Source organism: Hibiscus syriacus, unplaced genomic scaffold, assembly GCF_006381635.1.
Source record: "Hibiscus syriacus cultivar Baekdansim isolate YM2019G1 unplaced genomic scaffold, ASM638163v2 tig00111105_pilon, whole genome shotgun sequence".
NCBI lineage: Eukaryota > Viridiplantae > Streptophyta > Magnoliopsida > Malvales > Malvaceae > Hibiscus > Hibiscus syriacus.
Genome location: NW_024062987.1, coordinates 3,535,813 through 3,605,546, shown reverse-complemented (window position 1 = coordinate 3,605,546; position 69,734 = coordinate 3,535,813). Strand labels below are relative to the sequence as shown.

General features: G+C 34.6%; 5 protein-coding genes and 1 pseudogene across 5 annotated transcripts; 4 read left to right on the top strand and 2 right to left on the bottom strand.

The window, feature by feature from the left end:
• Positions 1-8,541: 8,541 nt before the first annotated feature.
• On the top strand, positions 8,542-9,789 carry LOC120153917 (syntaxin-121-like). Its single transcript, XM_039165777.1, has 2 exons — positions 8,542-9,265; positions 9,348-9,789. Exons 1-2 carry the CDS (start codon positions 8,713-8,715, stop codon positions 9,701-9,703), a joined length of 909 nt encoding a protein of 302 aa, XP_039021708.1. The 5' UTR covers positions 8,542-8,712; the 3' UTR covers positions 9,704-9,789.
• A 19,406-nt stretch (positions 9,790-29,195) lies between these two features.
• On the top strand, positions 29,196-31,495 carry LOC120153847 (dihydroneopterin aldolase 2-like). Its single transcript, XM_039165718.1, has 4 exons — positions 29,196-29,277; positions 29,359-29,406; positions 30,763-30,973; positions 31,069-31,495. The coding sequence occupies exons 3-4, from the start codon at positions 30,768-30,770 to the stop codon at positions 31,271-31,273; spliced, it is 411 nt and encodes a 136-aa protein (XP_039021649.1). The 5' UTR covers positions 29,196-29,277; positions 29,359-29,406; positions 30,763-30,767; the 3' UTR covers positions 31,274-31,495.
• A 992-nt stretch (positions 31,496-32,487) lies between these two features.
• On the top strand, positions 32,488-35,208 carry LOC120153899 (calcium-dependent protein kinase 26-like). Its single transcript, XM_039165760.1, has 7 exons — positions 32,488-33,414; positions 33,614-33,757; positions 33,873-34,025; positions 34,221-34,336; positions 34,480-34,647; positions 34,767-34,991; positions 35,101-35,208. The coding sequence occupies exons 1-7, from the start codon at positions 32,511-32,513 to the stop codon at positions 35,167-35,169; spliced, it is 1,779 nt and encodes a 592-aa protein (XP_039021691.1). The 5' UTR covers positions 32,488-32,510; the 3' UTR covers positions 35,170-35,208.
• A 3,512-nt stretch (positions 35,209-38,720) lies between these two features.
• LOC120154152 lies at positions 38,721-39,239 on the bottom strand. The gene has a single exon (XM_039165965.1). It carries the CDS (start codon positions 39,237-39,239, stop codon positions 38,721-38,723), a length of 519 nt encoding a protein of 172 aa, XP_039021896.1.
• A 5,325-nt stretch (positions 39,240-44,564) lies between these two features.
• On the top strand, positions 44,565-53,038 carry LOC120153987 (annotated as a pseudogene).
• A 203-nt stretch (positions 53,039-53,241) lies between these two features.
• On the bottom strand, positions 53,242-58,041 carry LOC120153986 (ABC transporter G family member 22-like). The gene is made up of 10 exons (XM_039165844.1): positions 57,645-58,041; positions 55,892-55,955; positions 55,424-55,666; positions 55,184-55,339; positions 54,918-55,101; positions 54,533-54,841; positions 54,168-54,452; positions 53,788-54,072; positions 53,600-53,707; positions 53,242-53,478 (listed from the first exon to the last, which is right to left on the bottom strand). The coding sequence occupies exons 1-10, from the start codon at positions 58,024-58,026 to the stop codon at positions 53,257-53,259; spliced, it is 2,238 nt and encodes a 745-aa protein (XP_039021775.1). The 5' UTR covers positions 58,027-58,041; the 3' UTR covers positions 53,242-53,256.
• Positions 58,042-69,734: the final 11,693 nt, after the last annotated feature.

Sequence of the window (69,734 nt, the reverse complement as noted above, 5' to 3'; positions counted from 1 at the left end):
GAAAATTGACCTATGAAAGGCTTTCGACTTTCTCCATTGGGGCTTCATTTCCACAATCCTAAATGCTATGGAACTTCCACCGACTTTCATCACCTGGATTGAAGCTTGTTACTCAGAAGCTAGATACTCCATCTCCTTCAATGGCAGTCTGATTGGCTACTTCAAGGGTGCAAGGGGTATTAGGCAGGGTAACCCCCTATCTCATTTCTTATTTGTTCTCTCAATAAACGTGCTCTCCAAACTTCTAAATTTAGCTGCGGTAAGAGGTATGTTTGGTTTCCACCCTAAATGCAAGAAGATAAGTCTAACTCACTTAATGTTTGCGGATGATCTACTTATATTTTGTAAAGGAACTGTGCAATATGTTATTGGAGTTATCAGTGTCCTAGATAAATTTTATGAACTGTCTGGACTACAACTTAATGCGACCAAATGTGAATTTTATGTTGCTGGTATCCCAATCAATATTACAGAGACTATTCACAGAATCGCAGGCTTCACACATGGTAGCCTACTTGTGAGATACTTGGGAGTGCCCCTAGTAACGAGAAAACTATCTGAAAAGGACTGTGTAGTCCTCATTGATAAAATCAAATCCAAGCTCCATCACTGGTCAGAAAAAAACACTTATCTTATGCAGGAAGACTCGAACTTATCAGAGCTGTCTTATTTAGTGTTGCTAACTATTGGTGTAGACAGTTATTTTTACCGCAGTCTATTATAAACATGATCGAGCAACTCTGCTCTCGCTTTCTCTGGAAATGTTCTGACAAGACTGCCACTGGAGCTAGAGTTAGCTGGAAATTGATTTGCCACTCGAAATCTGAAGGAGGGCTTGGGTTAAAGGACTTAAAAACATGGAACAAAGCGTGTATGATTCAACTCATTCAAAACATCTTAGCATGAGAGGGCTCACTGTGGGTTGCTTGGGTTAAATCCTATGTTTTAAAATATAAAGACTTATGGCAGTCAGAATGTGGTACTAATACTAGTTGGAGCTTGAGAAAACTGCTAAGCCTTAAAAGAGAAGCACAAACTGTTTTTTCTGCAGGAGCATTGACAACTCGCGCCATATGGGATGCGACTAGAGTAAAAAGAGACAAAGTTAATTGGCATAATCTTATCTGGTTTCCTCTACACATACCAAAACACAACATGATTGCTTGGATGGCTATCTTGGATAGACTACCAACTAAGAATAGGCTTCAATATATGGGCATTATATCCGATGGCTTGTGTGTTCTGTGCAATGATGATAGGGAGACGAGAGACCATCTGTTCATTGAATGCTCATTGGCGGATTCACTTTGGAAGGCCATTCTGCATCTCTCCGGATTAAGGCCATCTTCTTCGTCCTGAAACAACTTGTTAGCATCGGCTTCTCATGCTTGGAAAGGTAAATCTTTACTTATCACTATTTTGAAACTCGCATGGTGTGCATTTCTCTATTCTCTATGGGATGAACGAAACAGAAGGTTGTTCAAAGGAAACTCCAAGAATGAAGCTGAAATTCTTAAAGTTATCAAGGAGATAGTCGGAATTCAACTTAGAGGTCGGAATATTAATAGACTTGATAGTGTCAATATAACTCTTTGTAAGAATTGGAGTATTGAATAACCTATACTATGTTTTGCGAATAGGTTGTTCTCGATTTTAGGTTGCTTTTCCATTGATGATTGTTTTGTAGCAGAACTTTGATCCTTTGGGTAATAAATTTTAATTTATCCAAAAAAAAGTCTTTGTTTGGAATTTGAGAGTATAATGGCCAGGTTTTGGTGGCAAAAATCAGAAGCTAAGCGGGATATTCATTGTTGTTCATTGGGGGCTTTATGTCACTTGAAAGAAAACAAGGGACTTGGTTTTCAGGACATGACTAAGTTTAACATAGCGCTTCTAGCAAAACAATGACGTCTTTTTTGTAGCCATCATCTAGGTGAGACGTTTACTTTGAGAGAAATACTTCCTGACCACGAATTTTTTGAGCTCTAATCTAAGATTGACACCATATATTTGGAGGAGTATATAATGTGTCTTTTGATGAATTGGTTGAGAAGGAAAGTTGGAATGATTTCTAGCTCCCTGATAAGATTCCAATTAGAGTGGAATCGAAGAGAAATGATTCGGTGGTATGGATGGCAAAGTTGATCGATGCAGAGATAAGTAATCCTTGATAATGGCCGGAAAATTTAATCTGCGAGCTGTTTAAAGGATACGATACATATTTAATTATGGAGATTTCAATCCATACTTTTATTCGTGATGATTTTTATGTTTGCAGTTGAGAAAGTCGGGGATTTTCAGCGTTCGTAGCAGCTGCCAACTGTTAATGGCCGGAACAGAAGTTATTCCTTCGGTTAAAGTCGTATTTAATTGCATTTAGGCTTCTTCTTACCAACGAAAAACTAAATTATATGTTTGGAGATTTGCTCGTAATTTTGTTACAACACGAAAAAATTTATATAAAAAACGTCTGATTAGTAATCCTCGTTGTTTACAGCGTGATAATATTATCGAATATGGCCTACATGTTATTCGTTATTGCAAGCTTGCCAATTTAACATGGAATATGATGGGTTATAAGTGGTCAACAAGTGATATTTTAGGCTCGTTATATTGGCTTTTTACTCATTATTCGTCTTTTAAGCATGCTGTCATCTAGGCATTGTGGTATGCGCGCAATAAACTATTTCATGAAGGAATACAATTAAGGGTTGAGGAAATTTTTACCCTTGTACGTGCCCAGCCCAGTGTTTGGATTATGAAGCTGCCAATGTTAGACTCCGAGATCCCCTAATCCAGTCATCACTCGATGGCAACCCCCTGTTGCTCCGGCTGTTAAAGTCAATTTTGATGCTTGTTTCTCGCATGAACAAAATAAAGTGTGAACTGGGTGTTTGTTGAAGACATATTAAGAATTACCTCGTCGTTTCTCGCTGAGACTGGTGCATCTGTTCACGTCATTCAATTCACCGCAGATCTAGGGTTCACTAAGGTGATTGTAGAGGGTGATGCGAGAACAGTTATAGGGAAAATATTGTCATCAGAGCCAGATCGATTGGAGATTAGTGTCAAGACTGGGGAGGCGTGTTGTCGAGCAGGTCAATTTCATGTATGCAGGTGGCCTATCTTCTAGCAACTGCTCGGGACCTGGGTTCGGACGATTGCTTTTGGGATGAGGAAGGCCCATGATGTGTTACGATGCAAGCTTCGGAGGACAGACGATGGCTGGACCCACCGTAGTTGTTTGGGTTCTCTTTGAGCTCGTCAGGATCTCTATCTATTTTCTATTTTCTATTTTCTTCGCCTGTGAGATCATCAGAAATTTCTGGAACATGTGTGAAGAAACAAATCGCCAGTGCTTTTTTTTTTTTTGAGCTTTCCACTTTTGTTTTTTAGGCCATCTCCAGCGATATTCATCTCCACTTTAAAGATATTTTATGCTCCACCTATCTTTATTGTTATGCAGGATTATGGTATTGGGCTACCGTGCACGCTACAATTGATATTGTACTGTAGTTGCGTTATAATTATTTTTTTTTTTGATTTTTGATTTTTTTTATTTGAATGTTAAGAAATTTTTTTCTTCTTATTTTTTTATTTTTTTTCTGATTTGAATATTGAAGGTTTTTTTTTTTTTGATTTTTTTATTATACGTAGAGATAGTACTGAAGATAAAAAATAAATAAATCAAGAGTAAATTACATTTATGGCACTTAATTATGAGATGATTTCAATTTAATTAATTTTTTTAATTTTATTAATCGGATCACTTAACTATTTAAATGATGTTAATCAATCTACCTACCATTAATACTTAATGAAAAAACTTATGTGATAATTAAAATAATTGGTATGGTTGTACATTTGGTCCTTATTGCTTATATATTTTATTAATTTAGTCCTCATTATAATTCACTTCAATAAATTTAAATGATGACTTGTGTCACCACTTGAATGGAGAAAAAAATAGATCGAAGCAAAGTAGGCATGAGTAGGAGTGTTCATTATTCGGTTAAAACTTAATTAACAGACCGAACCAAAATTTCGGTCGATTAACGGTTAATGGTTTTTTTCAAACTTCGATTTCTGTTAATACAATTCGAAATCGGTTAATTAATCGAATTAACCAAAATTATTTAATATTTAATATTATATATATATATTATTTAGCTTTAGGGGTGTTTAAACTCGGTTTTAATCGAATTAACCGATCAAATTAACCAAAAATATTCAATATATAATATATTATTTATAAATTTCGGTTAATTCGATTAACCGATCAATTAACCGAACTTAATTCAGTTCGATTAACTGTTAAGGGGAAAATTTTGATTAATGAAATTTGGGTAACTCAGTTCGGTATGTTAATTTAATTACCCGTTTGAACACCCCTAGACATGGTATTAATTCGAATTTGGATCTTAAGGAAGATTGAGCACATCTAACCAATGAGATAAATACCATATTTATTAATAAAGTATAACATTTTTATATATAGCATATAATGTTTTTTTTAATAGAAGCCACTAGTATTATTAAAAAAGTTAAATAATCGAAATTATAATTAGAGTTTACAACTATCATCGTAAACTAAATACATAATTTGGATTTTTCCTATAACATTGAAACTAGTCACTTTAGATCATATATGAACCATACATGGAGAAGGTTAAAAACCTAACCAAAAGACTTGAACAAAAATATATAGAAATAAATCTGATTGTCTGCAAACAACAAAAGAGAATTAAACTATTGAAAGACCACCGAGAAATGTAAATAAGAGTCGAGCTTCGTGAGAAACTATCCACAAACGCAAAATCACACATCCAAATTCAATCCAAAGGTTCATAGAAGGGAAGATCAATAAGATTTCGAATAAACATCATCTTGATCAGTCGTGACATCGTCAAATCCAACCCTAAGAAAACATAATTAAAAGAATGGACAAATGATCGAGAAAAAATAAAACAAAGTGCCAAAAAGACAGAGATAAACGTGTAACACATGCAGAGATAAACGTGCAACACGAGCATAATTATTCTTATTAAAAAAATAAAAGAAAAAAGGAGAAAAGAGAATTGGCGGTCGACAACCAACATCAAAGCCAGTGCCGTCGCTGACTAAAGAAAATCAAAGAAGAAAAAATTGATCTGATATGTGAAAAACGATACAAACTTAAAGGAAAAAAAAGAAAGACAAAGGAGAGAATTGCTAAGGATAATGTAATATCCCAAAATCTAGACTAGAATGTAAAAAATTGAAAGTTTAAGGACCAAAGTGTAAAGTTGTAAAAGTTTAGGACTAATACTATAAATTTTCAAAACTTATATTTTGGATATTTAAGTAAGTAGTTCAGCTGAATACAACTATTTTAGCGGGTATCAGATTTTTTATCTGAAATTTTCATAAAAGTTTATTAAAGGATAAAGATCAGAATGATAGTCAGATAGTCGGATCAAATCTGAAGTCTACAAAAATTTGAAGAAAGATATTTTTTGGGTAGAAAAATCATATGAATATTTTTAATTAGTGTAATTTAAGTTGGATTGGTAGAATTTGGTGAGAATTGCACTATAAAGTAAGATAGTGCAATTTAGTGACTAAAATGAAATTTTGAAAAATTAGATGGTCACAAAGAAAAATTGTGAAATGAGATTTTTATAGATATTTAAGAATATTAAAATAGAAATAAATGAGTTGCATGGAGGTAAAAATAAAGATTTATTAACGGTAATTTAGACTTTTGGATTAAATTGAATTAAAAATTCATTTTAATTAACTTTTAAAAGTCAAATTGGGAGATACTTTTGTTAGAAATTTCAAGAAATCAGCTCCTCTTCTCCAGAAAACTGCAGAACCTCCATAACCAAAGCTGAGTTTGCTTCCCCCCCCCCCCCAATTTTTGATCATTTTAATTAGATTTTGAACTAAAGTGTGAAATAAGAAAATAACCTACATTAGTTTATCTACAATTTGGTGTAAGTATTTCATTGTTTCATGCTTGATTTGTGAAAGTTGTGATTTTGGTGGATGAAGGGGAAATAAGAATTCAAAGAAATAAGGTTGAATTTTGATTCTAGGAGTGTTATGGAAGCATGATTTAGCATGAAAGTGGATGAAAAATTTCTAGAGGGGCTTGTTTAGTTATTTAGCCAAAATAGAATTCATAAAGGAAATGTTATTTGTGGTTGTTTTGACGTGTGATTGATGGAATCAACTGAGATTCTTAGAGCTAAAGTAATGTGTTTTTATTTATGTTGTTCAATTACATACGTTTGCAATGGTTTTTCGATTTGTATATTGTAGCTTTTGTGACTGAATAAAAAAATGCAAGGGAAACAAGGAAATTGGAGAAGCTGTTAGGGCGCACCACTTATTTCAATGATGAAACAATTATTAACATACTAATATTGACCACAAACGAGAATCATGAATTGATTGGGTAAGTTTGAGTAGATTGGTGATAATGTTTAGTGGTAGAAGCGTTGGTGTTTGTGGGATTGAGCTTCTTGTATTCGAGTGTTGTGTGACAAAGATTGTTGTTGTTGGGTTTAAGTGATAATATGGTTCATAACAAGGAATTTTCGTTGGGTAAGCACATCTTTGTTGTTATTGAGGTGAGTTTGTTGATTAGATTGATGAAGTTCAAGTTAGCATTTAATAGGGTGATAAAATCTGTATCGAATATGCTTTGATGGTATTTTTGGAATTTTATTCGGATTCAAATCTATTATATTAGTTAAAATATTAATTCGTATTCGAAATTATTTATATAGAGAAATCATTGATGTGTAGATCGCGATAAAAAATCAATACAAATCGAACTAAAGGAAAAAGGATTAAGTTTGAGAGTACATCGAAAATAGCATTAAAGCGTAGTGAGGCAATATGTGAGTGCAACTAACTTTTTAACGAAATAATACGAAGAAGACTTGCGACGAGACAACCTCGATCGTTTTTATTTAAAAGATTTTTTAAAGTAGTAATTGAATATATATTTTATCAAATTATTTTATTTTATAGTGTATAATTGTTTTGAGTATGAACTCCCCAATACAGTATTTACGAGATTTTATTTGAATTGAATATATGATTATATTACATGCAAAATATCATACGATTTTTAGTAAGCTCATTATATGTAAGTAAGAGTATATGGTACAATTGGTATGCTAAGAGGTAGAGTGAACAAGTACAAGCTTACGAGTTGCACCAGTATAAATTGCTCATATGACTCGTGTGCCTCAGTGGTGCCGAGATGGAGTGATCTGGTGTAATCTACATGGTATTTTATATGTTATATGATACGACACTATTACTCATATTACTCGAGTGTCTTAATGATACACTAGGTGGAGTAACCTAATGCATTTTACATGTATTACTAGTAGCAGTTTTGACTGTAGAGTGGGCCCTTACTCATATGACTCACGTACCATAGATTTCTCATGATAGTACATTAGACAACGATACAAATTAAAAATAGAAAAGTACATATTTAATACATAGTTTAAAGTAAAATAATTTAATAATTGTTTTTGTTTTATTTTATGCATGATTTATTTAAATAATGTTTTATATACAAATGTTTATTTTGTATGTTACTTATGTCATAAGTTGCATCACTAAGTAGAATACTTATCGTGTGATTGGTTTACACGTAAGGAAATCGACGTCAGTAGAGTAGGGAGCCAGTCATGACATCCAACATTTTGGCAGACCAGTTTAGACATCCATAATTAGTATGATATCTTCTTGATGTTTTTGATATTCATAGTTGACATGTATATATTTTTATTTTGATGTTCTGATTCGAAAATGTCTGAACTCTTTTTTATCATGTGGTGAATGAATAGTAATTTAAATATTTTATATTATAGTTTTTATGCAATTATTATTTTAAATGTCGATTTTAAATGAAACAAAATTTTACCAACTTTTAAACAATACATGTTTTATACATTTGATGTGACATTTTCCCTCGTATATGGAACTATATACGAGATATGAGTGTTACAGATAGCATATAATGTTAAACGACATAAAAAAGAAATAAATAAATCGAATATGTAAGTATTAAGAACCAAATGTATGATTCTATTAATTATTTTAACTACTATATCAGCTCATATGTAAAATAGTTTTTTTTTATTAATTTGAGGTCAGTATAAGATAATATTCGTTCAAAGATAACTCTCGATCATTTGATATTGAACACTTATACTCTAGCATATACCTCAAGAAACAACAATTCTTTAAAAAAAATTCTTTGAAAAAAGTAAAATAATCTTTGAAAAAATAAATGATAGGCCGTCAAATAGTTCACATTTATTGAAAAAATTATAAAATAATTTATATTCCTCCCACCAACCAAGAAGTTCAAAGCCAAGAATAAAAAAATTCAAATTAAAATCAAAGCAAATAACAATTAGATAGAACATTCCAATTTACTCAATCAAAATACACGATTTTTTCCCTGCTGATCAATTATGACTTTTTCTTTCTTCCACTTTCTAAGATATTTCTCCTCTGAATTCTCTGACATCTTTTCTACACGATAAGCGATAAGCAATCCATTATTTCTCTTCAGAAACCTATATTTTCCGCCATTTCCCTCCCATACTCGTCTCTTAAAACCTCTGTTTCAAATTATTTTCTTCTGATAAAAAAATCTGGGTTTTATGAGTTATTCTTAAAACAGTTAAACCAGCGATGAACGATCTGTTGTCGAAGTCTTTCTCCGGCCCCCCAAGCGCCGAAGCTTCCCCTAGTCACCACGAAATCCAGATGACTCAACCAACCTCCTCCTCCGCCGACAACCTCGACAAGTTCTTCAAAGACGTCGAGTCCATCAACAACGAGCTCAAAGAGCTCGAAAAGCTGAACGGCGAGCTGTCGTCGTCTCACGAACAGAGCAAGACGTTGCACAAAGCGAAAGCGGTGAAGGAATTGCGAGCCAAGATGGATTCCGACGTAAACATGGCGTTGAAGAAGGCTAAAGTTATTAAAACCAGGCTCGAAGAGCTTGATAGGTCCAACGAGGAGAACCGGAACACGACGGGGTGTGGACCGGGATCGTCCTCGGACCGGACGAGAACGTCGGTCGTGAACGGGTTGAGGAAGAAGTTGAAAGAATCCATGGATAGTTTTAATGGTTTGAGAGAAACGATATCTTCCCAGTATCGAGAAACTGTTCAGAGAAGGTATTTTACAGTCACAGGAGAAAACCCCGATGATCGGACTCTCGATCATTTGATTTCAACAGGTCAGTTTAATCATTTTTTTCCATGTTAAACTACTCTTGATCGGAAAATATAGTTTCTAACATTTTTTTTGTTTGTTTAAAGGGGAGAGTGAGACATTTATGCAAAAAGCAATTCAAGAACAAGGAAGGGGAAGAGTTTTGGATACAATCAACGAGATTCAAGAACGGCACGACGCCGTTAAGGACATGGAGAAGAATTTGAAAGAACTGCACCAAGTGTTTTTGGACATGGCGGTGCTGGTCCAGACCCAAGGTGAAGAATTGGACGACATCGAGAGTCAAGTGAACCGAGCTAATTCATTCGTCAGAGACGGAGCTGATCGGCTTCGAACGGCGAGAAATTACCAGAAAAACACCCGCAAATGGACTTGCTATGCCATCATACTTTTGCTGATCATCATCTTGTTTGTGGTGCTATTCGTTATCAGACCCTGGTAAAGCTTCGGCGGCGGTGCCGATACATCATTTTCTTTTTCCGATTCTTTCGTGTGATCTGATCGATGGTTTTTGGTTTTAACCTTTCTATTTTCGGGTGTTGCTGCAAATATTGTTGATATAAAATTTATGTAAAATAAAATATAAGTTGTGTTTATTAGTATTTTAAACTCCTTTTTTAATTAAATTATTTTAAACTCTTTAAAGTTTATGAACAAAAATTTTTGTTTTTGATTTGTGAATTAGGTGATGGTTACAAATAGACGTGCAAGTGTAAACTTAATCCGAAGCCCCAATAATGGGCTTAATAGTTGTATTTATTTGGTTTAGGGTTTAGGATTTATGAAATTATTTACGAAATTATTTTCTTCATTGATAATATACAAAATTTTGGTTCTATTTTTTATATCTAATATACAATTTGTATTTAAGGTATTATGATTGTGATTTTAAATATACATTTTTAATATTAAATTTATATTCTCTCGTTTAATATATAATGTACTTTCAGTGGACCAAACATTTATTGACCAGGAGTTTAAATACTTTAAATATATAATATAATTCTACCAAGTCGTAATTGTTTTTATTTAATTAATTAAATTTTATATTTTAAATTAACTAAAATACATATACGGCATTACTTTATTAAAAGTTACAAAATGATCCTCTGACTATAGAGTGTTAGTTTGTTGAGTCTTCCGACTATTAAAAGTTACAAAATGGTCACTCGACTATTCATTATGTTCTAAACTCGTTCTTTTATGTTAAAAATTGACGGTATTCTGAGCTAAACGTTAATCTGTTGATTGTGATATGATAAATTTAATCACAGAATCTCAAACGACTATCATATCTCAGTCATCATGTTAACGTCTATCTTAGACAACCATCAATTTTTAACAGAGCAACAAAGCAACTTTGTAACTTTTAATGAATAGTCGAGTGACAATTTTGTAACTTTTAATAGTCGAGGGACTCAACAAAGCAACGCTTAGCGTGTTCACTATTCTGTTTTAACCGAATTAACCGACCGAACCGAATTAGTTCGATTAATTTGGTCGGGGAACAATTAATTTTTTCAATATTCGGTTAACGGTTAATTCGGTTCAAAATTGGTTAATTAACCGAATTAACCGAAATTATTAAATATTATATATATTATAAACCTATTTTAAGCTCAAACCCATTAAAAATTAATACTCGATTATTTTTTAATCACACTATATTCATTAAATTATCAATACCTAATTAATTTGTAACTCAAATAAAAAATATTCATATATTATATTTAAATTAATCTAATTATAAAAAGTTATAAAAAAATTTGGTTAACTCAGTTAACTGACCGAAATAATCGAACTTTGTTTGGTTCAGTTAATATTTTCAAAGAAAAGTTCGGTCGATTAACGGTTAAAAAAGTAAAGTTCGGTTAATGGTAAATTAGTTCGGTCGATGGTTGAATTAACCGTTTGAACACCCCTAGCAACATTGTATAGTTGGAGGATCATTTTATAACTTTTAATAATCAATGAACTTAATAATGTAATACCCTATAGTCAGGGGACCATTTGTGTACTTTATCCTTTAAATTATACTGATTTTAAAAATAAAACTATTGAGAAGTACAGACTAAAAATATGATAAATTTATTAGGATGAAGAAAATATACTTACCTAACTCGCTGAACATCAAACGAAATATAATATTCTACACGTGGAATTTAGCCGCCATTGCAGTATTTGAAGTTTTCAAACAAAGTGTGCTTTAGGATTAAGATATTAATCCTTAAAGTCGTATTTTATTATTTCTTTGGTATTTCAAATTATTTAGTTTAATTTATTTTTAACTTTTATCAAGAAAAAATCAATTGACATTTTAAGATTGTACTATTAACAATCTCGCATGAATGTAATAAAAGAACGAAACGAAACATTATATTTCACGAAAGAAAAAAAATTAAGATACGAAAATGAATCAAAATTTTCTTTAAATACTGAAGTGATTATAAAATACAATTAAAAAAATTAATGTACCATCTTAATTTTTTATCATATGTGTACTGAAATATCCATCATTGCTATAAGATTTGTTTTCAACTAAATCTACTAAATATCCAAATTTATAATGTTAAATTTTTTGAATTTTATGTAAGAAAAAATTCAATGAAACAGGCTAAAACATTCGAATTCCAATAATTATTACCAATAGGATAATAAATTTAAAATAAGATTTGGGGTGTGTTTGATAGTAGGAAAACGTTTTTTTGGAAATACTTTTTTAATTTTTTTATGTTTGATAGTTGTAATTGGTTTTCCTAATGTAATTAGTTTTTCTAGTTCCTTTGTATTTTATGTAAAATATTTTATCATCTAATTTTCGGTAAAATATTTTTCTAACTTTTCACTTCAAAGTATAAACATTAAAAAAAATATTATTTTATTTATTTAATATTAATATAATATTTTAAGGGAGAAAAATCATATTCATTCAATGGAAAACCATAGCAACGCCGATGATGATAGAGCCAGTAAAAAACCTCGCTACAATCGCGATAAGCATTCGAATCTACCCCTTTCGCAAGGCGACTCAACAATGAATGTTGACCTGAAGCCTGCAGCGGTTGTTTCATACCGTGATAGGTTGTTGGTTGCATTTTATCTATATTTTTAATTTTCTGACTGCCGGAGGTCTTCCACGGAAGCTACTCTCAACCTGGCGTTGGGGGCAGCCTACTACCATACCTCCCCCTTACCCCATTGCATATGGGAATTGGGTTTTGTTGTTGTTGTTGTTGTAATGATGACGTGATAGAGGATGACAATATCGAGATCCTTGAAGGAGATGTGAAAGTAGCATGGTCGATGGTATGATTTCAATTGACTTCTCTAACAGAGTCTATAATCTTGTCGTGAAAAGTCTTAGCCAAATGATTGTTGTTAAATTGTTAGGCCGTCAGATTAGTTATACTGCTTTGCGCAACCGAATAAATGATCTTTGGAAGCCATTACAAGACATCTACCTCATGGATATAGAAAACAACTATTTTTTCGTTACATTTTGCAGCCACTCCGACTATTTTTAATGTCCTAGAAAGAGGTGTTGGTTTTTTTGGCAAATTTTGAATCCCACATTGGTTTTGTATAAGGAGGAGGGTAAATTCTTTAGTTATAAATAGAGCCATCCTCCTCATTAGTTTAGCATCCCACAAATATAAGCCTTCTTCTATATTAAAGGCTATTTGTAATCTCTCTCTTTGTAATATTTCTTCTATTAGTGAAATATTATTTTAGTAGTGTTCGAGGACTTAGGCATAATTTTGGCCTAACCTCGTTAAATTTTGGTGTTCTTTTTTATGTCTATTTAATAGCTATTGTCGGGTATAGTTGTTGTTAATTATTGTCCTATTAAAATTACTTGTCTTGGTAGTTCTGTCTAAGGAGAGTGGGTTTTAAGAGGGACCATTGTGACCCCTCCACTCTTTCCTGTGAATATACATTGGGGTGATTTTTAGTACAATCGTTTTCACACTAGTCACCGAGATAATAGTTTTCAAGGTGAATTTGTTATTATTGGTGGAAATTAACCCGATTTCCACAACAATTGGCATCAGAGCTCTTGGTTTATTTTAGTATGCTCTGTGGTTGCGGCTTAGGCTAATCTTCCACATCAGAAAAAAATGTCCTTGGGCTAATTAACATTCCACATTGACAGCTATTAAATAGAATTTGTAGAAAAAATGGAAGACGGCACAAAAACATCCACATTGTTGTCAACAGCTTCTTCATCTTCAATTTTGGTAAGAAATGCATTGACAAATGCTAGATTTTCTGTGGAGATTTTTGATGGCACCGGTCATTTCGACATGTGGCAAAGTGAGGTTCTAGATGCCCTATTTAGCAGGGTCTAGACATTGCTATTGAAGGAGAGAAACCATATGATGTTGAGGAGAAAGAATGGAAGAGGATCAATAGATTGACATGTGGCACTATTCGATCGTGTCTTTCTAGAGAGAAGAAGTATGCAATTTCTAAGAAAACTTCTGCAAGTAAATTATGAAAGACACTGGAGGAGAAATTTTTAAAGAAAAGCGGTCAGAACAAGTTCTACATGAAAAAGAGATTGTTTCACTTCAACTATGTACCAAGTACCACTATGAATGATCACATTACTAGCTTTAATTAGCTAGTGACTGATCTGATGAATATGGACGTGACTTTTGAAGACGAAGATCTGACTCTGATGTTGATGGGATCACTTCCTGATGAGTTTGAGTATCTTGAAATTACTCTACTTCATGGGAAAATTGATGTGTCTCTTAGTGAAGTAAATGCTGCCTTGTATAGTTATGAATTGAGAAAGAAAGACAAACAAGAAAACACAAGTGTCGAAGTAGAAGCTCTTGTTGTTAGAGGTCGTTCGAAGAGTCAGAATATAGAAAGGAGAGGGAGATCGAAGTCAAAGTCCAAATTGAGCAAAGATGAATGTGCCTTTTGTCGAGAAAAAGAGCACTGGAAGAAAGAATGTTTCAGGCTAAAGAATAAAGGCAAACCTGAAAGGGGAAAGACTGACTCAGAATCAAATGTGGTCGAGTATGATGATGCAAATTCAGATTTCGCATTCGCTGCTATGCCATCAACCAGCTGTTCCAGTTTATGGTTGTTAGATTCAGCTTGTAGCCACCATATGACCCCTAATAGAGAATGATTCTTTGATTTTAAAGAACTAAAAGGTGGAATTGCCTACAAAATAAATAATTCCCCTCTTGACACACTTGGGATTGGTTCAATTTGCTTGAGGAATCAGGTTGGATCAAGCAGAACCTTAACAGGTGTCCATTATGTACCAGATTTAATAAGAAATCTCATCTCTGTGGGAACCTTAGAGTTAAAAGGTTTAGAAGTGAGGGCAAAAGATGAGATTATAAGGATTATCTCTGGTGCACTGGTGATAATGAAAGGAATCAGGAAAAAAAACAATGTGTATTACTTTCTGGGTAGTACAATTGTTGGGACAGCAGCAGTGGCAGCTTCTACTGATGAACAGGAGTCAGAAGCAACCAGGTTATGGCATATGCGCTTGGGGCATGTTGGTGAAAATCCTTGAAATTACCGATAGATCAAGGATTATTTAAGGGTGCTCGGGCTTGCAAATTAGTTTTTTTTGAGCATTGCATCAAAGGGAAGAATACGAGGGTGAAATTTGGAATATCAATCCATGATACTAAAGGTATTTTAGATTATGTTCATTCAGATGTATGGGGGCCTTCCAAGACAACTTCATTGGGAGGAACACACTATTATGTCACCTCTGTTGATGATTTTTCCCGGAGAGTTTGGGTGTATACAATGAAGACAAAGGATGAGGTGCTAAGTTTTTTCCTTAAATGGAAAAAGATGGTGGAGACACAAACAGGCAGAAAAATCAAACGTCTCCGTACAGACAATGGTGGAGAGTACAAAAATGATCGATTTCTGAAAGTCTGTGAAGAAGAAGGTATTGTTAGACACTTCACTGTCAGATATACGCCGCAACAGAATGGGGTGGCAGAGCGTATGAACTGGAAATTAGTGGAGAATGTTCGGTGTATGTTGTCTAATGTTGGGTTAGACAAAGAATTTTGGGCTGAGCCTTTGGTCTATGCTTGTCACCTTATCAACCGCTTACGATCGACTGTTATTGGTGGTAAAACACCATTAGAGAAATGGTTTGGAGAACCTGCTATAGATTATTATTCTTTACATGTGTTTGGTTCCACTACATACTACCATGCTAAGGAGTCAAAGCTGGATCCAATAGCAAAGAAGGCGATCTTTATGGGAATCACCTCTTGTGTGAAAGGCTATCGTCTTTGGTGTCCAGAAACAAAGAAAATAATCTTCAGCAGGGATGTTACCTTTGATGAATCTACCATGTTGAGAAAGGTGACTTCAGAAAAATTGGAGCAGACAGATGGAACTCCCAAACAGATGGAGTTTGAAAGAAGCAAAATTGTCCCAGCCAGTAAAGAAACTGATGTTGACTCTCCTATGGTAGAAGAAGAGTCAGATGAAGAAGAGGTTCATACCCAAGAACCTCCACAGCAACATGAATCAATTTCACTCAGAAAGGGAAAGAAAACCATTAGACAACCTGCTCGTTATGCTGATATGGTCTCTTTTGCATCATCAATTGTAATTGATGACGTTCCTACCACTTTTAATGAAGCAGTCCAAAGTTCAGAACATAAAAAATGGAGGATCGCCATGAATGAAGAAATGCAATCCCTTCAAAAGAATCAGACGTGGAAACTAGCTAGTCTTCCGAAGGAAAAGAAGGCAATTGGGTGCAAGTGGGTATATGCAAAGAAAGATGGATTTCCTGACAAGAATAACATCCGTTACAAAGCAAGATTGGTGGCTAAAGGCTACACTCAAATAGAGGGAGTTGATTATAATGAAGTATTTTCTCCAGTTGTAAAACATTCCTCCATCAGAATTTTGTTGGCTTTGGTAGCGCAGTTGAATTTAGAACTAGTTCAGATAGATGTAAAAACTGCATTTTTACATGGAGACTTGGATAAGGAAATCTACATGACTCAGCCAGATGGATTCAAAGTTGCTGAAAAAGAAGAGATGGTGTGCAAATTAGAAAAATCGTTGTACGGATTGAAGCAATCTCCAAGGCAGTGGTACAAGCGATTTGGCAAGTTTATGATAGGACAAAAGTACACAAGAAGCAAATATGATCATTGTGTGTATTTACGCAAGCTACAAGACAGATCCTATATATATCTTCTTCTTTATGTTGATGATATGCTGATAGCTTCCAGGAGTCAGACAGAAATTGCGAAACTAAAGACTCTGAGGAAGGTACTAAAACGTTTTGGCATGAATGAGAAGTCAAAACCAGTTAGTACATCTCTTGCTCCTCAGTTCAAGCTTGGTGCATCCATGTCACATAAGGATGATGCAGAACGGGAATACATGTCAAATGTTCCGTATGCAAGTATTGTTGGTATCTTAATGTATGCAATGGTGTGTACGAGACCCAATATTTCAATGGCAGTTGGGGTTGTGAGCAGGTATATGCATGATCCTGGAAAGGAGCATTGACAATCTGTAAAATGGATTCTGCGGTATATTCTGAACACCGTAGATGTTGGTTTGGTCTTTCAGTAGGACAAACAAGATGATCAATATGTAGTTGGGTATTGTGATTCAGACTATGCAGGTGATTTGGACAAGCGTCGATCAACTACTGGTTATGTGTTTACATTTGCAAAAGCACCAGTCAGTTGGAAGTCCACCTTACAGTCAACAGTGGCTTTGTCTACTACAGAGGCAGAGTATATGGCAGTTACAAAGGCTGTGAATGAGGCAATTTGGCTTCAAGGGTTGCTTGATGAATTGGGAATGGAACATAAACACATCAAAGTGCATTGTGACAGTCATAGTGTTATTCATTTAGCAAAGAACCAGGTTTACCATGCAAGGACGAAGCACATCGATGTTCGATATCACTTTATACGAGAGATTCTAGAAGAAGGTGGAGTCATAATCCAGAAGATTCGGACCACTGAGAATCCTGTTGATATGTTGACAAAAGTGGTAAATACGGTCAAGTTTAAACGTTGTTTAGACTTGGTCAATATTGTTACAAATTGAAAGATGAATTTGCAGACACTACTGAAGATTTGATTTTTGAGAGATGTGTGTGGAATTTGCCAAGGTGGAGATTTGTTGGTTTTTTGGCAAATTTTGAATCCCACATTGGTTTTGTATAAGGAGGAGGAGAAATTCTTTTGTTATAAATAGATCTCTCATCTTCCTTAGTTTAGCATCCCACAAATATAATCCTTCTTCGATATTAAATGTTATTTGTACTCTTTCTCTCTCTTTGTAATATTTCCTCTATTAGTGAAATATTATTTTAGTAGTGTTTGAGGACTTAGGCATAATTTTGGCCTAACCTCGTTAAATTTTGATGTTCTTTTTTATGTCTATTTAATAGCTATTGTCGGGTATAGTTGTTGCTAATTATTGTCCTATTAAAATTACTTTTTTTGGTAGTTTTGTCTAAGGAGAGTGGGTTTTAAGAGGGACCATTATGACCCCTCTACTATTTCCTAGGAATCTACCTTAGGGGTGATTTTTAGTATAATCGTTTTCACACTAGTCACCTAGATAATAGTTTTCAAGGTGAATTTGTTATATTGGTGGAAATTAACCTGTCTTTCACAACAGGAAGACCTTGGCTAATCGTTGCACCAGCAACCTTTCAGAGTAAGTGTAAAGTCATCTTTAGAGGGCATGTACTATTATGTACATTGTTATGTATTCAGTCGTAACTTTTTTGAAACTCAGTATTTTGTATTATTTTGCATATATATTTGGGAGCTCCCCATTAGTTGTAAACCCAATTTATTTTTTTGTTTTTGTTTTTGGATAAATCAAGATTTTATTACCCAAAAATAGCAGCAAGCTGCTAACAAAACAGTTCAATCAAGGAACAAGCAAAGTGAACTATTTACAACAAATTAGACTATATCCCAATGATTACAAATAGCTAAGTTAATGCTATCTAATATATTGAAAATTATATTACTTAGAAGAGTTCCTACCATCTCTTTAATAGCTTTGATAATTTCTGCTTCAGTTCTGGAAGTTCCTTTGAATATCTAACGATTTTGTTCTTCCCAAATGGTGTAATTAAAGGCGTTCCATGACAACTTCAGAATGCAAGTTAGCAGTGATTTACCTTTCCATGAAGAGGTTGCCCATTGCAGCAAAATAGTCCAATTCGAGAAATTCCTGTTCAGACTAGAAAGTTGCAGAATTGATTTCCAAATGGAAATAGTTTTCGAGCATTCGACAAAGAGGTGGTTCCTAGTTTCCGTTGCTTCCTAGCAGAACATGTAAAGATCGTTTGTAATAAGACCAAATCATTGCATTCTGTCCTTAGTGGGGAGCCGATCCAAAATAATCATCCATGAAATTATGCTATGCTTCGGGACATGTAGAGGATACCAGAGAAGTTTGTGCCAGCGACTTTAGCATCTCTAGGGCGGATTTCTTTTCAAATCTCTTTAGTACTTTTTACTGCTGTTACATGCACTGTTTGAGCAGCATTTCTGAGCTTCAGCATTCGCTTAAAGCTCCAGCTGGCAGATTACGGTATTTTTCATGGTCCAGAAATCATGATGCTTAATCATGTAGGATTGAAGCCACGCTATCCAAAGTGAACCTTCCCTTACAAGTAATTTCCTGATCAGAAAAATTAGGCAGGCGCTGTTCCATGATTTGATATCCTTTAGTCCCAAACCTCCTTCTGATTTTCGTTTACAAATTTTCACCCAACTCACCCTTGCACCGACAGCAGAAATGTCCGAACCTTTCCAGAAAAATCTGGAACATAATTGCTCAATCTTCTTGATAATGGTCTGTGGTAAAACCAACTGTCTACACCAATAATTCGCAACGCTGTAGAGAACTGTCTTTATAAGCTCAACTCTGCCTGCGTAGCTCAAATTCTTTGTAGACCATTGGTGAAGTCTGCTCTTGATGTTGTCTAGCAAAGCTTTGCAATCTTTATCGGTAAGCTTTCTGGTGACAAGAGGTACCCCGAGGTATCTAATAGGTAGCTTTCCTTGTTTGAAACCAGTATATAGTTGATGATAGATTCAAGATTATGAGCCGAAATACATGCAGTGAAAATCTCACATTTACCTACGTTGAGCTTCAACCCAGAATATTCATAAAAATAGTCCAAGACAGTAATCACTCCCATAACAGACTCAAGGTTTCCTTTGCAGAAAATCAATAAGTCATCAGCAAATGACAAGTGGGTGATTTCAATTTTCTTGCAATTAGGATGGAAGGAAAAAATCCCTCTGGAAGCAGCGTTATTGAGAATATTAGAGAGCACATTCATAACCAGAACAAATAAAATAGGGGAAAGCGGATCACCTTGCTGATTCCTTTTGCGCCCTTAAAAAAACCAACCAAGCTTCCATTAAGAGCAATGGAATATCTAGCATCCGTATAGCATGAAACAATCCAATCGATGAATTTTGGAGGAAAATCCAGAGCTTTAAGAACTGTATAAATAAAGTCCCAATTGATGGAGTCAAAAGCCTTTTGAAGATCAATTTTCAGTGCACATCTTGGTGATATGAACTTCCTCCCATATCCTTTAACAATTTCCTGCGCAAGAAGGGTATTATCTACTATACTCCTTTCTTTGACAAAAGTCGATTGATTAGGTGCAATAATCCTTGGCAGTATGTTAGTAATTCTATTGACAAGAATCTTTGTAATGGTCTTGTAAATAATCGAGCAACAAGAAATGGGTCTGAAGTCAGAAACTATGCTAGGATTCGGCTTCTTTGGAATCAATATAATAGTGGTTGCATTAAAGGCTGGATAAATAAATGATTCTTGAAAGAAGTACTTTATTGCCTTAATAACATCATTACCAACCATTGGCCAAGCTTTCTTGAAAAAAAGAGAAGTAAAACCGTCCGGTCCGGGAGCCTTGTCATTGCCTTGGCTGAAAATGACCTCTTTAATCTCATCACTAGTAACTTCCTTGACAAGAGCTTCAGTGTCAAAAAGTGATGAAATAGGTTGCATAAGACCTTTAAGAATTGCAGGAGAGCATTCTTTTACTTCTGGATCCTTGGAACCTAAAAGATTTTTGAAGAACTCAATTATTTCAGAGGATATTTCATCAAATGATTCAAGTCTTTCCCCCCGATTATTGACAAGAACCCTTATAGTCTGCCTCTTATTCTTAGTAGCAATGACTGAGTGAAAGAATTTTGTGCATTTATCACCCTCCTTAGCTTTTTGTTTTAAGAACATCGTCTCTGCTTCTGCTAAGGAATTGAGCTCCCTTTGTAACTCGAGTTCTTTCTCCAAGGAATCATCACCTCTTAAGGTAAGAATTTGCTACCTATCAAGTTCTTCTCTTTTTAGTCTAGTTCAAGCCGAGATGTCACTGAAATAGTCTTTATTGAGATGATTAAGGCTTTCTTTGAGATGTTTAAGCTTTAAGAATAAAGACTTCATTGGGTTGCCTTGCACTGCCATATTCCATGATTGTCTCCAAGGAATCATCACCTCTTAAGGTAAGAATTTGCTACCTATCAAGTTCTTCTCTTTTTAGTCTAGTTCAAGCCGAGATGTCACTGAAATAGTCTTTATTGAGATGATTAAGGCTTTCTTTGAGATGTTTAAGCTTTAAGAATAAAGACTTCATTGGGTTGCCTTGCACTGCCATATTCCATGATTGACTAACAATGTTAAGAAAATCTGGATGCAGAGTTGGGTCTATTTGAATGAGCCTATTTGTGAAGATCAATCACTGCCATACAATGATCAGAAGAACCAAGTGCTAAGAATTCCACAGAAGAGTGAGGAAAATAATCAAACCATATAGGATTGATGAGAACTCTGTCAAGTTTCCGAGCAAGGAAATTGTCACTTTGTTTGTTACTCCACGAGAATGTTGGACCAAAGAAAGGATGGTCTTGTAACTGTAGATCTTAATATGCTGAATTCTAACATGTCAGAGGAAATGATCATACCATAAGCTCGTGATCAGAACTTTCATAATTATTCAAGATAACATTAAAGTCACCTCCCAGGAGCCAAGGAAGGTCACTATAATTTGATTCAAGATGCCGAAGTTCTTGCCAAAGTTATCTTCTAATGATGCCATTATTACTACCATATATTACGGTAATAATGAAGGGAGCGCCATTAAAAAGACCTTTGACAGTGATACTTTGATCGGTAGCTTTACATAAGAAATCCAATCTTCCTCCACAAAACCATATTCTGCCATTCACTGCAAAATCATAATTGGTGAGAACATTCCAATTCTCAAAAGAAGTAGCTAATTCATAAGATTTCTCTAATTTCACTCGAGTTTCCATCAAGCATAGGATATCCACATTATTCTTGGATGACCTTTGAAGGACTTGGCCTTGTTTAAAGGATTATTTAATCCTCTTACATTCCAAAAGAAAATTATCATTTTCCTTGGGATGAGAAGCTCGGTTCCCCTCCTTGACTTCCTACTGAAGAACCTTTAGATTTATCAAGATGAGACTTCTTTTTTATTTTGAGTTCTTTGATTAAAACAGCAACACCAGGAGCAGCTGCTCTTACTTTTTTCCCTTGATTCTCTGAGGTAGGGAAAGTCTCATTAATCGTGTTTAGTAGCTCAAAACGGTTACTGGACCCTGTTAATGCATCGTGAGCTTTAGCATGTCTTCCTCTATTCCTTTTATTAAGGAGAGTAGGAGCAGAAATTGCATCAGCAAAATTACCTAGCTGATCTGGAATTATGGAGTTCTCTTCTTCATTAGGATCAGTAGAAGTTTCTTGATCATTAACCGTAGTAGAGACTTGTTGAATGGGTTCAGCCGAAGCATCAGAGTCGTAAACAGAATGATATGACTCTAAGGAAGAATGGTTCCCACCTTCAAAATCCTTAGAAGATATGTTCAAAGAAGGTTTAGGATCAACAGACGTTGCATTTTGTTTATGTTCAGTGCAAACAATTTCAAAATCCAGTGGGGTTGTAGTACATAATTTTTTTTCCTCCAAACCATTGTTGAGGTTTGAGGAATAGGATTTTTCTTACATCCTTTAACACTGTGTCCAAACACATTGCAGTATTTGCAGCAAGGAGGTATCCACGGTACTTCGACAACTATCGAGACTGTTTTACCGTTGTTAAGAACAACATCAACAACTTAGGAATAGCTTCAGACGGGCCAACTTCAACACAAATTTTTGCAAACTCTAACCTAGATTTAGAGGCGGTGATAGAATCCATTGAAAGGGGTAACCTATGGCACTAGCAATATAGCTAAGGCTTTCGCAGTTAAACAATTCAAGGGGAACATTAAATAGGTGAACCCAGATAGGAATTCTTGATAAATCAAGTTGCAGCTTTTCCATGTTCGGTACCCATTTCCTAAGGATTAATGGTTTGTTGAAGATATGCCACGAGTCATTCTCCAATACCCAGTCCCGAGCATGCTCTGAACTAAACGAAAAAAGGTAAAGGTTGTTACCTGCATAGCTGATCTGCACATTGGCTCCTTGCAAGAGCTTTCTCCACAGAGTGTCGATAATCTGATATAGAGAAGCTAATTTAGGAGCATCACCTAAAAATTGCCCAACAAGTGAGAGACCCCATTCTTTAATTCCACCTTCGAACACTTTCGGTGGCAGATGAACAGTCGGGATCCCATCTCGGGAATTTGGGGGAAAATACTGTAACTGAGTCCCAGTGGAGCATGAAAATAGCTTGCGCCAGTCCATCAATAGACCGTACGAAGCTTAGAACAGACTGATGATGAGGGCGTGAAGGAAGAAGATCTTTGAAGAGATGAACGGAGCGCCAGAAGAGCAGTCGCAGATTCCTCAGATGCCATTAGCCCCGCTAATGAGCGCCGAGAGAAACCCACAAACCATGGTGAAAACACTTCATTTTTTTATATATTACATTATGAATGTCTAAATCTCAAAGATTTACAAGTAGTTTTAAAAGAAAATTTTGGGTCACTAATTTGGTAGTCTTGTGTAACATTATAATCTAATCCATTGATCTTCGGGTCTATGGATTAGGGTGTTACAGTATAACCATGGAATGAGGATTTCTCCACTTCGCAGCCATATCCAAGTAATGTAATAGCCTGGATTCGTTTGCCGTGACCGGTTATCGATCTCCTGTTGCAAACTAAGTATGATTACCGAAATTGGTGAGTCAATCGGCCTAGTGATTCAAATTGATTATCAAACTGATACTGGCAGAAGAGGGCGATTCGCTAGAGTGGCTTTAAATAAACCTTTGATCTCCAAACTTCTTGTTAATGGAAGGATTCAGGTGGTTGGGCTAAACAGGCTCTTGTTTTAATCTTATTGTTGATGTTGAAGAGAAAGATAATAATGTTGATGCCCATCATGATGTTGCTCGCCCAAATCGAAATCCAGTTCCGGTGCAAAATCACAATGGGACAGGAACTAGAATTGACAAAGGCAAAGAGAAAACCTAGGAAATCCTACAATTGAACAGGAGGTCAAAAGGAAGCATTAAAGTCAGGAAACCACTTGGCACACCTCTAACAATCTCAAATCCGGTGACTGCAACTCCCTAAAACAGGCGCAAAATATTGCATCCCTCTCCAAGCGCAACATATTCAGAATAACCCCGCCACCAATCCTTGGATCGTTCAAAACACACTGCCATTATCATCTCAGAAAACTCAAACCCCAATATCTCGTACAACATGGACAACGGGCAACATGTTCAAGACTCCTCTAATAGCTATATGAATAAAGAACCTTCAGATCCGAGACAATTGGCGCTCCCTCATGCGTATACCTCAGTTTCTTGTGACCATATTGAAGTTTCAACCAGTTGGTGAGGGTTCCACCCCGATGCTTGAGCGAACTCTTGCTCAAATCAATTCAATCTTATTTCATGAATTTAAAAATCTTCTGCTGGAACGTTCAAGGATGTGGGCATCCCGGCTTCCTAAATGTTGTTTGTCAATACATCCGTGATAATAAACCGGATATAATTGGTTTTGTTGAGCCACGTATCAATGGCAGTCGTGCTGATTCTGTCATTGCAGCTCTAGGATTTCCAAATTCCCACATGGTTGAAGTGGCATGTTTCTCGGGAGGCATCTGGTTATGCTGGTATGACATTGTTTCTATTGAAATTCTCCATAATCACTTTCAATATATACATTGCCGTATCAACCAAAACAGGATGGTTCTTTGATGCTTGCTTCAGTTTTTTATGCAAGTCTGAATGCCACTAAACGAAGGAACTTATGGGCTCAACTTCGTTGCCTTGCGACTGAGATACGACAGCCGTGGATCCTTCTTGGTGACTTCAACGTAACCTTATCTTCGTCTGATAGAAAAGGTGGTTCAAGTTCTACCCTCCCCTGCAAGGACTTCCAAGATATTCTTTTTTATATTGATATCCGGGACATGGGATTTCATGGTCCCACTTTTACTTGGTCCCGAGGTCAGAATTTTGCTCGGCTCGATAGGGTACTGTGTAACAATTATTGGGATGAGGCCTACCCAGAATCTTTGGTGCATCACCTCCTCAGAGTTCACTCCGATCACCGGCCTTTATTACTTGAGATAGGCACTTCTATAAAAAATTCTGCTACCCACCAATTTCGCTACATCTCAAGCCGGCAATCTCATGAAGATTTCAGGAGAATGGTTAATGAAAATTGGCACCACAATGACATGCTCTCGACTACTATTGTAAACTTCACGGTTGCAGCTGAAAATTGGAATAAGTCGATTTTTGGATACATCGGTGCAAAGAAGCGTATAGTAATGGCTTGGTTAAGGGGTGTTCAGAAAGCCCTCTGTATGCGAAATTCTCCTTATCTCAATAATATTGAATCTGACCTTCTCTGCGATCTAGAATCTCTTCTCGACCAGGAGGAATCTCTGAAGAAGCAAGGTCTAGAGCAGATTGGATAACCTTTGGATACCTTAACACTAAGTATTTTCACCATAAGACGGATCATGGCACCATTCTCAATCAAGAGGTGATTCATTCTATGTGACAATCGAAAAGTAAGAAAGGTTTGATGGCAATCAAAGTAGATATGGAAAAGGCGTTTGACAGGCTACGTTGGGACTTTATCCGAGACTCCCTGAGGCGGGCTTCCCTCCAAAACTATCTCAAATTATTATGCATTGTGTCACCTCTTCCTATTTTCAAGTCCAGTGAAACAATTAGTTGTCCGAATCTTTCAAAACAGAGCGCGGAATTCGTCAAGGTGACCCACTTTTGCCATACATATTTGTTTTGACTATGGAGCGCCTGAGTCATTGTATTTCAGACTCAACCCAAAAAGGTATGTGGGAGCCTTTCTGATTCGTTAAGAACGGTATGCCTTTATCTCATCTGTTTTTTGCAGATGACTTAATTCTGTATGCTAGAGCAAATATCCAAAATGCGAAAACCATCAATTCAATCCTAGATTGCTTCGCCTATTTCTCGGGCCATAAATTCAAAAAGAGGAAAACTACAATTTATTTCTCTCCTAATACTGATGCCACCCTCAAAGATGCAGTTAGTGAAGTTAAGAAATTACTTGGGGGTTCCTGTGCAACATAGTCGAGTAACCTGTGCGGATTATGACTTTATTCTTGAAAAAATGAGAGGTCTCCTGTCTGGTTGGGCTTCTCGATCTTTATCAATTGCCGATCATATCACTCTAGAAAAATATGTCCTTGCTTCAATTCCTATTTACTTTATGCAATCCGCAATGCTTCCAATTCGAGTTTACAACGAAATCGAGAAGTTAATCAGACGCTTTATTTGGGGACCAACTGTCACAGGATCCTCTATTTCCTTGATTAATTGGGAGGAACTCTGTTAGCCGCTGCAGAATTGTGGTTTAGGTCTCCACCGGGTTCATGAGCAGAGCCTTGTGTGACTGAAGGAAACTGGACCTCGGGCTTTGTTCGCTCGGTTGGTTATTACCCTCTGCTCCAAGCGAAATTATGGGGAGTTCTTATCGAATTAAAACTCGCTTGGGACAAAGGCTTTGAACGCGTTATTATTCAATCCGACTGCCTTAATGCAACCAAGTTAATCGAGGGCAACGGTGCGTGCAATACATGAAATGAGAACAAGGCTTGGGCTACCGATATTCAATGGATTCCGAGAGAATGTAATAAGGTGGCAGATGCTCTTACACGACTGACGGGTCACGATTCACTGAATGTCATCCTTTTTTATGCTGCCCCTCCTGGACTACTTGGTTTACTAGAGCCTGATGCGCATCGCCGGTGACGTTTACATAAAAGCAAAATCAAAGATCCATAAGAAGCACCAATGGGGATTGGTTCAAGTGGTAAGCAATTTGATATCGCTTAAGCAATATATAAAATTCGAGTAATTGTGTATGCAGAAAATCTTCGTTGGGAGACTCACCCACCAAAGTCAATTGTGCGACCCGGATCGATCTAGATTAGTCAAGGCTAAGTTTTGGAACTGGACGACATCCAAAAAAATATTAATATATAATATTTTAATATGAAAATATTAATTATTAAAATATTTAATATATATATAATATAATTTTAATAATATTATATTAACATGTACTTATTTATATTATAATAAGCACATTATATATTATTTTTAATTTAATAATGTATAATACATTATTAATATAATTAACATTGTCTATTATTTTTATAAATATAATATTATTAAATTATTTATAATGAATAATATTAATTTATATATTTAATATTAATATAATAATTTAGTATTATGTTTATAAAATACTAATAACTAAAATTAGGGGTGTTCAAACGGTTAATTCGACCACCGATCGAGCTGAATTACCATTAATCGAATTAGTTGAACTTTTTTTCTTTAACCGTTAATCGAACTGATTTTTTTAAAATATTAATTGAACCAAACTTTATTCAATTTATGTAAATCATTTTCTATAAAATTAATTATAGTATATCAAACAATTAGTGAAAAATAATTCACATAATATCATCAAAACACAGTAAAATAGTTTTCGAAAAATGTTTTCTAGAAAATGAATTTTTTTATACGTAAAACAGTTTTAGGTAATTTATTTTATGTAAAATAATTTTCAGGTAATCCATTTTCCATAAGTTATTTTCTAGAAAACTAATTACAGTCTATCAAACAGACCCTTGGTTATTCTATTTGCATAAGTAAAATAATCCAGTTAAATAGTAATTAATGGTAAATACGTATTTCTGTTTTAAGTTCACTATAATCAGAATTAAAACGTGTTAATATCGATATTATTCAAATAAAAAAGATTTAAATTATATAAATCGAATATTCATAATGCCTACTGTTAATAATCAGAATTTGACTTTCTCTAGAAGCCATTTACTTATTCTAGAAATTCATATCTATATATATTCCGCGGTCAACTTTTTTTTTTCTAGAGACTTATTTTTGTTGACATTTAATAAAACTTGGATTAGAAATAGTCGTAAAAAAGAGTCGGCTTCTTAGAAGCTACTCAACCCTTTAATAAAGAATATTTGTTAAAGAAATTTGTCCCTCTCTTTCTTATTTTACTTGAGCCATAAAAGTTAAAAACTGAAGTGGAGAATAGGCCCATTTTTTTTTACTGATGCCGCTTCATCTTAATATATCTTTGAGTAAACTACAGAAATGATCATTGATCTTTGGGTAAGTTTTCGTTTTCTTTATTAAATTTTAAAAATAACAAATTGATGACTAATGTTATCGAATGGTAACAAAATATTCATTAATATTATTAATTTATAATAAAATTGTCACTCAATATTAACAGCTATTACTATAGGTGACGGAAAATTAATGCTACATGCCAATCATTGACTTGGTACAGTGGTACCATTTGACCACAAAATAACCATTTTGATCAATTTTCGTATTATTGTTCCGGATTCTCTCGACTAACTTAGAGATGAGATTATTGGATATAAGAGCATTGATGCTCCTAAATGATCTTCTATATATGTATGTATGCATGTATGTACGAGTGTTTCACCCTTTGAAAACTCACATGCGGAAGGGAATGGATATGATAACATTACATACATATATACATACAGTTGATTTCGGAGCTCCGGGATGTAAGTCGCTTAACGATGGAACAAACTCTATGAATTCAGTAAGCCCGTTATGTTTAGCATCGAATAGATCAAATAAATGAAAATACAAACCAAGTGCAGGTTGAACTAAAAATCATATATTGGAAACAGAATAGATTGGAATGAAGTAATACTCACTCCATCTGCAGAACGATTAATCCACTTGGGATTTAAGATTAATCCACTTGAGAATTAAGACAAGTATATTGAAAATACAAACTTTACCCAGATTTGTTTTTAGCTTTCTTGAAGCAAAAGCAACCCTAATTGATTAGTAAAATCCAATTGGGATTTAAGATTAATCCACTCGAGAATTAAGACAAGTATATGTATAATATTATCTGCGATCTTATTTTCCTAATCAAGGATTATCAGTTCAACAAATCCAAACATGAAAATATAGGTTTTGTCTGCAAGTAAATAAGATAAACCCCAGTTGATTAATAAAATCCAATTGGGATTTAAGATTAATCCGCTTGAGAATTAAGACAAGTATATGTCATAATCACATGAAATAATTGTTTATAATTCAGCCTTTCATGAATGCTCAAGGTTTATGGATTTGAATCACCCACTCATACTCACTTGACAAAACATCATTAAAAAAAGAAATGACATAAAATTAATTATTATGATAGAACTTGTAAATATATAAATAAAAAATGTTCGAGAACCAGAATGAAAAGATTAAAACAATTGAGTTACTAACGAGTAATTTGTTCTTACAAATGTAGTTGTTATTATTTTAAATTTATTAAAATCGTTAATTTTTTTTTATAAAAATAGAGCCGGTCTACCTGCTCCAATCATCTACTCCAACACTGTCAATTCTATCTTCCCTCGCTGTTTATAAATCATCTCTTCTCAGTAGTTTTCTTCAAATCATTATTGGTAATTCCCTTCTTTCCCCCTTTAGTTTACAAACATCAAAACAGAACAACTTATCCATCTCTCCACTATTACTTTCTGCAGTTTCACGTTTTGGAAACGGCTACACTGCAGTGGCTGCACCCGGCTGTGGTAATTCCTTTTCCCCTTTCTCCCTAAACCCATTGGGTTTAATTTCTTTACTCTGTTGCTTTATGGGTTTTAAGAAATTTGGTTGAATAATCCAAATATTTGTGCTTTATTAGTTTACTTGAGGATCTATGTGATTTTCAGCATTGGAGAATGGAGATTCTTTGTTTTCTGGTTTACCTAGAAAAAATTACTCATAAAAAGTAAAATGCTACAAATTCCTATTAATCAATTATCTCGTAGTTATAAATGTGCAATCTTTTCTTTCTTTTTTGGCTATCTTGTGTTTAGCTAGTTAATTTGAGGGTAAAATATCTCATTTTATGGGTAAGATCGATCAAGGTTCATTTTGTTGGTAGATCTTGAGAAGATCATGATGTTGGAATTTGAGTGCGTAGGTATATGATTTGGACTACTAATACACTATCTCTTCTTGCGGAAAAGTAGAATTGTTTTACATGGGATTATACTTCCGAAAATAATAGCAATAGATGACCCGAAACAAGTAACCATGTTGCTCCACTGAAAGTTCTTGTACTAGACAATTCTTGCTCTACTCAGCTCGTGCTCGGAACACTTTCTGTTTGGAACAGCTTGTGTTTATGACAAATGATTGCTCAGAACAGTCTTTGTTAAGAATATCTCCTTTGAGTCAGTCACACATCACTTTCATGGAAAAGCAGCTTATGAAAAAACATCAAGAGAAGATGTTTTTCATTATCACCTTCCCCTTTTTACCAAATAATTCTTCATATAGTGCGTCTATTGTCGTCATTGGTTTCGAATAAGTCTTTTTAAACAATTCTAGGGAGAAAAAACGAATAAATATTCATACCTTTGTTTGAGTACTTGGATCTTTATAGAATAGTTGACACATTCCTAATATAAGAGAAGATGTGGTCAACTATTAGCACTCGTCGGAAGTTGGATTCTTGGTTGCATTTTAATTAAATACGATGATGCACAATCAACTCCTAGTATAGAAGTATAATTTGGTATTGTACGAGGATGTAGTTCTATTTCCTTATGTCACATTGATTGTGAGATCTAGAGGTTAATTTACTCGGATTCGGGTGTGAGTCTAAGATAAGATGATGTATATATATTCAACTTTATTTAAGTTTCTTCATGTATTTGAAGGTTCTTTGGCAGGTCATATTTCTATTCCCAGTTTATAGAGGTTCCTTCATTTTTGAAGCATGTTTGAGGCGAACAATGAATTTTGATGCCTTAGTGTTTGTTTAGGATGAAGAAACTAATTAAAATGATTGCTAAATATATTTGATCTTCCGGCTGCTTGTTATCTCTTCAGTCACTGAAACATAATAGGTAATAGAAAATGTTATGGTTATGTAACAGGGACAATGACGGAGGCTGTTGGGGAAGGAATACCAACAGGAGACAAACTCGTATTGAGGGGCTTGAAATTTCATGGTTACCATGGGGTAAAGCCGGAAGAGAAAACACTGGGTCAGAAGTTCGTGATTGATGTAGATGCCTGGATGGATCTTCGGAAGGCCGGTAAATCAGACGACTTATCCGTCACCCTTAGTTACACCGCTATTTACCGGTGAGTAACTTGAAGATGTTTAAAACATTGGATGAATTATTTAGCTAGTTTTTTTTGGTAATTTCATTCCCCCCCCCCCCCAACATATGCAATAGCATAGTGAAGGAAGTAGTGGAAGGACAATCTCAGAATCTTCTGGAATCAGTGGCTCAAAAGATTACATCAAAGATCTTCACAAATCACCCTCAGATATCTGCTGTTCGTGTGCAAGTTCAGAAGCCTCATGTTGCTGTTCAGGGTTCTATCGACTACCTTGGAGTTGAGATTATCAGATATAGGAGCATTGATGCTCCTAACTAATCTTCGACATATACATCTACATGCATACATGTATGAATGTATGTATGTATGTATGAATGTTTCATCTTCTGGAAACTCACATGCGTGTGGGAACGGATCAACTTCATCTATGCCCGGTATTGCCCGAACGGTTTTAGTTGTTTTTTGTGTTTTATGTATTGCGTGGTGGAATGTGTCCAAGTTGCCAACTCTATCATCATATAGTCTCTTCGTAATAAAACTTAAAGTTTAATGTTCATTTTATAACTTTTGAAAGTTCAATGTCTAAAATGTCATTTCGGCATAATTAGTGACCATTTGTGTATTTATCCAATTATTATTTATATATGATAAAGCTTAATTTTTATTTAAAATAATCATAAATATTAATAGAAAATTATGTTAACGTGTAAACAGATGAAAAAAGAGTTAACTATTATATTTAAGTAAAATTCAAATATAATTTGAGTATGGTAGAGGGACCGAAGTCATAATTTAACCTAAATACTTCAACTAAAAGCTTTACCATCACAAAATTCCAACCGTCAATCAGAATGTCGGTCAACAATCATGGTCGGTGACCACTGATACCAGACTGGTGGTGAGCTGCACATTATCAGAACCTATTTAAACATGCAAAATTTAGAAACCATTCTAACTGAAAAACCTGCCCTTTTTTCTTTTCTTTCCTTTGTTTTCTCTCTCTTTTGAATGGAGAAAGAAAAAAATGCAGAAAAATCAACTTCTTTTTCTTTTATTATTTATATTAATAAAGAATACATTATTTTTCCACTGTTTGTGTTTTCAAATTAATGTTTTGACGTAGAATTTGTCGATTCTGATCGTTTATATGCATTGGGTTATTGGAGATTCAAATCCTTTTTATTAATGATCATTGATTATTCAGGGACATGTATTCTTTCTTATGATCATTGACCATTATGGAGAATTTTTAGAATAATGGAAAGCCCAAAAAGGATCCCAATTTTTTTTAATGGAATTGCTTTAGATTAGAGGGATAGTTCTTCTATTAGATTCATTACATTCATCATTGAATCATTGGTGCTTGTTGAAATGTCTACGTGAAGATATAGGGGTGGTTTTGATTGGCTGAAGCTCCATTTTTGTTATTTATGTTATTTTGCTCCAAAAAAAGAACCCTTTTAAGGAGATAAGAAATGGGATTATAGTTCATGGCTGAATTCAGATATTCATGAATGGTTAAAGAAAGAAAAAGTGTGAGAATTTAGGAGTTTAAATGGGAAATACCTGTGCCAAATCAGCGGAGGAAGCCGAAAATGATGAGAAAAAACATGATGGCGATGGCAATGAAGGTGAAACTAAAGATCAGGATCAGGCTGAAAGTAAAGAATCCGACATGGTTCAAAAACAACCTCCGGAAGAAATGAAGATGGAACAACGATCGAGATCCATTGAAACAACCCAAAGGCAACAATCGAAAGCCAGTGAAGCAATACAAAGACAGCAATCGAATGTCCATGAAACAACACAAAGACAACAATCGAAATCTCACCCGAAAAGACTTAACTCCAGGCCATCTCAACTTGCAGCATTTAATGAGAGTAAAACTGAGGGTCGGAAAACCAGAAAGGCTCATAATGTGAAGAGGCAATCATGTGCAGGGCTGAAGGTTGATTCAGTTTTGCAAACCAAAACAGGCCATTTGAAAGAATACTACAGCTTGGGGAGGAAGTTGGGTCAAGGACAGTTCGGAACAACTTTCCTTTGCCTCGAGAAAGGTACCAGGAAACAATTTGCTTGTAAATCGATTGCAAAAAGGAAGCTTACGACTCTTGATGATGTCGATGATGTGAGGAGAGAAATTCAGATAATGCATCACTTGTCAGGGCACCCTAATGTTATATCCATCAAAGGGTCTTATGAGGATTCCTTGGCGGTTCATGTTGTGATGGAGTTGTGTGCAGGGGGTGAACTCTTTGATAGGATTGTAAAGAGAGGGCATTATAGTGAAAGAAAGGCAGCTGAGCTAGCAAGGATTGTTGTTTCTGTCGTTGAAGCTTGCCATGCCATGGGAGTAATGCACAGGGATCTCAAGCCTGAAAATTTCCTTTTTGTGAATGAACAGGAGGATTCACCTCTTAAAGCCATCGATTTCGGATTATCGATATTCTTCAAGCCTGGTATGTTCAAAATGGTTCTTTTTTATCGCTTCTTATTTCTATTTAAAATGAACTTTTAGCCCACTGTTGTAGAAAACTTCGATGTTCCTGAGATAGTAATTCATTTCATTTATAGGAATAAAGAGTTTAGAGATTTTTCCACAACGTTTTGAAATCACCAATGTATTGTTTACTCAAAGTAGGTCATGTAATCTTTTAGGGGACATCTTAACTGATGTTGTCGGAAGCCCGTATTATGTCGCACCCGAGGTATTGCAAAAGCATTATGGTCCGGAAGCGGATGTGTGGAGCGCTGGGGTAATCACTTACATTCTCTTAAGTGGGGTGCCTCCATTTTGGGGTGGTAAGTGTTTATCAGATACAATTTATGTTATTATTTGCGTTGCTGTTGAAATCTTTAAGTTTTTAAAGCGATCTTGTTATGAACATTTGGTCTATTTCTTGTTATTTTGATATAGAAACTGAACAAGAAATATTTAATGAGGTTTTGAATGGTGAGCTTGACTTCTCATCTGATCCCTGGCCTAATATCTCTGAAAGTGCTAAAGAATTAGTGAGGAGAATGCTCGACAGAGACACAAAGAGGCGGATAACAGCTCACGAAGTACTACGTAAGTCTCGTTATAACTTAGATGTCGATAAATGATCTGAAGCTTGTTTAAACTTTGAATTCTCAGCTGCTGTCTTTTTCTGATCCTTTCATGCGGTTAATTGAGCTATTATCAGGCCAAAAACTCATCCGAGTTCTCGCGACTAATGGATTAAACTTGCAGAATTAATTTAATTTGATACTTGATAACTTGCAGGCCACCCTTGGGTTCAAGTTGATGGGGTGGCACCAGACAAGCCACTTGATTCTGTTGTCTTAAGCCGCCTGAAGCAATTTTCTGCAATGGATAAGCTCAAGAAAATGGCCGTAAGAGTAAGTATCTGCCGTTTACAATGACCCGTACAGCTTCAGGAAAGATGACTTTTGAAATTGAAACTCATTTTCAATGCAGAAATCCCACGTTTAAATGATACTTATTTGGTTAAAATCTCCATTATTTCGTTGTTTCTTTTAAGGTCATTGCCCAAAGACTTTCGGAAGAAGAAATAGCTGGGTTGAAAGAAATGTTCAAGATGATCGACACTGATGGTAGCGGTCAAATCACCTATGATGAACTCAAAAATGGATTGAAAAGATTTGGTGCTAATCTTGCAGAATCCGAGTTCCGTGCTCTAATGCAGGCCGTAAGTTACTCCGACTCTGCTCAGTGTCCAACCTGAGTCCGAGTAAAATCGACAGATATCTTGATACCAGAATGATACCAATTTGACATGATTGTCTTTTGCTTATTTGGGAATCTCAGGCAGACATTAATAACAGTGGTACAATTGATTACGAAGAGTTTGTAGCTGCAACATTGCATCTAAACAAGATTGAGAGGGAAGACAATCTATTAGCAGCCTTCTCGTATTTCGACAGAGATGGCAGTGGCTGCATCACTCCGGAAGAGCTTCAAAAAGCTTGTCAAGAGTTCGGTATCAAAGAGCTCCGCCTCGATGAAATCATGAAAGAAGTCGATGCAGACAGTGTAAACATCTCGAATCCATTTCCGACATGCATATGCAAACTTGTGTGTTTCGGATCAACTTAAACTACAGGTGAACAAATTATCCTGTTTTTTTTTTCTTTTTCCACAGGATGGTCGGATTGATTACAATGAATTTGTAGCCATGATGCTTCCTAAAGTTGGTAAGAAAGGTACATAATAGATATTTTGGCAAAAGATATATATAGTATTTTCCTAGGGCATTTTATTTAGTTTTCATTCCAACCTTTCAATTTAGCTCTTCAAAGTTTGAGGATCATCTCCACACACAAAAAAAAAAAAGTTCCATTAATATTGTGCTTGAAATTTGTTGCATACACATTTATGCTTGCATGTATTGATTAACACTTTTGTAATTAATGAAATTTGAACTTTAAGAACTAGTAAAAATACATTTATGTTTTTCACAATTTATTTCTATACATTTTTGCTGCCTTTTGTTTTACTTTGGTTGAGATTACCTAAAATACTTTTTATCCAATTTGTCATTTTCATAATTATTCTTCTCAATAAATTAATTTTTTACTATAAAATTAAATTTTAATAAATGTCCAAACTATACTTCTTGTTCTATTAGGTGTCTAAGTTTTTCTTCTTATTTTTTGGTAAAAGTAAGTCTAATATTTTTTTCGTTATCATTTAAAGTGTTTGTCCTTTAACGACCGTTTAAAAAATTATCAATCACTCAAAATATGACAGTGAGGTGTTTATAAATTTTTAAATTTTTTATTTAAAAAGCTTAAAACTATTTTTTTAAAAAAAACTTAAATTTCTCTAAAATCTAAACAAATTAATCCCAAAGCATCAACTTTGACATCGGCCACCCCTACTAATTTTGACGATCGTCTATCTACCATATCGGACTTCCAATGGTGATTATTTTTAGGGGTGTTAAAAAATATCCGACCTAATTGGTCCGACCCGTTGACTTGCCAACTTGAACTAAAAAAATCGGATAATTTTCTAAAAAAAACATACCCAACCAGGTCGCGTACCTGACCCGACATTTCCTGGGTTGGGCCCATGTTACAGAACTTAATTTTTTTCGGGTACCGGTTACCCGAGTACCCGGTTATAGAATTGGCTTTTTATGATGTGAATAACTTTCTTTTATTAGATTGAATTTGAAATTGAATCTTTGAATCCAGCCGTGGAAAAGAATTTGTGCTTTTGGGATTGGAAATGAAATTGGTGTTCGTTTTTTTTCAATAATAGAGATTACATCAACTTGGATGCTTAGTGAGCATGAATCAAACTAGTATGTTTTTCCTAGAGAATCGACTCAATTTGTTCTGGGGAGATTAGGATACCATACCACCGAAAGAGTCATTGATTTGGCCCATTTTAACCATTTCATTTTGCTAATCGATTGCCTTCACAAACCACATAAACAAAACTCATCATCCAATTTAAAAAACCAGTAGCCAAATGTGTTGCAGCAAAATTGAAAAACAGAAACTCGCAGCATTCCCATGTTTTTGCGGCAAATCTAACGAAGTTAAATTGTCCAGCACCACCACTATACGCCGGAGAGTGATAGTGTCGGTTTAGTGTATGTCGAGATCTATTCGAATGGTCCGAGGATCATTTAAATTTGTGTATGTTTTTTTAATTAATAAATTAAAAATGATAAAAAAAACCATAACAACTGGATCGGGACACAGATCGACCAAACTACTACCCGAAGACCCGAATACCAGATTTGAACACCCCTAATTATTCCCTTAACGTCACCCCTAATCTCTTAAATTTTTAAATCTCATTAAACATTAAGTCCCTATGACTTCAATCTTTACTCTCTAATTCCTTCCCCTCCATTCACCTTTTTATCCCTTATCATCACCGACGACGAGATTTCGAGAGAAGGCTGTTTTGCCTTTGTTTTAATACTCCTAATTCCTTACCGTGAAAAAAAGAAGATTTAGCTTTAAAAGGAATTCCTCTCTTACAATTAAAGAAAGAATTGTTTTGATAGGAGATGACCGTGAAATGATGGATGCTATTTGTAGCTTAAGAAATAAAGCTTAGATATCTAAACTCAATCAAAGAATGAACTTGCTTAGATATCAAGACAGCAGAAGACAATGGCTCGGTCGATAACTGAGGCTGAATACCTTAACATTGCTGATACGATATCTGAAGTAGTTTGGGTCAAGTCCTTGCTGATAGATATGGGTGAGTTGGTGTCTACAACTCTGGTTGTGTGGAGTGACAACACGAGTGCCATTGCGATGAGTGCTAATCTAGTATTTCATGCTCGTTATAAGCATATCAAATTGGATCTGCATTTTGTGCGAGAAAAAGTGGCTTGTGGAGCTGTTCAGGTGAATTATGTACCTGCATAACACCAAGTAGCAGACGGGCTGACTAAACCCTTGCTGAAGTCTGCTCATGTTTTGTTTTGACAGAAAGTTCAAGTTGCTGAAGCTGAAAAGGAGATAGCTGAGAGGGACGGAGAGAATGTTGAAGTATGGTAATGTAGTTGCGTGCATGTTGAGCAAGTTAGTTAGGCAGTCGGTTATAAGGCTGCTAGAGTTGTTATGCTGATATTCATGCAGTTAGAACGTTCATGCAGTTGTTAGAACCCTTATTACTTGTATATATATATATATACTGTAATAGCTCTTAAATGAAAAGCAAGTTTGATGAATCTCCAAAACCTATTACGTGTGTAGTTTACTCGTATGTATAACAAAAACAAAGATTTAGAAGATTGGGACAACATAAAGAGGATGATCAATAATGAGACTTGATGAAGAGTGAATAGATACGATAGCAATAATGACAAGAGTGGACAATAATGGAGTTAATTTTAAATTTTGAGTTTTAACATGTTTATTGTTAAACTAAATTCAAAAAAATTTGAGTAACTTATGATAATTTCATTATTATTTTTAACTTGCAAGTCAAACTCTCATATAAAAACTCAAACTTAAATTAAATTCACAATATCCCAATCAAATAATTTTAATTATATTAAAATTTAAATGTTTAGATAATATGTTTAAAAATAATATTAGAGATATAATAAGCCCATTAATTTTCTTGAATAATAGCAGATTATTAATAAAATATTAAAGCATTATTTAAACACCATTCAAATATTAAATTAATATAAAATAAATTTATAAATAAAATAATTAAATATTTAATTAAAAATATGTAACAAATAGTTTAATATAAAAAAACTCATTATTTCAAGATAATATTTATCAATCTAACATAAACTGATATATATCTAAGAAAATGATGAGAATGTTCAACTAATAAAATAGTGTTGTTTGTATCTACTAGGAATCACTCCAAATGGAACATAAAATTAAAAATTAAAAAAATATTCTAATTAATATACTTTTTATTAAATTAAAGTAATTGTAAAATAATATATATTCTACTTACTCTAAATTATTTGATAATTAATATTCAATTACTTTACTAAATTAATGGGAGCATTCTTATTAACATTTTTGCTCTAAAGAAATAGCATTGGGTTTGACCAGTGATATATATTACATTGTTTTGTTCTTTTGGATGTGCTTCCGATTGAATTATGTTTCTCCATTTCCCCTGTTGTAATCCGATGTGAATAAGATGATCCCACTTTAAAGAGAAAGTTATTTGACCATCTTTTTATAGCTGAGAATTAAAGAAAACACGTTCATGGCTTCAAAAACGCTCGTCATTTTGTACCTCGAGAACTTCTTCATTTTTCTAATCTACGGTATGTTTAATGGCGTGTGGGTCTTTCTCTCTTTGAGAAGGACTCCGCCAAAACCCAGTACCATGGAACTTCTCCCACATCTCTTCTTCAAGCTTAAACAAAGCTTCATCGTCTTCCTCCGAAACCTTCATACCCAATAAAATATCTTTAACACAAATCATGGAACCATCACTCAATTCGCCCTCTTCACATCTACAGCCGTTCCTCGTTTGAAACAGCCCTTTCTTCCGCCGCCTTTTCAGGCGGAAAGCACGGCGGCACAGCCCTGCCGGGACTTTATAAATCACTAGGACCAGAAGGTTTGCTATCCCGCAAGGGCAACAACAGCAAACAGCCACGCACTCGGCCGTCGTCCCCCCACAAAATTCCCCCAAGTTCGCACTCTTCGTCGGACTGCTTCTATGGCTTCCATCGTCAACGCCGGAGAAAGACGTGGGATGGCTTTGCAGAATCGGCTGGGGCCGGTAGACGGTACCGGTCGGGGTCCTGAGGATTATCCGATGAGACATTAAATAAAAGGGTATTTTTGATTCGCTATTGGTCTGTTCCTTGTCCAATGAAGATGTTTTCAACAGAATCCAAACGGTGAAACACAGATAAAAAACAAATGAACAGAAATGGGTAACAAAAATCAGAAACAGAGAGAGAGCAGAATTTTAGAGGAAATGGATGTTGCTTTGACTTGTTTGGCGCTCTTACTTAGGGTTACCACTTACCATGAAAGAAACTAAACCAAACCACAGGGGTTTGAGAAAGAAGAGTGGAAATGTGAAGCTTTGGATTCTCTTCTTATTATAACTCCAACGTTTTGGCCTTTTGGGTGTTTCTAGAGGTTTGTTCCCCCAACTGATTTGTGCGTAGATTACGACTCACCCTTTTTATATCTAAAATTTAAATTCACTACCGTAAATCTTATATATATTTTTTTTTTAAAATTAAATATTTAAATTTATTATTTATAAAAGTGAGGTTAGTTCCGATAATAAAATATTCATATTAATTCACAAATTAAGTAATTTTCGTAGTAAATGAATTGTTGTTATTCTTTGATGATTCAAGATCAAACATTATAAATGCAAGGGATGTGAACGTTTAATGTCAAAAGTTAATAATTATCTTTAAACAGATATTGCATTGTATTTATCTCAGAGTAATAAAAACAATTCATATTAAAATATGTATAAACATAAATTAAATTTAAATAATAAAGAAAATGTCAATATGATTAAATAAGAAATGATAAAAGTGTCTGACTTATAGTAATAACTTTAGGTTTAATATAAAAAAAAGCTCATAAATTAGCTGACACTTTTTTTCATATGTAATGGGGTAAGGGGGAGATATGATAGTAGGTTGTTTCTAACGTCAGGTTGAAAGCAGCTTCCGTGGGAGACCTCCGAATTATGAAATACTCTCCGTGGGACTCGATCCTACAACCACAAGGTTAAAAGCTCATAAATCATATATATATTTTCATTTAGATGTGTTTATGTTTTTTAGTCATAATAGGTGTTTACCGTTTTTATTTTAAGAACATGATTTGTCATAATTGTTCAAAAAAATCTGTCACGCAAAATTCGTCATAAGATGTGTTTATAAATTTTTAAAAACTCATTTAAAAAAATAAAATTATTATTATTTAAAAACTTATAGTTTATCTAAAATCTAAAACAATCACAAAATCAGTAATCCCAACACATTATCCCCACTTCTCAACCGTCTACTCATCCATTGTTGGTTGATTATCTCCTTGTCATAGTCTCAATATCTAAAATCCCAAAATCCAAACCTTTAAATTCAAATCCTAAACCCTTAAATCCTAATCGAATTGCATGATACCGATGAGTGAGTGGATGATCGACCACGGTAATAGTGGCCAGCAACAAAATTGATTTTGGGATTAACAATTTTAGAGATACTTTGAAGTGTTTTATGAAATACTGAAGTATTTTTTTAAGATTTATGAATTTTATTTTTTAAAGGGTAAAGTATACAAATTGTCCTTAATTATAAGATATTATTTTATTAAGTTCTTCGATTATTAAAAGTTAAAGAATAGTCATCTGATTATAGGGAGTTACTTTGTTTATTTCACTGACTATTAAAAGTTATAAATGGTCACCCGACTATTTATCACGTTCCAAACTCGTCATTTTCGTTAAAAATTTGATGATAGTCTAAGCTGTACGTTGATCTACTGATCGAGTTATGATAAAATATGATCTCATAATCTCAAACGACTATCACACATTAAACATGTTAACGTTCAGCTCAGATGAACGTTAATTTTTTAACGGAAATGACGAGTTTGGAACATAATGAATGGTCGAGTAATCATTTTGTAACGTTTAATAGTCGAGTGACTCAATAAAGCAACTATTTATAATCAGATGGTCATTTTATAACTTTTAATAATCAATATACCCAATAAATTGTCAGGGTATCATTTGTCTTCTTGACACTTTCTAAAAAAAAGTAATGAAGATTAAAAATTAAACCAAGCGTAAAACATTGATTAGTTGAATGATTTTAAACAAAAAATTTTAATGTCCGTAATGAACAAAACACTTAAAATGATAACGTCGAAAATATTAAACACCTACATAGATAAAAATGTTAAACATTTAAATGAGAAAAAGAGATATAAGAATATTTTTTAATATTAAATAATAAATTTATACGATATTAATTTACTAACGTCCCATTGAAAAATAATTAATTAAAAGATTTAACATGTGATGTGAACTTATATAAAAGTGAGCATGCCATGCCACCAAAGTTTTTCCAATCCACTAAAATGAGTTTTTATTATAAGATCTTCTAGAAATTTAATATTGGGATTTAAATATTTATTAATTAAAGGAAAGTGTAAATTTCCATATTGTCTTGGGGTTTAGTCCACTAGCCGCCCTATTTGATTTACTAATAAATAATTTGGTAAATTTAGATTAAACCATTTTCTAATACATTCATATGAAAGAGAAGTCGTGGATTTCCGACCAACAAATCCGGTTGACACAAAAAAAAATTAAACTGCTAATTTAATCGATTTATATAATACAAATTAAAAATAATTGTATTAGACGCATAATTGTTGCGATTTAATTAATTAATTAATAAAAATAAGAATTGTGTAACTATGTTAAAGATGAAGGATCGAATGTCCGTTTTGTTATTTACTCCCTTTAGGTGGAAGTTGGGGAAAGCCAATGATGAAACGAGTTTTGCATCCCCCTATGCCTATTCATTATTTCCAAACACGACATCGTGACACGTCATTTACGTATTAGGTCAAGATGATGAAGTTACTCGCGCTCTTCGCGTTTGGTACACGTACCGCCTCCCTAGTGGTGGGTCCCATCAGGGATGAAAAAAATTCAAATTATAGATTTTAGTATCCCATAGGTGTATAAGGTCTACCATGCATTCATGATATATGCGAATAGAAATTATCAAATATCTATTATTATTTAAATTCACATTTTACATATAAACGCACCAATCAAGCAGTCTTTATGATAAATTAATTGGTGATATTCATCGAAGACTCGAACTCGAACATTATAGATATCAGAGATGTGAGTATTTGATATAAAAAAAATTGAGAGTTATATTTGAACATATATTATCTTATACTTAAATTATTAAAAATATTTAAATAATTAAAATAAAATATCAAATAAATAGTTTAACCATTTTTATTATATCCAGCAGGAGGTATTCTTAAAATGAAAAGAGAACTAAATTTGATAAGAAATACTTGTAGGTTCAAATGCCTAATTGCTGCCAAACCCACCAAAAAGCAGGCAAAGATGCCAATCGACATTGTGCAATTTCAAACACACAAAGTGGATTGCTATACATTAGAATATTGGGTAAACTATCCATTTAATACTTGAACTATCAATTTTGGTCTATTTTAATAAATAAACTTTTAATTTTTTAAAAACCATACATTCCGTTTAATTTTCATTTCATTTTAGTACCCGTCATTAAAAACTTAAAGCATTTAATACATAAACTATCATTTTTTGTATGTTTTAATACCTAAACTTTTTTAAAAAAAATCAAAATTAACGTTAAATTTTGCACGAGATACTGAAATAAAACAAAAACCAAAAACAACGGGACCTGAAATGAAATAAAAATTAAATTTTAGGTATGATTTTAAAAAAATTAAAAGTTTAGATACTAAAATATATCAAAATTGATATATTTAATACTAAATGCATAATTTACCCTAGAATATTAGCATCTACTTCAATTTTAGTTAGGCTTAAATATACAAAAGATGTCCAACCTATGCCCTTTTTTCAGTTTAATGCCTAACATTTATTTCATTCCAATTTGGTGCATAACATTTCATTTCGTTATTCATTTGGTGCCCAGACCATCAACATCGTTAATTTCCACTTTAAGTGACACGTGTCACAATCTGCTAATTTTAAAAATTTTATTTAAAATTAAAAAATTAAAATTATATATATATTTTAAAAAGAAAACACAAATATTGAAATAAACTCAAAACTTTGAAAACCTTCATTTCAACCCATAAAACCACGCCAGTCTCCGCCTTTTGTCGTCGACGAAGCTCTACCCGACCTCCCTTCCACTTGGTGACCAAAACCCCCATGAAATCATGATCGATCGATGGCCGATCAATGACGAATCAACGTTTTATACTCTGTAAACCCTAGGACTCACGATCCCACGCGATTTCGACGACCGATCGACCGTTGATCGGTTATGAATACATGGAGGTTTTGGTCTCCGAGGGGAGGGGAGGTCGAATGGAGCTTCTTCGACGGCAAAAGTTGACGACCGGAGTGAGTTTAGGGATTGAAATGAAGGTTTTCAAAGTTTTAGGTTTATTTCAAAATTTGTTTTTTTAAGAAATATTTAATTTTAATTTTTTAATTTTAAATATATTTTTTAAAATTAACAGATTATGGTACTTGTAATTTAACGACCAAACTTAATGGTCTGTCACGGCTTAACCCATTTTGAGTAACAGAATGAAGCGTTAGACACTAAACTAGAACGAAATAAACATTAAGCACTAAACTAGAAATAGAGGTATAGATTAGACACCTTTTGTATATTTAAGCCTTTTAGTTATTGCAGAACTAACACTGGTTTTTGTCAGATTCTTACATTTCAACGAAGAAAGTATCAAATTTTGGCATCAAGCCTTCATCACGTGGACACCGCCACCATCCGTCACAAAAACCCAACTTGGGGTTCATCGCCTCTTCACTCACCGCCACTCAAACTCCCTGGAACATTTCATTAACCCACTTCAAAATTCTCTATACTCATTTCCCCTAATCCCAAAACTCACTACTTGATACCTTCAAAAGCTACATTCTCAAGCTTCTGGTCTTTAATGGTGGGAAAGTGGTAAACTTTAATCATTTCAGCTGATTTCAAACCCTTTATTTCCTTGGAACAGAGGTCTAGAAACATGAACTTAGGCTGTTATCAAACCATTCAGTTCCCTACAAAAGAAAAGTCCGGGTTTTTGTACTGGAATCCATTGAAATGCCCACGATAAAAAGGTAACAAGATTGGTGGTGTCAAATTCGGAAACTTTCAGATTAGTCAAAGGAGAAAAGACACTAGTACGAGGTTGAAATCGATGTTGAGCGTAGACAGTGAGGTGGAGATAGAGGGAAAGGAAGGACTGGATAGGGGGAGTAAATACGATGAAATTGTTATAGGGTCTGGAATTAGAGGGCTTGTTGCAGCTACACAGTTGGCTGTTAAAGGAGCCAAGGTTTTGGTATTAGAGAAATATGTGATTCCTGGTGGGAGTTATGGGTTTTACCAAAGAGATGGATACACTTTTGATGTTGGATTTTCTGTCATGTTTGGATTCAGTGATAAGGTTGCTTTCTTTCTTATCTGTGTTTGTGTTAAGCCTATGTTACTCGGGTTCAGATTAGTTCATGTTTAGTTCTTTCATGCATTTGAAGTGGATTATGTAAGCATGTTTGAATTTGCCATGGTTTTTTAGTTTTCCTGGGTTGATGTGTGGCTCGATTTTTGGCAGGGGAATCTCAATTTGATAACTCAAGCATTGGCCGCGGTTGGGCGCAAGATGAAGGTGATTCCTGATCCGACTACAGTTCATTTCCATCTACCGAATAACCTTTCAGTTCGAGTACATAGAGAACACAGTGAATTTATTGCCGAACTCACGAGTAAGTTTCCACATGAAAAGGAAGGGATCCTTAAATTTTATGGCGAATGATGTGTTGGAGTATGAAATACGTTGCAACTCTACTATGCTGCTGTTACCTACTGAATGATGTTAAGCATGGGTTTGTTATGATTCTGTTATGAGTTTTTTTTGCTTACATGTATTCAACTCACGTTTATTCACTCTCTTTGCGTGCTAAGCTGTCAATTGAGTTAGTTAGTGTTGTTATTCTACATAGTATATAAGCACCTATTGCTTAGTATGAATATTATGTATTCTGGTTTTCAATAAAATGAATAAGAAGTTATTCTTCATTTTCCTTTCTTCTTGCTTTTCAATGATAGATTAGCTGCTATCATAACATGGTATCAGACGCTTTTCCTGGAAACGCGTTTTTCGTTGCGTGGTATTGTATTTGCTGGTGAAGAGCTATAGTTGAACCGCAGGTTGTGTCTTCAGTGAATTCCCCTGGGAATTCCTCTGTGACTCTCTCTACTCCATCCTGTGTTCAGCATATTCCCAAACATTACACGGTCAAACTTACTAAGAGTACGTATCTGCTATGGAAGCATCAGGTAGCTCTTATTCTTGATGGATATGGTTTGCTGAAATATGTTACGACTGATAGTGTTGTTCCAGATGAATGGATTACAAATGAGTCTGGTCAGGTTGAGGAGAATCAAGCCTTTGTCGTTTATAGACAACAAGATAAATTACTGGCGTCTTGGTTGTTGACAACAGTTAGCTTGGATGTTTTACCTCATCTTACAAGTTTAATGTCCTCCATTACTATTTGGAATGCCATAGCACGATTTTTTGGGGCTAGATCTAGTGCTAAAATTTCTGCACTTCGACACATTTTGCATTCTCAACGAAAAGAAGGTTTGACGGTAAGTGAGTATTTGGTTAAGATAAAATCTATATGTGATATGTTAAATGCAGCTGGTTGTGTTGTTACGGAGCAGGAGCAGGTAAGTGTTGTGCTTGCTGGATTATCCATGGAGTTTGAGTCTATTATTGTGATTGCGTCTCGTGATTCTTTATCACTAGATATCCTTACTGAAATACTTCTTGATTGTGAAGCTCGGCAGAAGACCTTTCTTAGCGAGGGTCTCTCAGCAAATCTGGTGGTTCGTTCGAACGATTCTCGTGCTCGTGATGTTTTAGTAAGTGAAGAGACGTCTGAGAAGCAGCCTTCTCAAGTTACTGGGCAGCAAGGTAATAACTATCGAGGGCGTGGTCGTGGAAGGTTTAATGGTTCCAATCGACCTCATTGTCAGTTGTGTGGTAAGTTTGGTCACACAGTTCAAAAGTGCTATCATCTGTTTGATAGAGACTTCACTGGTGTTTCTACTGTGGCTGGACAGAGTGATACTTGGAAGAAGTCTCCAAGTTCAAATGTTGGTAGTCATTTATCTCCCTCACATGCTCCTAGGATGCAAGCTTACTCACATCATATGGCATCACCTTATTCAGTTGGTATGATTTATCCATCCTCGTTGTATCCTGGAGTTCCCGGATAACCACCTCCGGTTTATCATGGTTTTCCATACTCATCTTTTAGATCCATGCCTATGGACACTAGATTTAGTTCATCCAATCCAACGGTACCAACAGCAGTGTATGCTTCTGCTTTGCCTAGTGCTGCGCCTTCGAGTGTGGCGTCTCAGTCTTCTGCTGCTGGTGCACTGTGGTATCCTGACATGGGTGCTACCCATCAAGTTTCGAATGATCTCTCAGTGTTTGATTCAGGAACTACCTATACAGGTAATAAAACACTTCTAATGGGTAATGGTAAGGGTGTTTCCATAACTCATATTGGTCAAGGATGCTTGCAGACTAGTTTCAAGCCTTTGATCTTGCAAAATATGTTGCATGTTCCTAATATTAAGAAGAAATTGTTATTAGTTTCTCAGTTTACACGTGATAACAATGTATTCCTTGAATTTCATCCATTCGACTGATTTGTGAAGGATGCTCAGACTCAGACCATTTTATTGCGAGGGAAGCTCACGGATGAAGGTTTATATCAGTTACATCCTACTGTTGAAAAGGAGACTAGCTATCATGCTAATAATGTGTCAAGATAACAATCTCTTTTGGATTTGTGGCATAAAAGATTGGGTCATGCTTCGGTTAAAACTGTAAAGATAGTTATGAAAACTTGTAATGTGTCTACTGATGCATGTAGCTTATCTCAAATTTGTACTGCTTGTTTAAAAGGCAAAGCACATAAGCTTCCATTTTGTAAATCGATGACTGAATACACTTCTCATTTTCAATTGATTGTTTCGGATGTATGGGGACCAGCTCCTTTCACGTCTTCAGATGGCTATGTCTATTATGTATCCTTCATTGATGTGTTTAGTAGGCATACTTGGCTTTATTTGCTTAAGCGTAAGTATGAGGTAGGGCAGTGTTTCATTCATTTTTACAAAATGATAGAGGTTCAGTTTGGTAAAACAATCAAGGCTGTGCAAAGTGATGGTGGAGGTGAGTATCAACCTCTTCATACATGGTTTCGTGATCATGGAATTCAACATCGAATTTCATGTCCGAACACCTCTGAACAGAATGGAAGAGCTGAGAGGAAACATCGGCATGTGGTCGAGATGGGGTTGACTTTATTGGCTCAAGCTCATTTGCCTTTGAAATTCTGGAGTCATGCGTTTACAACATATGTGTATTTGATAAATCGTCTACCAACTGATGTTCTTAGTGGCAAGTCATCTTTTGAGAAATTATATTAAGCATCACCTAACTATTCTGATCTACGTGTGTTTGGTTGTGCTTGTTTTCTATTCTTGAGACCTTTTAACATGTACAAATTGGAGTATCGATCTAGGCAATGTGTGTTTCTTGGATACAACTCTTCTCACAAAGGTTATAAATGCTTGGATGAAAATGGCCAAATTTTTGTTTCTAGGCATGTGATTTTTGATGAGACAGTATTTCCCTACAGTGTGTGCAAGGTGACTGAAAATCACAGTGTGTCCCCTCATGTTTCGAATGGTGTCTTGCCAGTGGTTATGGTTCCACGAGATCATCAGTCTTCGGTTGAGAGAAGTACTAGTAATAATGCTCATGCAAATCCAGTTCATGATACTTGTGGTGTCGATGGGCATGATGTTTCTTCTAGCAAAAATGCTGATGAATCAAATGTTGTTCCTAGTCCAGGTACGACTAATATCAGTATGAATCAGCTAGTTGATGGTGTTGCTGAATGGTATAGCATTGATAGTGAGTTATGTTCACATGAAATCGTTCCTAAATCAACTGTGTTACTAAATGATACTCGTGTTCCTCCTGACACAACTACTAATGCGCATCCTATGGTTACTAGGAGTAAGAGTGGCATTAGGAAACCGAGAATTTATCAAGTTGTGTGTGCTATTAGAGAGCCTCACAATATAAAAGAGGCTTTCATGCATCCTCATTGGAAGACTGCTGCTCAAGCGGAATATGATGTTTTAGTTCAGAACAAAACATGGTCTCTTGTTCCTCTTCCTGCAAATATGCGAGTTGTTACGTGCAAATGGTTGTTTAAAGTAAAACGAAATGCTGATGGTTCTGTGGCTCGCTATAAAGCTCGTCTTGTAACAAAGGGCTTTCTTTAAGAACCAGGAGTTGATTTTCATGAGGTTTTCAGTCCAGTGGTTAAACCTTCTACAGTTCGTATTATACTTTCCCTTGCTTTGACTAATGGTTGGGCGTTACGACAAATAGATATCAATAATGCTTTCTTGAATGGCATTCTCACTGAAGAAGTTTATATGATTCAGCCACCAGATTATCAGCTAGGTGATGCGAACACTGTTTGCAAGCTTCATAAAGCTATTTATGGACTGAAACAAGCTCCTCGAGCTTGGTTTGAACGACTCCGTATATACTTGGAGTCTGAGGGATTTGTATTAGCCAAATCTAATTCATCTCTTTATATTTACAAGACAGCTACCAGTATTATGTACTTGTTAGTATATGTTGATGACATAATACTTACTGGGAATAAAGTTGATGAAGTGCAACTTGTCATTGACAAATTGAATGTGCAGTTTTCCTTGAAGGATCTCGGAACCTTGAACTATTTTTTGGGTGTTGAAGTCTGTTATGACTCAGGTGTTATAGTGTTGAGTCAGAGAAAGTACATTAAGGACTTGCTTCAGCGTAGTGGTTTTGATGGGGCTAGGAGTCTTCCTACACCAATGGTGTCGAGTTGTAAACTGTCGAGTAAGGGTGAACCTAGTTTTAAAGATGCAACTTACTACAGGAGTATTGTTGGTGCATTACAATATGTTGTAATTACTCGTCCGGATGTTGCCTTTGCAGTTAATCGAGTATGTCAGTTTATGCAAGCACCACTTGAGTCTCATTTTCAGGTAGTGAAGCGAATCCTACGCTATCTGCAGGATACAGTTGATTTTGGGTTACGATTTTCACCTTCCTCCAAATTAACGCTATCTGGCTTTGCTGATGCTAACTGGGGATCGGATGTAGATGATAGGCGTTCAACATCTGGTTATTGTATTTACTTTTATGGAAACTTAGTGTCATGTAGTTCTCGTAAGCAACAGGTGGTAGCTCGATCTACTGCTGAGGCTGAATATTGAAGTGTTGCGTATGCTGCAGCTGACATGCGATGGATTTTATCTTTACTTTCTGAGTTGCATATTGTGGTGCATGGTACACCTACTCTATGGTGTGATAATTCAAGTGTGGTTGTTGTGTGTGCTAATCCGGTTCTTCATTCTAAGTTTAAGCATGTGGAACTGGATTTATTCTTTGTGAGAGAGATGGTTGCTGCTGGAACACTACAGGTTCATGAAGTTCCAGTAATTGAACAAGTGGCTGACATTTTCACGAAACCACTATCTGCTCCTTTGTTTCTAAAGCATAGAATACGGTTACTAATTGCTCAACTCAAAGATAAGTCTGTAATTCCTGCACTGTGTAATGAAGCCGTTGTTGAGGATGTTGATGAATGCAGTATGAAGCGTTGCAAAATCATTGAGCAGGGTGAATGTTGACGAATGCAATTCTTCAAGAGTAACTGAGTAGGGTGAATGTTGATGAATGCAATTCTTCAAGAGTAATTGAGTAGGGTGAATGTTGGAGTATGAAATACGTTGCAGCTCTACTATGCTGTTGTTACCTACTGAATGATGTTAAGCATGGGTTTGTTATGATTCTGTTATGAGTTTGTTTTGCTTACATGTATTCAGCTCACGTGTATTCACTCTCTTTGCGTGCTAAGCTGTCAATTGAGTTAGTTAGTGTTGTTATTCTACTTAGTATATAAGCACCTATTGCTTAGTATGAATATGATGTATTCTGGTTTTCAATAAAATGAATGAGAAGTTATTCTTCATTCTCCTTTCTTCTTGCTTTTCAATGATAGATTAGCTGCTATCATAACATGCTGGAAGGTGTGTTCGGATTGAGTTGACCGCTACTTAATGTAGTTTTCTATAGTTATATTTTAGTTCATTACTCACTTTTAGTACTTGTATGTATATTTGGCTAGATCTTCAATGCTTTGAACTCGTTGCAATTGAAGTCACTCGAGGACCAATCTACCTTTTCGGACAGTTCTTTCAGAAGCCTCTTGAATGTTTGACACTTGGTAAGGACTTCTAAACATTTAATTACTTGATGTGCAATTTTAAACATAAATAGTTTCATAGCGATCGAGATGATGTCCCCTCTTTGTCTACAGCTTATTATTTGCCCCAAAATGCCGGAGATATTGCTCGAAAGTACATTAAGGATCCAACTTGTTGTCTTTCATAGATGCAGAGGTGTGTGACAAAATTAATATTTGTATTCCTAAAAGAAGATAAAAGAAAATGAGTGGTAGAGTCTGAGATTGTATTTGTTGTAAGGTATTTCTACTAATACCGAAGTATTCCTGCAGTGTTTCATAGTGAGCACGGTTAATGCTTTGCGGACACCAATGATCAATGCAGGCATGGTAAGCTGTTCGATTAGTTTCTCTCTCTTATTATCGTGTCTCTCATCTGTAGATTGTGGCAGGTCCTTTGTGACAGGCATTTTGGAGGAATTAATTACCCTGTTGGTGGTGTTGGTGGAATCGCAACGTCTTTGGCGGAGGGACTGATCGATCAGGGTAGTGAAATACTTTACAAGGCAAATGTGACTAACATCATACTTGATCAAGGGAAAGCTGTAAGTTCATTCTTAGTTTTGAAATTCACTTCAAAGCCTAAATCATGGATGGATCTACATGTAAAATGTTATTTATTGCTTACGGAACTGTATTTTGGATTGACTTTTGTAGGTTGGAGTGAAACTGTCAGATGGAAGGGAGTTTTTTGCCCAAACCATAATATCAAATGCTACTCGATGGGATACCTTTGGTTAGTGTTCGGAAAGAGCTGGTTACGTTCCGCGTACTGGTTTTTTCAGCTGTATTTTCGAATGACTGATTGTAATCCGTGGTCTCACAGGGAAGCTGTTAAAAGGAGAAAGTCTTCCAAAAGAGGAAGAAAACTTCCAGAAAGTTTATGTTAAGGCTCCATCATTTCTTTCAATTCACATGGGCGTTAAAGCCGATGTTATGCCTCCTGATACTGATTGTCACCATTTCATGCTCGAGGTATTTTCGTTTCTAATTGGCTTCCTTAGAATCAACTCTCTCAGACACGAAATTGATGAATATAGATTTTCTTAGTTGTTAACTAATTGTTTCATTGCATATTTGTTTCTCTATACGACAAGGATGAATGGACAAGATTAGAGGAACCATATGGGATTATCTTTTTAAGCATTCCAACTGTTCTCGATTCATCGTTGGCTCCAAAAGGGCGTCATATTCTGCACATATTTACAACTTCTCCTTTAGAAGATTGGAAGGTAAGTTCAGGCCATATATATATATATATAATCTAGAAGCTATTCCCGGTCCATTACCCCGAAACTTCCTCCAAAGGACTATGAGGCGAAAAAGTAGCTAATTGCAGAGGAAGTCATTGGGAGATTAGAAAAGAAGCTATTTCCGGGGCTTAAATCATCAATTGTTTTTAAGGAGGTATATGCTGTATCTTCATAATACTTCATGCTAAGGTGGCTGTTACATGTTATTTATTTATTTTTTAAAAGAAGGAAGAAAAGAAAGTAAGATGTTGAAGACCAGGGCAGCACTATATAAAAAAAACGGAAAATGGTTTCCATCGTGAACTGAACAAAACCGACTTCTCAGTTTGTACATAACTATTTCAATTCTCCAGTTATGAAATCTTTTGAAAATCACTTATAGGTAGGGACCCCAAAGACACACAGACGGTTCTTGGCTCGTGACATGGGAACTTATGGACCGATGCCTCGTCAAATTCCCAGAGGCACATTAGGAATGCCATTTAATACAACAGTGAGTCCTATATTGAATTCCACTTGTTTTTTATGGTTTAGGTAATTCTAATACTCTTTTAAGCTGTGCTGCTAGTTTAATGGTGTACATACAATAATAACTTGCAGGGTATTAGTGGTCTTTATTGTGTCGGAGATAGCTGCTTTCCTGGAGAAGGTGTTATAGCGGTTGCTTTTTCGGCTGTAATGTGTGCTCATTGGGTTGCTGCATATATCGGTTAGATGTCTCTTTTCCTGAACTAGTACAAGGATAGCATTATTGTCAATTTGAATTAGAAAAGAAAAAATTCCATAGGAAGTGAGAATTTACTATAAGTCCATGTTGCTTGAACGTGGGGGTAAATCGAACATCGGCAATCGTCCAACTAGGATACTTAAATTATTTCAAGTCACCTGCTTTGGCTATGCATGTTTCTGCCCTCCTGGTTGACATTCATAGTTCTTTTTCTTTCTTTTCTAAGGGCTTGAGAAGAAGTCTCCCATATTCGAAGCTGCTCTTCTTCGATTACTTGTTTGTTTAAGTACATTGGCTTAAGGTAACATATATGGAGATACAACCCGTTAAACTGACATCTGCTCGGAAAGTATCAGTATCTGGCCGATCAGAGGCTCATAGAAATATTTTTGTTGTCCTTTCTCTTGCTGGAAGTTGGACAAAATATTTGTAGAAAAAGATCACATGTTAGTCGGATGCTTAAAGTTTCTTTTTCATTTTTGAGAAATTTTTTGATCAAATAACTTGGCTTAATAAAACTTTACATTTCAACTGAATGCTCGAAAATGTTATTTAAAATTTGCACGTCAGCACTTAAACGATTTGAACAAACAGACAAGATTATAAAAAGTTGGACCCAGATCACATGGAATGAAAATACAGAGAATATATCTCAAAATTTTGAATAGTAAAAGGACCAACATAATTTGAGCGAAGTAAATCATGTTTAAGCTCGGGAACATAGATTCATCTTCCGCAAAGACAAGTATGCCAAGAGACGGTATAAAAAAATCATGGCTACCAATGCTCCAACTTCCCTCAGTCCATTGTCTGGTTTGATCCCTTTAAATGGTGGCACCATGTCCTGGTATTGAACCTTTAGAAGAAGCTTATAAGTGTGATAGTTAAAAGACATATATCGAATCCAGGATATGAACACCGGCACTCTCTGCAAAATCAAAAGTGAATTTCAAACACGAATACTGGAAGAAAAATGAAGGGTCGAAACAAACTTCGACTATAGATTACGTGAAGCTATTCATTGTTGTTGATAAGATTTGGTAGCCTACCTCTACAAAATAGCCGCCAGCCAGCATAAAGGTCATCACAGTAACTGAAGCAAGTGTGGTGGCTCTCTTTAAGTCCATTAAAGAGGCTCCAATTGCTAGTCCTAGACCCTGCAAAAGCAGCCATATTCCACGGTTGATTTTACACATTAATAGAATCTTTTAAACTATCTGCTGCGGATGGGGCGAACCTGAGCTGCAACAATGCAGAGGAAGACTGTAAGCATGCTGAGGAAGAATGGAGCAGCACTCAGTCTCAGGCCAGCCATGAAATAAACTACTAAAATGAAAAGCACTGGCAATATAAGATCGAGCGGAAGGTCGCTTGTGGTTCGAGCTAAGAAGTAAGCACTCAGTCTATACATGTCTGCTGCTCTTTCTTTGTTAAGCATTGCTCTTTCTTGAGGGAATGTGAAGATTGCTGTGAAAACAGGGAAGAAACCCCAGAAAACGGCAATGAAAAACAGCAACCCCGCCTGCAAGTTTCTCAAGGTTCTAGTGTTAGTGCATTCGATTCGGAAAAACCGATCTTGATGGCCTCTAATAGTGAAACAGATGATCAAAATTTTACCTGATCTCGACGGCCTTTAATGGTTTTACTATCTGATTGCCACCATAGTAATCCCAGGATGACTGCAGTGGAAAGAACTTGAGTGATTCTCAACCAGCTGAAATAATCATGCCTTCTTTCTTTGATCCCTCTGATGAACAATATGCAGTATTGTTGCCACCAGCTCGCTCCCCACTGCCGCTTCGAAGACGACACTTTCAGTTTTAGCTCTTCGTCTAAGGGAAGTGGAGCCATAATTTTCTTCTCGGTTTCTGTAAATCTCGACTCGTAGGCTTCCACAAGGTACTGCTTTCAAATGAAAGGACCATTAAGCACATTACTGTTTTCGACGTTGAAATTAGCCATGGAAATGGGAAGTATTTTACCTCGTGGACAACCTCCGGTGGTGGCTTCCCATTTCGCGTTTCGGTTTCGGAATTCTCCATTTGAACTCTGTCTTCGAGTTCCGATGGCACGGAGATATCGTTAAGGTTCCCATTTGCGAGGTCGAGCAGAAACTCTGCTGGATTCATGGCAATTAGAGGGGAGCATCCTATAGACGAGAAATAAACCATTGCTTCCGAAGCTTTCCCGAAGTACAACAAACTGCCTTTCCCTAAAAGAATCAACTTATCGAATTTGTGAAAGAGTCTACTTGATGGCTGGTGGATCGTTGTTATCACAGTCTTCCCGGCCTGCAAATAAGTATGCAAAATTAATTACAAAACATTTTCAGATTTCGAATTACAGGATTGGCTTGAGATATCATACCTCAGCTATGTCATGTAATGTTTGAACTGTCCTTAAAGCTGTCGTGGAATCCAAACCGGAGGTTGGTTCGTCGAGGAACAGAAGGGAAGGGTTGATTATGATCTCGTTACCGATACAGACTCGTTTCCTCTCCCCGCCCGACACGCCGCGGACGAACGAGCCGCCGATCATCGTGTCCTGACATCTACGTGTTTCACAATTGCAAGAACAAGTTTAGAGACTCGAAAAAGCGGGGTGTTTTGGAGAAAGCAGAGATGATGAAGTACCTATCCAAGCCTAGCTCATAAATGACATCCAAGGCTCGTTTTTCCTTCTGCTGTCTCGTTAACGCCGGCGGCAGTCGAAGAAGAGCTGCATATGTCAACGTTTCTTTCACAGTAAGGTGAGGAAACAAGACATCATCTTGTGTCACGAATCCAATCCTGTCGTGAATACCACTAATATCATTCCAATTCTTATAATTTGACTCGTCCAATTCACCCAAGCATGAAGTTTTACATTCTTACCTGCTTTTAAGAAACTTGGAGTAAGGCTGGTCGTTATACGTAATCGAGCCGCCGATCGTCGACTGAGTTAATCTGCCGCCGAGTAGATTAAGAAGTGTGGTCTTCCCACTGCCTGAAGGTCCCATAAGTGCAAGAACTTCTCCTGGGTTTACAGAACCTGAGATTCCATACAATATATCCTTCTCTACACTACTTGTCATTCCTTTGATAATCACCTTGTAAGTCACATCTGTGAACTGCAGATTTTCAGGATTCAACCTTCATTAACATTTGAAAACTATGTATAAAAACATAAATTTATCTATGCCGGACACATACTCGTATCCTACACTCAAACTCGAAACCAAATAATATAACAATTCTCCATCCTTTGCCTGTCCACAGATGGGTTACTAACAAGCACAGATTTCAAGACCTGAAGATGCTATTACTGGGAAATCTTCACGTTTAAAAACCGTTACCTTCAAGTAAATTGGCAAAGTAGGCTCTGTTTGAAATTTTGGCTTGTAAGTTCCAGCTTCAATATCTTCAGCTGCAAATTACCATTTGCTTAAGAAATCCAGATGAATGATAACATGATACCACTCATAATTCACTGACTAATATCTAATAAGATTTGATAATAATCACATTTTTCTTAACATGTTCTATATTTATGTTCATAAGAATCAAGTAACACATGTATTCCAGGCCATAAATAATTTAATATAGGCTTAATTATAAAATAAGTGCCCAAACTATATTGCTTTTCTCATATTGGGGTTCAAACATTTTTTTGAATCATCCAGGTGCCTAATGACGTTACCATTTTAGGTGCTCAGGACATAACGACCGTTAAAAAAATTCCGTTAACTAACATGTGTCACGTTTTGGTAATTTTGTTTTTTTAAAAAATAAAAAAATATTACATTTATGAATAAAACTATTTTTTCAAAAATTACAAAAAGCCCCTAATCTCTAACCCTAACCTCCCTTGCCGACCACGGCCACAGTCGCCGACATTGCCCTTGCCATCTCCCTGGTCGGCCCTCGTCTCCCTTGCAGTAATGCACATCATTGAATCGCTTGGGTGTCACGAATTTAAGGGTTTGAGGTAGTCATAGACCGATTTTGGGTCGTGATTTTGTCGTTTCCTTCGTCGGAGGCACAATGTTTATGGTCGGGTTACGCTTGTCGTATGGTGGAGGTTCTAGTGGGGGTTCGATCGACGAACGACAACAGTTAACGTGCGTTTAGGGATTAAAATTGGATTTTTCAAAGTTTTGAGGTTTTTAAAAAAAAATAGTTTTTTTAGATTTTTATTATATAGTTTTAATTTTTAAAATAAAAATTTAAAAATTACAATAATGTGACATCTGTCACTTAACATTGAAATTTAACGACTGTCACGGTCCAGATATAAATTTTTTTTTGTATAGTTTGAACACATATTTAAACCAATTTGGAAAAAGTATAGTTTGAACACTTATTTTACAATTAAGCTATATATATATATATATATATATATATATATATATATGGTAAATAAATTGTTATTATTTCTTGTCCCTAGTTCAACACAATAAATGTCTGGAGTATAAGCGTTCAATATCAAATGACCCAGAATGTTATTTGAACAAATATTACCTTATAATTAATTTATATTAATCATATATATATATATATATATATATATATAACTAGATAGGGTTTTAGTGTATAAATTTATTAGAACTTCATTTATAATAGATACAAAATTCTAGAAGCAAATGGAATTTTACCTATTCGCATATAATTTAATTTTTTTTTCATGTATTTTCAGAATTGAAGTGACTTGTAACAAAATAATGTTGGGAAACCTTTATTTGACCTAACTTTTTCGTGTAACATAAACCAATTATTTGCTTACATGCCTACAATCACTCTTCAATCTATATTTTGTGGCCAAAAGAATACTTCATTTTTTAAAAAATATTTATTTACAAAAAAAATATGGTTTTAAACGAAGCATCTAACCTTTTACGTAATTATTGATATTTTTAATAATTTAAAAAAGTAATTTGCATGAGAAATGAAAACATTATTTCAAGTATCTAGTATAAAAAAATTAAAAAATATAAATTATTATGACATTTTAATTGTTTTCACTTGTAAATTCTTTAAGTTATTTAACACCTACTGATTAAATGTAAAAGCTGTAGTGTTTTGCATGAGAAGGTAGAGATATAATACAAAAACTTACGTATATCGTCGTCGCTAAAGAGTTTTGAAGCGGCGATCTCGTCCGGCGGAACAGTGAAGCCAGTGAAAGAGAAAGAAAGGCCCAAGCTAGCGCTAGAGGCACGGCTGAGCGCCGCCCCGCTGCTCACTTCGTCCAAGTCCAGCTTCATCTGAGCACTCCTCGCCTTCCTAATGTGAGTGTTTTTGCTACCGCCGCTCCGTCCGGGCGATGCGCTCACCAACAACCGCCAGCTCGATTTGCGCGACAAACTTCCGCCGCTATCGGACGTTCCCGGCGCTTGATCGCTTTGCGACGCCGGCGATTTGAACGCCGCCGCCAGTGTTTCCAATAGTTGATCGGATTTTGTTCGACCCAACGTCGTTGAATTATTTGGTTTGTCCATGTAGAAAATAACTGTACCCACGTAAGATTTAAACAAAATAAAAAGAAATGAATGAATGAAAAATAATGCTATTATATCAGGAAATGTATGGTACAGAGGGCTGCCCACATGAACTGGTAACTGTGGATCCCGTGTTATCACGTAAAAAGAAAAATAAGATGAATTCAAGTTTAGCTATTATTCTTTGCAAAATTGTTGATTTTCTTGATCATTTTTGTTTCCCGCGAAAATTTCAAACAGAAAAGAAAAGAAAATTCACTGGAAACTTGACTTCTGTGAGACATAATTTCAATAATTAAAAAAACACAGTGAAGGAAATAGTTAAAATTAAAAAAAAAACTATAATGATTTCATTTTCAGTACCTTTTTTATATTCTTATGAACCAAACAATAAAGAGCCAAAAAGATGAAAAATTACTTGAAAAGAAAAAAAAAATAAGTGTTTGCCTTTTGAGCTGTTAAACAGCTTCAGTACGAGTAGTACTTATAAGGTGCAATTAAAGAAGAGAGGAAGACTTAAAATCACCAAAATAACCTTGGAATTCTTCAAGTTTTACAAGTACACCCATAAAATCCGATTATAGCTGTTAGTCTGTGACAATAACTGGACTTTGATTAATAAATTATAAACATACAGTGGATGTAGCTAGCACCCATCACGGTCAACGACAATGACCATTCTTTGTATTACACGTATCCGAGCAGAATCATATTTGTATTTTGCCTTGTAGAAAGTTTTCGCCTTTTTTCTCTGTTAAAATACCTCCCACTAAAATAAAGATTGCATTATATGCGTGAGAAAAATAGAAAAATTCATTTGGGGGGGGGGGGGGTGAAGCAGAATCGTTTATGCTGTACGCTAATTTTAGGGTTTCGTTGTTGCAGTTCAGTTTGATAGTATTACATTTGATCATATGGGGAGAAAATATTTTAAAAAATGATGTTTTAACGTAAAAGCGTAATAAATAGGGTGGCAGACCACACTTGAGTGTTGATGTGGTATTGTTTGTCACTTTGTCTGGTTACCTCTTTGTCAGGGAAGGGAAGCCAACAATTTTGGAACTTTGCTCTGTCTCACTTCACTTCCATTCCATTCCAAATGTTGTTTTGAGGCTCCAATTTCTCTTCCTAGTGGTGCATGTTGTCCGTCCCCATCCAATAATTAAGTAAAATCTAATATTATATATTTAAAATTTAATTAAAAGATGATTATACAGTAAATATGTACGTTTGACTATTTCGGTAAGTAATAAAATAAAGGCAGTTGGTGATGGAATTAGTTGTCATGGTCGATCAAATAAATCTGATTCACAAAATTAATGATATTATAGTTAATATGATAAACATTATTGTCATTTATACATAAAGGGGTGCCCATACTCCATATGGTCTATTTTCGATAGTAAGAATGAGGTGAAGAAGAAGAGAGAAGTATGATTCGAAGAACAAGTGGATGACAGAGACCGAAGAGTAAAAAACGAAAGCGTCTATTGTTAAATTTAGTCTTAGAGTGTTTTCTGGTTATACATACAGGTTCGAGTTTACGAGGAGAAACAAATTTAGTGGGAAATTTTAGGCTTCATTGACTGGCTCCAATAACGACCGGTGGTGATTTATATGGTATCCAAAATCTAGTCAGATGAAGAACAAAAATAAGGGGAAGACAAGAGAAAAAAATGAAATAAAGAAAAAGATAAAAAGAAAGAAACACGGGTTCCATAGGGATAAAAAACAACGTTGTTTTGCTATCATTTGTCGTGTCATAAAGTCAGTAACTATTTAATGACACATTGATCAAAATAGGACTAATTCAAAATTTTAGTGATTAAACTAAAAAAATTAAAATTTAATGATCAAAATATGAGTGAATGTAAAGTTGAGTGATGGAATTTGCAATTTACCTTATACTAGTTATTTTTTTATAGATCTAAGGTGAATATAAGATAGTATATATTCAAAAACTCTAAATAATTTGTGTAACACCTAAACCCGATTGGGGCTAAAGTGTCACATTGGGCTACCGAGGCAACCCCTGATTTTTAAAACCTGTACATTTTCGCTTTTCAATCATGTTGAATGGTATCGTAATTAAAAACATAAACACTGTTATAAAATCATTTTACAAAACCGGATCTCCTTGACACATAATTTAAAATAAAAAATAATACAACTTTGAGTTTAATAAACTGAATACATAAGTAAGGTTCTATGAATACATATGCCAACTAAGCTACGGTACAGTACTTTGAAGGGGATGTTGGAAGTCATGTTGCGATAGTGTTTCACGAACTGCTCATGCTATTAATCTGTCAACGGAAAACATCGGAAGGCTAAGCTTACAAAGCCCAGCAGTATAATTGCTAATCTACAGTAGCATAAGAATTTCATAAACACATGCATGCTAAAGACGTGGCTCTAAGCAGTAGGTTCATGCATGATCTATATCAAGTACTACCTACTTATGGCTTAGCTGTCATGTCACTGAAGTAGGGGTTTCTAACCCTAATGTCTGAATCTGCTACACATTATATATATGTAATACTGGCTCTAATGTGCATTATATCAATGCAATATTGATTCTACTGTGCATTATCTGAATGCAATATTGATTCTGTTGTGCATTATATGAATGCAATGATGACTCTGTTGCGACTCATACACTAGCTAAGGTAGGCATCATGGTGCGGCTGAGAGGTTGTATCTCGGAGCTCACAATCCCCTCTAGCCTGCTGATATACCCTCTGGTACACCAAGTTGAGATCCAAAATCTACATAGGAAACGTACACCCGCCAACTTACTTCGTCAAGTCTTGGGGCATTTGCACCCATCTGTCAAAAGAAGTGCCTCGACACTGACTGATATATACATGGACATAATGACAAACAAAACAATCACCCTAGTGCTAAAGTAACTCGAGTGTCCTGGTTATTTCTCGAGTGTCACACAAAGGCTAGTTTTATGACATCCTAAATGTTACTATTATTGTTCTGGCTGTTATTGAGTTATTACTAATCTCATTTACTATTCACTCTAGCTATTAACTTGCTCGCTCTCTAATCTAGAATGTTATATGAGGAATTACTATCATGTTGTTTTTGATAATTTGAATTGATCTGGATATACGCTACTTAAGGACATTTTAGTCATTCTCTAAGTTTGGGGAACTCTCTACGCTTTTCGAGATTTCACGACGATTAATGTTTTTACTACTTACAGGCTAGGGTTCTTATTCGTCGGTACCTGACTCGGGTTCGTTTTTGGGTAGCGATTCTCTATTCAAAAATCCTACGTTTTCCTCAATTCACCCTCGAATTAAAGGAATAAATGTGCGTCCAACACTCTCGGTCGTTTTTACAGTACACAACAATATTGTCTCATACTCTAATTACTTGGTCGCACCTCTCGTAGGTATACCATGTGCACTGATCCTCCATCCATAAATATATGTTACGTGCTCACTAAAGATACTTGGACGCATTACGCCTGTTATGGTTATGCTAGTTGTAACCCACTCCTAAGAGTGTCTCAGGTCTCCTTTGGCCATTTTCGTCCCTCACGGGCTAAGCTCTACCCTTACAGACTATCCCAAACTCTTACAGACCTTAATCGGGTCAAATCTGATCATCTGAGGTGGGTAGTATCGATACTCTAAATGTAGCATCGATTCCCTAGGGTTAAGTATTGATACCCCTATGAGAATAAGTACAAAAAATATATTCTGTTGTGAAAATAGGGCCTCAATATCGATCTTATGAATATCGATAATGCAGGGACAATATCGATACTCACCCTGATAGTATTGATACTCCCGTCTAAAAAACCCTAATTTTAGACCCAATTTAACCAATATATATATTGTTCATCCCATTATCGATACTTGAAACCTAAAACTGGTATTTTATGCTCATAAAAACACCCAAAATCATCTTCAATGACTTGAGTTGGTTTCTAATCTCGTTCTAAAGTTATAGTAAGTTGTTTAGGATCTTAAGGTGTCTTAAAAACGTATTTTTAACACTTAAAACGTGACTTAATCATGAAATTAAAGATAAACCCTAAACATGCTCAAGTGTCCAAATCCTAGCAATTTCGTGAAATTTATGGAAACTTAATACTCCAAAGGATTAGAAATACACTACATTTATGATTGAATCCCGAAATGAGACTCCTTTCTAAGCAATGCCCTTTCCTTTGAGACTTGGATGAAAACCCAACATTTTTCTCTTGCAACCAAAGAACCCAAGCTTTGATTCATTAACAAGATGTTGCTAGAAGAATTAAGAATAAATTTGAAGCATAAAAATAGGCTCAAGTTCTCACCTTTCTAAGAAACTTGGAGAGGAAAATGGGAGGAAGAAAATGAGAATGAAGAAAGTAAAGATGAGGAAATAGAATAAGATATAAAAGCCTCCATCTTTTAAAAATGCACTAATTATACTATTGGTCCCTCTTCATCTTTCTCATATGCAGAATCCACTCTTTATGGCTAATTGGGTCCTGGGTCCAAGACCAACCCAATTAAGTCCAACGATCTGAATTATAAATTTTGTGGGGTCCACTTACCTCTCGGGTAAACCTGAAAATGTTAGCCTGAAATTTGGGACGTTACAATTTGACAATAAACACTCATACCCCTACATATACGACATTCGAACCCAAAACCTCAAAGGATAACAAAAAATTCCTAACTACTAAAATCGCTTAATTCATGTAATACCAATTACTCAAAGAGTGATAGTAGTCAGATAAGGTGAAACATAAAATCAATATTTCTTTAGAAGTCATAATCGTTAAAATTGTAATTATATTTTTATTTTTCATTTATAAGTTTTGAAATTTAAAATAATATTGCATATAATAAATATAATATCATAAATTTTAAAATTAAATTTATTGTTAATAGTTATTTTATCATTTGATTCATTATAATGTAAAAGAAATATATGTCATCTATACATCAAATATTCACTCTTAAAATATTAAGATTATATATAAATTTTGAGTTCCAATAACTTTTTTATGAATATTTTATCAGGACCGTTGGATTGAGAAAAATTAAAGGTTAAAGTTAACTCCTTTTTTTCCAGTGAATATCTTCTCATTTCCTACTATTAATCTCAGCCTTTAATTTTTCTCATTCAATGGTTTTAAAAAGGTGTAAAATTAAGAGTTTTACACTTGGAGTAAATGGATCTTACCCCCCATATATATATATATATATATATATATATATATATATATATATATATATATATATATATATATGAAAATGATTCAATTATACTGTGTAAAACTCTTTTAGTTTTATACCTTTTTAGGACCATTGGATGAGATTAACAATAGAAAATGAGAAGATATTTCCCGGGAAAATAACAAGGAGTTAATCTAACCTTTGATTTCCCTCAATCTAACAATCCTAAAAATGTATAAGACTAAAAAAGTTTTAATAATGTAAGTAGATTCTGTAACATCCTCAATACCGAGTTAGTGACTAAATTGTAAGGTTTCAAAATTTGGTGATTTAAATTAGAATAATTGAGTGGTTTAAAGACTTATATGAGAAATGAGGTGTAAGATCAAATTGAAAAGAATGAGGAATGAAAGGATAGTATGGTCAATTGTAAAGAAAAGAAAAATACAATAATAATATATGGTATATATAGATACACGTGGAAGGAAGGAAACAAAGTTTAGAGGTTTCCAGAGTTCTCTTATTTCTTTCTTATTCTTCTTCACGTGTGAAGCCAAGCAAAGGTGAGTTTTCTTGTGATCAAATTCTTGATGAATTTAAGGTTTCTTATTGATCCTTAGTTGATAACTAAGCTTAAGGAAAGCTTAGATTATCTTAAAACCATAAGATGAGGAGTGTATGAAGAATTAAAGAAATGAAGTAGAAAAGTAAAATTTTGGAATAGGGTTCTTAATAAGAATTAGAAGTGAAATTTGAATTTTCATTAAGCTAACTAAGAGGTATGAAGTGTTAGAATTCAAATTAGAACATGTTGGAATTTGGGTTAGATTCTTAAACTCTACATGGAGAATCGGATTTCTAAGTTTTGAAAGTATGGAATGAATAATAAGTAGTTTAAGTAAGAGTATGTAAGTTAAGGATATAAAAAGAGGGGTAATATAAAGTGTTAAGTAGACTAAGAAGAGATTTCCGTGCTAAAATGACAATTCTGGGCAATGTGCATCGATGCACATTCATTGTGCACCGATGCATCAATGATAAATCCCAGAAATTGTTTAAGGTGCATCGATGCACAGGAAGTGCATCGATGCATTAATTTAAAAAGAAAACATCGAATGCCATCGATGCATCGATGCATAAGGAGTGCATCGATGCACCCCATTAAATACAAACATCGAATAAGATTTATGCATCGATGCATGGTGTAATGCATCGATGCATACCTCCATTAAAAGATGAAAATGACTTTTCTTTTAGCCTAAGAATGATAGCTTAGAATATACTAACTAGTATACTGATAAGTATCAATGAATTACTATGTAGATACCGAGCCTAAACGAGTTCTGGAACCATCAACCAGTAGGATCAATCGAGGGAAAGACAAAGAAATCTAGGTGAGTGCATATGCATAACATGATTATGTTAATATATTCAGTTCTAGACTTGCGATAAGTCTAGATTTAATATCTTGATACATTATTCATTCAATATTATTAAAGATGATATGAATTCATACCATATGCATTATGGGATATACTATGCAGATTGTGGTAAGCCTATTTTCCAGATTAGAGCTTATATATGAATGTATGTGTCATATGGGATTGAATGAGTTACGAGATATCTATATTAGGTATATGAAGTGTGTGTGATGTGTTTTTTTATGGTTTATATGTATGAATGAGCATATGTATTGATATGTTACAGTATATATATATATTATATGAGTTGTGTAAATAGGTAGATAAATGTGTTAAACATGAGAAATAGTTAAAATGATCAATATGATTTCATAAGAATATGAAATAAGAAGTATGGAAAGGGCATAAGAAAGAATATGAAATATATAGCATATGAATATGAAATCATATGAGGGGTGACATGAATTATATGAAAAATAAACTACGTGATTACAAATATATGAAAATATGCTAGTGTGATGGGACCTAGGAACTAGTAGACGTGATATATATACATTTATATAAGTTATTGGATGAAAAATGAACAAGAGATAAAAGAGATGAAGGATAATACTATAGGAGTATGATAAAAACATAAATGATTACATGTATGTATGTATGTATGTATGTAATAGTTATATGAAAAGGTATAGGTAATAAGATGATCATATGAACATGTGATACAGAGTTATAGGAAAAGGAAAATGTGATATGATGTGTGAATATGTAATAAGGTAAAAGACAATGCCCATGATATGAGTTATGAGAACTGTAGGTATAGTTGGCATGCCAAGAGTCAAAGAACTACCTATGTCTTTCGAGACATATGGACAGTATACCTATGTTCTAAGGAACATATGGATAGTTTACCTAGGTTCTTCGGGACCTATGGATAGTTACCGAGGATCTTTATGACCTCTGGATAGTTACCGAGGATCTTTATGACCTCTGGATAGTTACCGAGGATCTTTATGACCTCTGGATAGTTACCGAGGATCTTTATGACCTCTGGATAGTTACCGAGGATCTTTATGACCTCTGGATAGTTACCGAGGATCTTTATGACCTCTGGATAGGTCCTTCGGAACATTCATTGAGCTGTGGTGACAGAATACGTGTGCACAACCTCATAATACTCGTATACCTTGGGTTCTCAATAGTGTATATGGGCTTAAATAAGACATAACGAGGATGTATATAATTGTATCTTAATATGGTATTATTATGATTTATATTGGCTCATATGTGGTATAATACATGATGGTATGATAGTATAATTGTGTTTGGATAGTAGACGACCTGTTTATATTTTAGTAATTCTTTATTATGTAATTATGCCTCACTAAGTCTATGACTTAGCGTGTAAGTATTTTTACACGTAGGTTTCGAAGAGCAGGAGAATCAAGAATAAGAATTTGCAGATCAACCTATCTCTACTCAGCGATCAGATCAGAAGTAAAGTTACAGTAGGTATTTTGTTGTATGTAGTGTGTTGGCATGTAAGAAAAGTGTTGGTTACAAATGCTCTGATTAGTTTTGTCTTGTTTTGGTTAACTCGTGTACAGTGACAATGTTATTTTAATAAAAGCTTTAAATTTCATTGGTTTTCGTTAAAAGTTTAAAGTTAGAAAAGTCAATGTGACACCTCAGACTTGTATCCGGGTCGGATACGGGTTGAGGGTGTTATAGATTCTAACACACACACGTGTGTCTTACTAAAACTTTCTTTAATAATTAAGAGTTATTAATTAGTCGAATGATTAAAAATGTTTATATCATTTTACATTATTTGAATTTAAACTTGTAATTTCTATGAAAATTCAATACCTCTGTTTAATAAAAAAAAATATCTCTCTATGAACCCGATTAAATCAAGGTTTGATCCGGATAATAAAAGAAAAAAAAGTGTACAAAGTTTGTTTAGGGGTGAAAAGAAACAAAAACCATAAAGGACTTCCAATACAATTCGAAGGCAAAAACACTAAAGACCTCATAATTTATTTTATATATTTTTATTATGATTTAATTTAAATAAAAGTTTAAAAAAGTAAGAATTTAATGCGTTTTTCAGTCTTAGTTTTCTCATTTTTTATGTGTCATTTTCTTTTTTAATCTTTATGACCAGCAGAGACCCCAGCTTTAGCACTAATCATCTGATTATTTTTTATTTTATTTTATTATATCTTTATTTTTTTTAATTTTAATAATTTATGACATGTTTCTCTTTGTTTTTTTTTTACGTTTTCGATCGTTTAATTATTATTTTTGTTTATATTTTTTAAAGGTTTGATTAAATATCGTCATGACTGATCAAGATGACGCTTATTTATTATCATGTTGATTTTTCTTATTTTTGACCCTTCATATTAGATTTGGATACGTGGTTTAAATTCATGAATAGTTTTTTCAAGTTATTTGATTTTGATTTGTGGTTTGTCTATGATACGTGATTTATTTGGTTAGAGTTTTCAATATTTTCTTTGTATGGTCCCTGTGAACTTAAGTGATTGGTTTTTTTCTTATTCTTTTTTCTCTCTTTTGGTTGTCTTCTAGTTTCAAGGTTTTGTCCTGATTAATCTGGACCGACCTTTATTTGGTTAGAGTTTTCAATATTTTCTTTGTATGGTCCCTGTGAACTTAAGTGATTGGTTTTTTTCTTCTTCTTTTTTCTCTCTTTTGGTTGTCTTCTAGTTTCAAGGTTTTGCCCTGACTAATCTGGACCGACCCGGGTTGCACACCTGACTTTGGTTGGTGAGTCTCCCAACGGGGATTTTCTGCATACACAATAACTCGAACTTGAGACATTGCTTAAGCGATATCAAAATGCTTACCACTTGAACCAACACTGTTGGTAAGTGATTGGTTTCTTATGTTATAATTATAGAACATATCTTTATTATATATTTAATTTAAGATGATGATAATAAATTTTTATTTTAGTTTAAATATTTTTTATTTTTAATGAAATTGTCGACTTTTATGTTATAACAAAACGAAAATTTTTATGTTCATATTATATCTCAATCCATTGTATATTATGCGTAATTTTTCTTAGTAATTCAATTAAGGAAAAAATAGTGCTATGTTTATTTTTCTATGTACTGTATAGTGTTTATTTTTGGGAAAACAACGTGTTTAGTATCTTAATTATTACTTTTACTTTGTTTTGATCACTCAATCATTGTTTTTTTAAATCATACTTTACATTATATTTTAATTTTATTTTTATCGTCTACCATTAAAAAATTAACATAACTGCTTATATGATATTTTCAGAATTTTTCAATGATGAGGTGTCATTATCTTATGTTGACAAACAGTGTCGAAGCCATAGCTTGGTGAGGGTGAACATGTGCCCACCATAAAATCTGAATTTTATTCGATTAGTTTATTTTACTTCTGGTGCCCACCCTAAAAGAATTTTATGTTATTAAGTAAGTGTACTGACCCTAAAAAATATTTATAGATCCGCCATTGTTGACAAGTCAACATTACAGTTGATTTTTTAGCGTTGGGTGATCGAAATGAAACCAAAACATAACGTTAGGTGTGATTTTGAAATAAAAATAACTGAATAACCAAAACGGAATAAAAGCGATCGTTGGATACTAAACTTGTAATTTACCCTTATGTTTTTTGTGCATTGTATTGGTGTTCATGGTTTTCTGTATTGGTTTTATATTTTAACTATTTTTATGTAACTTTTGTGTCGTGTTTCATTCATTAATACTTGCATGATTTATCACAATCATATTTGATATATATATATATATATATATTAATGTAAAAATGATATTTAAAATTTTAATGTAAGGTTTTAAAGCATAGCCGAAGTATATTCTAAAGATAGTTACATATACGGAAAATATTTTATTAAAAGAACAAAAGAGAAATTACAAGCGACGAAGCTACAGTTTACCATTAATTAATGTTGGGACCAGTTACATAAAAACAATATATATTAAATAAAATAAAACTGAGGAAACTCGAAATGATAGATTCAAATTTGTACCCAAAAAAACTCAAACTCGAGAGCATTAATATTTTGCAGTGCCTTTTTTTTTTTGTATAAACCATTCGCAAATCATTCATATCTTACCAAAAATAGCTAAGTTTGCATTTTACTTTCCCTCACTCAAACCCACCATTTTGTTCTATTTTCATTTAAGGTTTGATTTCATTAATCGATTGATTTGTTTTTGTTTGGAATATAACAATTCATAGATTTCAGATTCATATTCTTTTAACAATATTTCTCATCTTAAAATGTTCGATATGTAATATAACACATAACTTTTCTTTTTTTTAAAAATCATATAAATTTTGAAATTATTTATATGTAAATCTTTTAATTTTAATTTAATTTCTAAAATACACGAACTAACTTATCTCAGTGATTAAAAGAATCGTTATTGTTCTTATAAGTCATAGGTTCGAGCACCATCAGCTGCAGCGGGATGATTGAACGTCTATTTTTAAATGATTAAGAAAATTTAGAGCAGATAATATTTTATAATCACCTTAGTTTAATAAAAAAAATTAATTTATGCAATATTTTATAAAAATCAAATATAAAAAAGAAAAACCATATAGTCGAAATCCAATTAAACAGCATAGTCTAAAATTAAAAAAGGGGCGGTGCCGCCCAATCCAGGGCAAGCCACGTGATAAGGTCAGAGGAGTCTCAACTTTCCCTGTCCAAAATTATTTGAATTTGTCATTTAACTTTATTTGAAAAATCGTTTATTATATGTGTTTGCACCTAAAAAGGTTAACCGTCATTCTTTGGCCACGTGTACCGTCTGGAATCCTTCATAGGGACACGTCATTGAGTGTTAAGTGGCTGCTACTTACCAACTGAAATGAATTTGACATGTGGAACCAATGGGAAGCTTTGGCCAGCGGAGAAGCTCCCACGTGGATTTTTAGGGTCACGCGTTTGGAAAGGATAACTGAAATTTGTTATTGGAGTTACTGTCATTGCCAATTGAACGTTGGACGAGAATTCTGGAAATCTTAACACCCAGATGTAGGTATAACCAAATAAAGCAATACA

Bases quoted from the DNA above. Each gene is read 5' to 3' on its own strand.
- LOC120153917 (XM_039165777.1), top strand. From the start codon at position 8,713: ATGAACGATCTGTTGTCGAAGTCTTTCTCCGGCCCCCCAAGCGCCGAA. The intron at 9,266-9,347 runs GTCAGTTTAATC...GTTTGTTTAAAG, and splicing joins CGATCATTTGATTTCAACAG to GGGAGAGTGAGACATTTATG.
- LOC120153847 (XM_039165718.1), top strand. From the start codon at position 30,768: ATGACGGAGGCTGTTGGGGAAGGAATACCAACAGGAGACAAACTCGTA. The intron at 30,974-31,068 runs GTGAGTAACTTG...CATATGCAATAG, and splicing joins AGTTACACCGCTATTTACCG to CATAGTGAAGGAAGTAGTGG.
- LOC120153899 (XM_039165760.1), top strand. From the start codon at position 32,511: ATGGGAAATACCTGTGCCAAATCAGCGGAGGAAGCCGAAAATGATGAG. The intron at 34,337-34,479 runs GTAAGTATCTGC...GTTTCTTTTAAG, and splicing joins TCAAGAAAATGGCCGTAAGA to GTCATTGCCCAAAGACTTTC. The intron at 34,648-34,766 runs GTAAGTTACTCC...TGGGAATCTCAG, and splicing joins TCCGTGCTCTAATGCAGGCC to GCAGACATTAATAACAGTGG.
- LOC120154152 (XM_039165965.1), bottom strand. From the start codon at position 39,239: ATGTCTCATCGGATAATCCTCAGGACCCCGACCGGTACCGTCTACCGG.
- LOC120153986 (XM_039165844.1), bottom strand. From the start codon at position 58,026: ATGGACAAACCAAATAATTCAACGACGTTGGGTCGAACAAAATCCGAT. The intron at 55,956-57,644 runs GTAAGTTTTTGT...GGTAATTTGCAG, and splicing joins CTTTAGCGACGACGATATAC to CTGAAGATATTGAAGCTGGA. The intron at 54,073-54,167 runs GTAAAATTTTGA...AGAAACTTGCAG, and splicing joins TTAAAGGCCGTCGAGATCAG to GCGGGGTTGCTGTTTTTCAT.